The 67,189-nt window shown below is 32.0% G+C and overlaps 2 protein-coding genes across 4 annotated transcripts; both read right to left on the bottom strand.

Annotated features, from left to right (window-relative positions):
• Nucleotides 1–6,901: 6,901 nt before the first annotated feature.
• Nucleotides 6,902–42,569, bottom strand: LOC143073627 (protein mono-ADP-ribosyltransferase PARP14-like). 2 transcript variants are annotated; one of them, XM_076249306.1, is made up of 19 exons: nucleotides 42,446–42,569; nucleotides 37,517–39,203; nucleotides 36,618–36,872; nucleotides 33,496–33,735; nucleotides 30,873–32,600; nucleotides 28,488–28,922; nucleotides 27,530–27,789; nucleotides 25,624–25,857; nucleotides 22,971–23,192; nucleotides 22,437–22,494; nucleotides 21,940–22,104; nucleotides 21,410–21,475; nucleotides 19,140–19,319; nucleotides 18,393–18,854; nucleotides 17,636–17,832; nucleotides 16,395–16,797; nucleotides 14,500–14,651; nucleotides 12,570–12,741; nucleotides 6,902–8,616 (listed from the first exon to the last, which is right to left on the bottom strand). In XM_076249306.1, exons 2-19 carry the CDS (start codon nucleotides 38,943–38,945, stop codon nucleotides 8,312–8,314), a joined length of 6,963 nt encoding a protein of 2,320 aa, XP_076105421.1. In that variant the 5' UTR covers nucleotides 38,946–39,203; nucleotides 42,446–42,569; the 3' UTR covers nucleotides 6,902–8,311. The 2 variants fall into 2 exon arrangements, with proteins under 2 accessions (XP_076105421.1, XP_076105422.1); XM_076249307.1 differs by having other exon boundaries at nucleotides 8,474–9,978.
• A 5,166-nt stretch (nucleotides 42,570–47,735) lies between these two features.
• On the bottom strand, nucleotides 47,736–62,598 carry LOC143073626 (von Willebrand factor A domain-containing protein 2-like). Of its 2 annotated transcripts, none has more exons than XM_076249304.1 (10): nucleotides 62,470–62,598; nucleotides 60,417–60,470; nucleotides 57,530–57,600; nucleotides 56,638–56,733; nucleotides 55,275–55,373; nucleotides 53,874–54,407; nucleotides 52,137–52,235; nucleotides 51,391–51,486; nucleotides 50,457–50,555; nucleotides 47,736–49,234 (listed from the first exon to the last, which is right to left on the bottom strand). In XM_076249304.1, exons 1-10 carry the CDS (start codon nucleotides 62,535–62,537, stop codon nucleotides 49,146–49,148), a joined length of 1,305 nt encoding a protein of 434 aa, XP_076105419.1. In that variant the 5' UTR covers nucleotides 62,538–62,598; the 3' UTR covers nucleotides 47,736–49,145. The 2 variants fall into 2 exon arrangements, with proteins under 2 accessions (XP_076105419.1, XP_076105420.1); XM_076249305.1 differs by having other exon boundaries at nucleotides 57,530–57,640; nucleotides 62,470–62,519.
• Nucleotides 62,599–67,189: the final 4,591 nt, after the last annotated feature.

The following is a 67,189-nucleotide window of genomic DNA, read 5'->3' as shown; positions in this document are numbered from 1 at the left end:
ACATCATTTCATTGAACAGTGATCAAGGTTAACGTAACATTTTTAAAAGGTCTGTTTCTCGGATACTACATGTATAATTAATAGGTCAACTATAATAAGTGTATGGAATGATTGTAAGGAGTACATGTCTGAGAGGTTTCATCTGACTTTCATCTCATTTTCATGGTATATTGGTTAATATTGGGTTTTTTGGGTTTTGTTCCTTCTTTCAAGTACTATTAGCAATAGGTAAAATACATTTGGTGTATGGAATGATTGTCTGGCAGGTTACATCTAACCTTGACTCATTTGCATAGGTCAATGTTAAGTTTGTGTTTATGTCTGTTTTTCAAATACTATAAAAAGTTGGCGTGTTCACTCTTAAGGTAGCACAATACAAAGATTTTATGACTCCAACTCCCAAGTTTTAAAATCCTGTAACTTTCTTAATAATGCTTGAAAATTTATAAAAGTGGTAGTTTTGGATAGCTAACAGATTACTCTTTCAAATTAATGCAATGTTTGTATTATGCAACAATTATGTAACCAATTATAATGTTAACTGTGTCTAAAATATTTTTCACCAAATTTCCACTTTCAAACGAAATTAGCTTCTTCATAGGTATCCCTAGAGGGTTGATTTTATTACATGTTGTTCCTATGGCCATTATCTACAAAAGGGTGTCTCAGATTTCAGATAGAATGTATAGAACAAATTTTACACCTAATTAAACATTATCTTCTTTTATGTGGTTAGGATGTTAACACTAATTAGAGATTTATGAGAGAATGGAATACCATAGAGACAATCTGAGACACCCTTTTGAAGCCCATGATGTGTTGATTAAGATTTCGTTAAAATTTTCTGTATAGTTAAAGAGATGATAGAGCTAAATTCATTCAAGTGAACTTACCCAGATTTTGCCACTAATTACATAATAATTGATTACATAATGATTGCATAATAAAAATATTGCATTCATTTAAAAGATTAATCTTTTATCTATCTATATATACCTCTTTTATTATTTTCTATGCATTCATAAGAAAGTAACAGCATTTCAAAGGTTAGTGATTGGAAGTAAAAAATTCTTTGTATTGTGCTACCTTAATATAAGTTTAAATCCAAATGAGCAAAAGAAACTCAAAATTTCTTCTGGGATTTGTTTAAAAAAGTACTTCATCCTGGAACTTTGGCCTATTGTCCTTTAACAACCATTAGAATATTTATCTTCACTTACATCTTCAATTGGTATAAGATAAATAATATAATTTAGAGCATTTGCTCCCAACACTAAGGCAGACCAAGAAGGTATTGACTATATGCTCTCTAATTGTTGTGCAATGAACATAAAAAGATGAAAAATAGTCAACTCAACAGGACACAAAAAATATAACATTGATAAACATAAACCCCACCAGAAACAAGATCTTAGGTCCTTCAGAAGGGTAATTAGGTACTGATCTTTCATCGTTAAATTTTCTAATCTTTCAGCGGCAGTGCTCTTGTCCTTTTAATCCTGGTTGTGTTCATTACAAAGCCTATCTTCTGTATTAATTGTTATTTATAGTTCATGTCCAGGAAGTTAAAACAAGCAACAATCAACTAACTATCCTTATGTTTTCCTTTTTGTATACATAGGATTTCGTTTTCTACTACATTTAGAACAACCTTTAGGTACATGCGCATGTGTGAAAAAAGAAATGTCGACTTTTCTTTCTCTCTTGAAAATTTATTTTAAAATGGAATAAGATGGACTAAAACGGAATTCAACATGAACAATTTAAGTGATTTATGTGAAAGGAACTGTTAAATTTCTATATGAGTCCAAAAAAGAAAGCCAAAAATCCAAAGAAAAGGAAAAACACGAGTGGTCAAAATGTAAGTGGTCAGAAACGAAATAAAAAGACACTGAAATCAACTCACACGCCGAATGAAAACAAAAACAATGCAAGTCAAAATAAAACCGATAGTAATGTAATTGAAAAGGCGAATATGGACACGTTTAACGTTCCAGCTTATGATTCCCCAATGATCCAACAAAACAGATCACAATTCCAACAGTATGCGGTATCGCAGCATCCGATTCAAAATCCAAATTTTACTCAACTTTCGCCAACACTACCAGCTGCCGGGTTTTACACAAGTACCCCACACAACTTACAACCTATGATGAATCCTAATATAGATGCAAATAATAAACTTGATATGCTTACCCATAAAGTTAATGAAATTTTCAACAAAATGTCGATGATGGATGAACTGTCAAAAAAATTAACTTCGTTTGATAAAACTGTCCAAACCTTAGTGAAAACCGTCGAAAATGTAACGAAAAGAGTCGATGAGGTCGAAAAGAGCATGAACTTTGTGAACGAAAAATTCGAACATAATAACAACGATGTTAAAGAGGTTAAAAGTGCTTTTAATGAAATTCGATCCGAAAAAGATGCCACTAATAACACAATCTTCCGACTACAACAAGATCTAGATGACTTATATGATCGGCACATAGATCTCCAAACAAGATCAATGCGGGAGAACCTGATTTTCACCGGAATACCGCTTCAGGAAAAAGACGAACAAACGGAACAAACGGAAAAAATCATTGAAAACTTTATGGTCGAACAACTCAAACTAAACAGACCCGCGGAATACGAACGTGCTCATCGTTTTGGGAAGGAATATATTGAGAGAAATAGAGATGGCTCAGTTAAATTTACAACAAAGCCGATTGTCTGTAGATTCAGAAACTTTAAAGAACGCGAGACTGTTCGAAAAGCCGCAAGAGAGTTGAGGGATACTGGATTCGGCATTAGTGAGCAGTTCCCAAAAGAAATTAATGACAGACGAAAAACGCTATGGCCATTCTTTCAAGAAGCACGGAGACGGGGGAAAAAAGGCATTCTTTAGGAGGGATCGCCTCTTCGTAGATGGAGTCGAATTTTTTCCACCAGAGAAAACAGATCATCAAAACCCTGGAGCGACAAGACAACAACCGAGACGAAACTACGATGATGAAGGCGCTCGCCCCAAATCAACCCAAGGAAAAAACAACGGGAGACGTTCCAAGAAAGGACATTAGGACAACCTGGAGGCAAAGAAGATACAGTACGAAGTGACCAGTCAACCGATACATGTGACTTTCACCCTTGTGAATTGAATTTAACTGTAAATAAAACTGACAATAGTATTAACCTGTTATGTTTAAACGTATGTGGTATTAAAAATAGATTACTTTACCCTGAATTTAAATCCCTATTGTGTAATCATGATATTATCTGTCTTACTGAAACCAAACTAGATGATTGCGACGTAATTAATTGTGATGAATTTGTTTTTAGTTTTAAAAATAGACACAAGCTTTCTAACTATAGATCTGGTGGTATTGCATTGGGTTACCGAAAGTATTTAGAAAAGTATATTAAACCTATTGAAACTGAATGCAAATTTGTTTATTGGTTTACTATTGATAAGAAAGTCTTAAATTTATCTGAAAACGTTTTTATTGGTATAGTTTACATACCACCAGTAAATACAAATTATACATCTGAAGAAGCTTTTAATGAGATAGAAATTGAACTTCAGAGATTTTCTGAAAAATCTGATTATATTATTTTGGTTGGAGACTTTAACAGTCGCACAGCAAATTTGCCTGATTTTTATGATGAAGATGATATAGATGATTTTGTAATTGACAACCTTACTGATCAATCAGACTATACTGATGTATATATGTTAGATGATTTAAATATACCAAGAACAAGAAATAATCCAGACAAAGTTGTAAATTGTTATGGTAGAAAATTTCTTGAATTTTGTAAAAATAACAAAGTATTTATTTTAAACGGTAGAGTTGGCCAAGATGTTATTGGTCGGCCTACCAGTAGAAGTAATAGTGTTATAGATTATATTATTTGTACTTCACACTTTTTAAGATGCGTATCGAATTTTGAAATTCTTGAATTTTCTAAACTTTTTTCTGATGTTCACTCACCTTTGAAACTATCTTTTAATAGAGTGAACCCCACATTTGAACTACTCACTACAGAGTTATCTTATCAAGAAGAAAATAAAATTGGAAAATGGAAATTTCAGCAAGTAAATGATTTCAAAAATAACATAGATGAAGACAAAATAAGAAATGTTATAGATGAATTATCTGTTTATAGTAATAAAGAAAATGTAACAAAATATGAAATAAATACTGCAGTTACAAATATTACTGATATTTTAATAGATTCTGCCAAAGCAACATTTGGTACACAAACTTTTAATAGAAATATGCTGAATTGTAATAAAAAGCATAATAAACAATGGTATAATTTTGATTGTAAAAAGGCAAAGAAGGAACTGAGAAAGGCACAAAGAATGTATAAACATTATGGGTCAAATTTATTTAAAGAAAGATTACGACACTGTGAATATTATTATAAAAGTCTAATGGACGAAAACATCAGGAAGCATAATAGAGAAATAAGTGATAATATGAAAAAATTAAAATCCAAAAATCCCAAGGAATTTTGGAAATTATTTAACAAAGGTAGACAAAGAGAAAAAAGCAATATATCTATTGAAACTTTATTTGATTTTTTCAAAGAATTAAATGAAAACAAATTTGAAGACAAGTTTGTCATTAATAATGATTTGAACTCAAATCTTGTAAATGAGACACTGAATGGTGTAATTACCCATGACGAAATTATTAAAGCTATCAAAAAGGCGAAAAATAACAAATCGCCAGGTGAAGATAAAATAATCAATGAATATGTTGCAAATTCTCTTGACAGTATGATTGATGTATATGTTAATTTGTTTAATCTTATTTTTGATACGGGTATCCTGCCGGAGGCCTGGCTTATTGGAAACATAATACCAGTATTCAAGAACAAAGGATGTAAATTAGACGCCAAAAATTATAGGCCTATTACTTTATTGTCATGCCTTGGTAAGATTTTTACATCTATTCTGAATGATAGATTGGGGGAATTTGTTGATGAACTTAATATCTTGAACGAAAATCAAGCAGGCTTCCGACATGGATACTCTACTAACGATCATATTTTTTCATTGTATGCACTCTTTGAGTTGCTATGTGTTAAACGAAAAAAATTGCATTGTGCATTCGTTGACTTTGAAAAAGCCTTCGACTTTGTTCAAAGAAACTCTCTTTTGTATAAGCTTGTTTTAAATAAGATAACTGGTAAATTTCTTAGAGTTGTAGAATTTGTATAAAGATGTGAAATCAAGAGTTGTACATAACAATGAAGCATCTGACATGTTTGTTAGTGATATTGGGGTCCGCCAAGGGGAAAATCTTTCTCCTTTATTATTTTCTTTATACTTAAATGATCTTCATGAATTTTTGGAAAATAGTGATTTAAAAGGTATACATTCAATTACATCTGATATAGAAGATGAACTGGATATTTATTTTAAGATATTTGTCTTATTGTATGCTGACGACTCGATTTTACTCGCTGAGACAAGCACAGATTTACAATTACTTCTAAATAGTTTTTCAGAATATTGTGAAAACTGGAAACTTAAAATTAATATTAACAAGACAAAGGTTATGATATTTTCAAAAGGTAGACCACAGAATAATTTGAAATTTTATATTAATAAAGAAGAGATAGAAATTGTTAAGAACTATAAATACCTTGGTGTTATATTCTCTAGAAATGCATCTTTTTTTGCAACTAGAAAATATCTTAGAGATCAAGCTACTAAAGCTATGTATTGTGTTATTAAGAAGTGTAGATCAAACCATCTATCTATAGAATGCCAGCTTGACATGTTTGACAAAGCTGTTCTACCTATACTTTTATATGGGGCCGAAATCTGGGGATACGAAAATCTTGACATTTTGGAAAGAGTACATTTGAGTTTTTGTAAGCATGTTTTACGGTTAAAAAGATCGACTCCAAATTTTATGGTTTACGGGGAATTGGGAAGATATCCGATTTCTTTATACGTTAAATTACGGATGATAAAATTTTGGTGCAACCTTCTTAATAACACACTTGATAACAAGATTTCGTCAATGTTATATAAGTTGATATATATTAATTATAATAAGTATGGAATTGAAAACAAATGGTTGTTATTTATCAAAAGTATCTTTGATAATTGTGGTATGTCAAACATTTGGCAAAATCAAGATTGTATCTCAAAAAATTGGATTGTATTAAGTATTGAACAAAAGTTAAAAGATCAGTTTAGACAAGAATGGTTTGCAAATGTAAATCAATCATCAAAAGGTTTATGTTATAAATTATTCAAAACAGAACTTAAATTTGAAAATTATATTACAGTTTTATCGTTAAAAAATGCACTGAAACTATGTAAATTTAGATGTGGCAATCACCGTTTGCCAGTGGAGACGGGGAGGTGGCAAAATGTTCAAAGACAAGAGAGGCTATGTCACCTTTGTGAATCTGCTGACATCGGCGATGAATTCCATTATGTAATGTCTTGTCCTTTTTTCAAAAAAGAACGATATAAATATTTACCACACTATTGTTGTACAAATGTTAATATTCTTAAATTTAAAAATGTATTCACTACAGTCAATATTGTCTTGCTAGAAAAATTGTGTAGATTTATTAACTATATATCAGTGGAAGTCTGTCCTCCTGGTTAAACTACATTTATTTATGTATATTTCACACATGCAAAATATGTTGTATTGTATATATTATCATCTCTGTAACTATGTTATTTAGTTAATGAGAATAAAGATCTATCTATCTATCTACGAAAATAACTCATATTTATAATTTTGGAAACAGCATAATATAAGCTATTTTTACCAAAGTTAAAAACAAAAACTATCAATGTGTTCAATACTGTCGTAATGAGTGTGTGAAGTTCCGTATGAACTATTGTACAGCAACTGTGGAATATTGATGAAGACAGAAGCACTGTATTTCAATTTTAATTACAGTAACTATCACAGGCAATATATATAAATAGCATGAAAATAATTATAACATTTATAACCGATTTCACATCAAATGCGTCAAAAGAAAAAAATCAAACAGCCTTTCAAGACTTCATAATTATTTGGACTAACAGTTAGAACATAGTCAATGATAGACAAACTACTGTATGTATGGTACTGTGTATTTCAGTCAAATTACAAAATTATTTTTAACCAGAATGGAAATTAAAGAGAGCAACTCTAAAGAAAAACCCATCAACAAACATTTAATAAAAAAAATATAATTTTTCTTGCTGAAATTGCACCTTCAATCCTAATCCTGGATATAAAAAAAAGGATTCTGGAGTTAACAGAATATTATAAAATGTTATGAACAATACCCAACATGACCAACCTCTGTTTTCATACTTTGATATAACCATTCATTGGTAGCTAACTATGTAAAATGGTAAGCAACATTTAGAACAATTAATTCTACCTTTGAAGATGTCACATCCAGTAAAAAATACTGTTCTAATGGTTACACATATTGAAAAACATTTGGATACACATATCAAAAACATAATGTTGTAAATAAGTTACAATGGCAGCACTTGGTGAGATATATAATATTGAACATAAATATTTAATGATGTTAACAGTTTTAGGTTATAAACCTGATAAAATAAAGAAAAATACAGAAAAAATTCAGAATAAAAATCACAATCACAATATTTCTTCTCATATATTCCAGGTAATATTTGAATTTTCTTTTGTCATATAATAACCTTATAAGAAGCTCAGGAAAGCATACATGGGATTAGCCTGTTTTTTTGTTTTTTTCAAAATTCATGTACTGTAAAATTCAAATATTTGCAAGTGTATTTATTATTATGATAGTTGAACAAAAGACAAAAATGTGAGATAAATATTATGACTTGAGGAAATGTTTCATACAAATATAATACTGTAGTTGCCCTTTTGTCACATTTTGTGAATCTCCGGTGCTGATGTAGATATATTAGAAAGTTGTGTAGTTTAATTTGCAAACTGGAATTTCGACAGAAATTTTTTACATATTCCTGAAAATCATTGATGCTTGGGGACAAAGTTAAAACAAGAAAATGAAAACTGTTGTCTTATTTTATTTCTACCTTAGTGTACATTTGAATACTGTAAATTCAGGAATTATTGTGTGGTTTTTTTATTAATTCAAATAATACTGCTGGATAGGTATCACAATTATGAAAACTGACAGTCTGATGTCTTTTAAATATATCTTAATTCAGATTTTCCTGAAATCACAATAATTGAATTTGCATTTTTGTTCATTTTTCAACAATCTCATTAATAAGTGCATACAATAATTTCTGAATGTACAGTAGTATGTGCATTATGTGTATTTATTTTTATGAAAACAAATCCCTCAGAGACTTTGATTTAAAACAAACATGATATGCTGGATATGCTTGACTATCATGAAATATAACTAATTCTGTTGGATTTGAAAGATCATTAGCTGCTGAGTCATAGGTTACAAGACCTTTGCCTGGTATAGGGGGCAGCACTTTCAATCCTTGATGTCCTTGACACATTTTCCCAATCAAAACTTGTACGGAAAAGATATGCTTGTTACTATCACTGTCTGGTGAGCAATAACAAGAGGAGTGTTTGGCATCAGGGGCAAAGTATACTCCTTCTCCAAATAAGGTACCTGTGGGCAATAAAATGGGACACAACATGTGAATAAAACTAAGGTTGTACTTTTTATCATGTCTTAAGAAAAATATCATATTAATTTTTGGCAATCAACAGCAGAATGAAAAACTTTAATTTCTTTAAATCACGAGTCTATAAAGGAACCAATCAAAATTTCGTTGTTACAATATAAAATCATAACAAGTTGTATCATTAGCGAAATGTAAAAAAAACAAAATAATTCAAACAGTATAAAGTCTTTTTCTTAAATCTCCCGTCGCCAGGAGCAAAAAAAAAATAGCACTATTACATCAACCATTAGTAAACTTGCACTATAAAATCAACTAGGAAGTAGCATGCTTGTCCAAGAAGAAGAAGCAAAATATTTAAATTTAGGGCCCAAAAGGGTAAAGACATTTAACAAGACAGTAACATTATTAATATTAGATATCAAAACAAATAACATTCAATGAAATCAAGAGATACACAATTTTCATAAGTAAGCATTAAAGCAGCTTAAAAGTTTTTACAATACACAATGCAAGTGTGGCTGATTATATATTGAGAAAACATAAAAAAATAAATAAATAATACAGAGTTATATAAAAAAATATACATAAAGTTTTCTAACCCAGAAGATTAGGCATGTTTACAGTTCTTCCCATGTCAGTAGCGAGTAAGATAGCAGTGTGGTATCCAAGATGCAACTGACACCAGGGGAATATACATTAAAAACTGACTTAATTTATATGTGGAAAATGTCTTTATCCTACCTGCACCAAAAGCATAAAAGGTAGCATTATAGGTAACTTGAATGCAGTTGACACCAGGGGACAATATCATTAGGTTATGTCTATGAGAACATTTTCACTTATAGAAAAAGGGGTCTCACCAATTTGCAACAAGAAGCGTCAAGATTTAAGAAACTTTATAAAACAGCAAATAATTAACTTTAAAACTTTTTGTTGCTAAATTTGTCTTCTTGTCGCTAATATATTTCTTTTTGTCGCTAATTAGTGAGACTGGAAAAAGGTGATAAAACAACATAACATGTGTTCATTTATTAATTACATTCTAAGAATATGTCATTAAATGTTTATTTATTTAAAGAAAACATGATATGTAGGGTAAGCCTGGCTATCATGAAATATGATAAACATAACAGGACTTGAAGGATTGTCAGATGCTGAATCGTATGTCAACAGAGATTTTCCTGGTTTTGATGGCAATACGGTCATCCCTCCATTACCATGACATGCATCACCTGTTAACACCTGCGTGGAGAACATGTGCTTCAGGCCTTGTGTGTCAGATGTACAATATCCAATAGAGTAGGACGAATTAACAGCAAAATATACTCCTGCTCCATAGGCTGTACCTGTTACACAGAGTTGTTGTATAAGAGACATGTGATGGACAGGTAATATTAAAGTTAGATTAATCAATGAAGATATAAGGTGGTACATAACACTACAGGGAGATAACTCTGTAAAAATCAGCTGAATGTTTTAAACACGTTTTATATATCCTATAGTTTTGCAAGTCTTTTTCACCTTCATTAAAGTTCTTTCACTGAACAGAAATGCATAACACAAATTAAGTATGTGATCTTGCGTGTCTGATTGTACTTGGAATGATTCCTAGTTGTTGTATAAGAGACATGTGATGGATAGGTTATAATAAAGTTCGATTGGTCAATGAAGATTTAAGGTGGTACATAACACTACAGGGAGATAACTCTGTAAAAATCAGCTGATTGTTTTATTTACATTCAATCAGGAAATGTTAAGCTTCTCAATGATCAAAACTAGTGTTTGTCAAACTGCAATATATCTTTTTTCTGATAAAATGTGTGGTTCAAGTTTTTTAAAATTTTTATATTTTTGTCAAAGGGTCAAAGTTAATATTTTGTCAAAATTTTATGAAAATTAAACAAGCCAAATTAATTTTAGTTGAGGTATTTGGTACCACCTTAAATTTGTTTGTACTGGTCATTAGGTAAAATATTTTAAAACAGGATTGTGTTGTGTGTTGAAATTTACAGAGCTGTATCCCTTTATTTTGGGCTATGGCATGAATTATCTCCCTTTATATGTAGTGTGAATTGTTATTTTACTCTCAATTTTTTTAGCATTGCTTAGTGAGTGTCATAATTAATATGTTTCATATGTTAAATGCAATGTATCATTCCTGAGGCTATTAAAATGATAAAAGTTGTGTAGAACCATATCCCTATCATATTTGATTGAAAATCTTTTCTTAATTTCAACTACCGGTATATCTAGTTGAATTTCTACAAAATTCACCTAAACTTCATACAATGGTGTTAGAGGATAATTGTTATGATGCTCTTCATGATGTGTATACTAATGTGTGGTTTTTTGTGCAAAGGCATAAGGGGACAACCATTTGATAATCTGGGGGGGGGGGGGGGGAGGCAGGAGGATTTGTTTTTGATCGGTTATTTAAACTAAGAGGACAGATTATCTATTTTCTGCACTATTGAAGCAAGATTTTTTATTTTCATGAAAGCAAGGGACTGATTATTTATTTTGATATAGTTTTAATATTCGAAAACATACAATTTTTTTAATTATTTGTTTATTATAAGTCATTATGTACCATTTAATCAGAATTAATCACCATCTTCTGCAGAAATGAATCTTCTTTATTCCCAACTGCATATACATGTATTGCATACATACACAGTATTAAAGTTTGGTTGTAACTATCCTCTTTCAAAAGTATTGGCAATCATGTTTTGCAGAGTGGAGCAAGACAATTTTTTTTTAAAGCGTTTTGGAACCGCTGAAGGCCCAAGAAGCTATAGAACAAATGATGCAAAATCATGCTTTCTGGATGTTCCACAGACCCTTTCTTAATCTAAAAATGCAATTCTGTTTTAATAATTTTTTGACAATATTTTGATCTCAAAGCAAAATGTATAGATTCAGTGCAAGACTTAAGTATCTAGGGACAACATCAGAAGACCAATATGCATGATAAAGCAAAAATGTAATTCACATATACATGTAGTTAAGTCTGTGGCTGCTGTCTTTTTTTTAAACTCATGATCAAGTTAATAACAAAATCACTAAATTACAAAATGAATGCAACACTAACAGAATACAGAAGGGCAATCAATGAACAAAAGACAAATAAATAAAAAACAGTGATCCTGAAAAATAACAGAACTTAATTGCTTCTTGCAAGGCACTCATGGTGAACACAATTTGACAAGGAGACAAGCGTTTGGTTTTGAAATTTCCTACATGAGGCATTTGCCTCAATGTAGTTACGGCCCTGTTAAATAAAAGTGAGGCAAGTATTCCTGAAACAATATACCTAAAGTTAAATGAAACCAATTTTCAGACATTTCAAGTATATTTAAATAATATTTATACTTTTTTTATTAAAAGATTTGGGAAGTGTTACCCGATTATTTTTTTGGAAAAAAGATGAATTTAATATGAAGAATCTGGTGCCATCTCATACTTTCGATTAGACCAGCTGAGTTATTTATTTTCAATAAATTGCAAGTCAGGTAATTTATTTTCAAACTATCACAGAACAAACTATTTATTTTTGTGATTATCAAGGCTGATTTATTAATTTTCAAAATCCTCCTGGCCTGCCCAGAATATCAAATGGTCGTCCCCTAAGGAAAGAATATACATTCTTAAAATATTGAACTACTTTTAAGATATGCAAAAAACAATTCATGATTGTGTATTTGAAAGACTATTTTGTTAAATTTATCATTAAAAGACAATTCAATAAGTCTTATAAATATAAAACTATGAAAAGAATAATTGTGCAGAATAAGAAGTAAATTTTGCTAAAAGGAAAATGATTTGATAAAGACATTCTATTGTGTAAGATAAAAGTTGTTAGTTTGCTGTTAGTTTGCTTTGCAGGTACCATAATAACAACAAAATCTTTCATAAGTAAACTTGTATGTAAACTTACCATTTTTCCCACAATAACTTCTGTTAAACCCAAGAGTAATGATTTTATCCACCGTATCAGCTGAGGTACCATGCCACAACCATCGCTCTGGGTTTTTACCATTTTTATTATATAATTCCTTCTTTTTAGCTGCATACTGAAGATAAAGGGTGGGGTTTTGTACCCTGGAAATCTGCAATTAAATCACATATAAGTAACATATATAATATATAGATAAGTTTTATTACTGCATTCAGTAGTGGCTAGCCTTCAAAATTTAATACATATTTTGAAAATAAAAAGACTAGATAGATTAAGCCTTTAACATTATGTTGATTATAATGCAGACAATTTATATATATATTAAAAATTCAAAAGATCTTTTAGAGTACATACAATCTAACTCTCTTTCATCTTGTAACAGTATTAAAACATTTGACTTTTCTACTCTGTACACAAGTATTCCACATTCCAAACTAAAAGACAAATTGAAAGAGTTGGTATTACTTTGCTTCATAAAAAAGAATGGCCAACGTAGATACAAGTATCTTGTCTTAGGGAGGGATAAATCCTACTTTGTAAAGAATCACTCTGATTCAAACAAAAAATTCTCTGAAACTGATATTATCAAGATGCTTGATTTCTTGATTGACAACATATTTGTTACGTTCGGAGGACGTGTTTTTCAACAGACTGTCGGCATTCCAATGGGAACAAACTGTGCCCCTCTACTCGCCGACTTGTTTCTTTATTATTATGAGGCTGACTTCATGCAGGAACTTCTTAGGAAGAAAGATAAGAAGTTAGCAATATGCTTTAACTCTACTTTCCGCTATATAGATGATGTTCTTTCACTAAACAATTCAAAATTTGGTGACTATATGGAACGCATCTATCCAATCGAACTAGAGATAAAGGATACTACAGATACAGTTAAGTCGGCTTCATATCTTGACTTACATCTAGAAATTGACAATGAGGGTCGGTTGAAAACAAAACTTTACGACAAAAGAGATGATTTCAGCTTTCCAATTGTGAACTTTCCATTTCTAAGTAGCAACATTCCAGCAGCACCTGCATACGGGGTATATATCTCCCAATTGATACGATATTCCCGTGCTTGCATTTCCTATCATGATTTTCTTGATAGAGGTTTGCTGCTCACAAGGAAGCTATTAAACCAAGAGTTCCAAATGGTGAAGTTGAAATCATCCCTTCGTAAATTTTACGGACGCCATCACAAGTTGGTTGACCGCTATGGAATAACCGTTTCACAAATGATATCGGATATGTTCCTTACGTCGTAACTACAATCCCCTTCCCTTTCATGAATATGACCTACCGAATTAGACTATTTACCAGATTTGTAATCACATAAGCAACACGACGGGTGCCACATGTGGAGCAGGATCTGCTTACCCTTCCGGAGCACCTGAGATCACCCCTAGTTTTTGGTGGGGTTCGTGTTGTTTATTCTTTAGTTTTCTATGTTGTGTTGTGTGTACTATTGTTTTTCTGTTTGTCTTTTTCATTTTTAGCCATGGCGTTGTCAGTTTGTTTTGGATTTATGAGTTTGACTGTCCCTTTGGTATCTTTCGTCCCTCTTTTATATACTTCTACATGTTCTATATCAGTATCAAATTGTAATGTGTGAAAGGTATATACAAAAGAAGGCCTGAATTGTTTAACTTTGTGAATATTCTTGGTAAATATAGATTTTACCTCAATACTCTTTGATTACAATATTTATTCACTCAAGAGAGTTAATTTTTCTAAAGTTACTTTTAAAATAAATAACTATCAAGAGTGGATGTATTGTACAAAACTCGGTTAAGTGCATACCTGTTTACTGACCTGTATTTTGCAGTGTGGCCCCAGCAATTTACCAGCCAACCTAAAATTTGTAAATAGCCCCAAATCATGTACCAAACAAGAATACAAGAATTATTACCTTAACTATGGTCCCACTTCCTCCAGTTTTCTGGAATTCAGATTTGACTCGATCATACTCAGGGTTTCCTGGATGTAACTGTTGTTCATGACATAGTTGACCACCACCTAGCTTTACATGTGTCCAGTTTGCAGGAAGATTTACACCAGAACCTATATATATCAACAAACAAATATTAAGGTTAGATTATTCCAATCAGCATCAGAAATACTTTTAAAATAAGTTCTGTTCCAGCTCTTCTTCAATCTGTATGGTTTTCCCATTTTGTTCAAAAATAATTATACCTTTGTCATTTTCCAAAAAAAAAAAAAATTTTAAGGAGCAACATCAGTGACTTGGAATAGGCACATGAATATTATGGCAGGTTTAAACAAGATTTATCTTTATTAGAGTATTTCAAATAAGCTAACTGGACCTTTTATTAGAAATTAAAAAATTACTACGGCCTAACTGTGGTTTTCTCAGCAGTTGGTAAAAATTTCTGACCAGTTGAACATGTAAAAAAGAAGATGTGGTATGATTGCCAATTAGACAACTCTCCACTAATGACCAAATGACACAGAAATTGACAACTACAGGTCACTGTATGGCCTTCAACAATGAGCAGGTGTAAAATTTCAAAATTTGATTGAATTAGGTATACAAAATATTATGACGGATTAAAAACTTTTTATCAATACCTTTGCATGTGCACTTTTAAATTGGCGCAATTTATTAAAGTGATTTTGTTCTATCCGTGAAAATTGATGAAAATTTCCACCCCATGAAAATAACCCGGCATAATTATGTAACACATCAACAAACAATAAACACTGAATTACAGGCTCCTGACTTGGGACAGGCACATACATACAAAATGTGGCAGGGTTAAACATGTTAGCGGGATCTCAACCCTTCCCTAAGTACAGTTTGGTTTTTTAAAACGAATTGCAATTCAGTCAGAACTTTGAATGAACTGCAATAGCTGGAAAGCAACACTTCCTTTAAGTCAGAGTAAATGTTGTGATCAAATGGCTTCACATGACTTAAATATAAAAAAGAAGATGTGGTATGATTGCCAAGGAGACAACTGTCCTCAAAAGACCAAAATGACACAGACATTAACAACTATAGGTTGTCTCCTTATAATCTAATATTTACTGCATTACTTTGAAGTAGATTTTATACAGCATAGTACATTATCAAAGTAGATTTTATACAGCATAGTACATTATCAAAGTAGATTTTATACAGCATAGTACATTATCAAAGAATTTGTAATATTTACTGCTGCACTTCAAAGAAGATTTTATACAGCATATTATCAACCAACTAAGTACATTGTTGTCAAAAATGACTGGTTATTAAAAATAACATAATTTTTGTTATGGCCCAGTTTTTCTGTAATGGCCCCGTTTTTCTGTAATGGCCCTGTTTTTTTCTGTAATGGCCCTGTATTAATGCCCGGTTTGTCTGTTTAAAGCACAGTTAGGGTTTTTAATAAAGTTAATAAAATTAAGTTGTAAAGAGTATAATACTTTTTTGTATTTTATTTAATTTAGTAACCAGCAACCAACATTAAAGAACCATATATAGAGATCACTGTTCCTCCTGTTTTTCAACACATAACTTCTGTCAACTTAATATCTTGGATATTTGGTATATTAACACATACACTTTTATTCAGTTGGTTAATAAATGTATTAAGAAATGGGTGTTTTTATAATGGCTCTGTTATATGTCCTCTGTCAGTAATAATGGCCTCGGATGTCTGTAATGGCCCTCGGTGTTGCCTCAGGCCATTACAGACTTCCTTGACCATTATAACAGACCTTGGACATATAACAGGGCCATTATAAAAACACCCATTCATTAATACAAAAATGTACTATAGTAATTATCAAAGAATTCATTACCTTTTTGTTGTTCTTTTGATTTTCTCTGTACAGGGATTTTTGTATTTGGACTACTAGCAGGAATTTCCTCCATTTTGTTAAAGTCAATTTTGTATCTTTCTCCTTTACTATCTGTTATTCTAACTTGTGTTGATTTACTTTTATATTCAGTTTCTATAACATAATTCAGTTCTAATGTGAAAGGTTTGAATCTATCAGACGATTGGTCCTTATAATACCATTGGATATAATTAGCCACTTCTTTAGCTTTGTCGTAATCAATCATCCGAGCTTCTTCTTTTCTGAGCTGAGCCTGAAGGGCGTCTGAAGCCTTGTTAACTAGAGCTTGTGCCCCAAGGATATTTACAACACCTTTGCTTTCTGTTATTTTTACTTTAAGCTGCTTTTCAATATCTCTGAAAATCTATAAAAATATAAAAGAAATCAATACTAAAAGTACGTTTTTAATGTGTAAATTAAGTAATGTCTGATATAAAGGTAGTGTAAAGAGGTAAAAATCTCTTCCAAAAAGAATAAAAATGTTCCAAACAGAACAGCAGATGAAGTTTGGTGTCATATTTTAGCACCACACATTATTGCATACAAAGTTTGGTGCCATATGAGAAGCTATGACTTGTGGTTTCTGAGAAAACCAGTATTCTCTCCTCCTTTGGATCAGGGTTATAACTTATAAAATGTAGTCATTTCTAGTGTAAGGTAGGTTGTTGTTGGTAGTTATAGTTATAATAAAACAATTCAGTGGTAATAAATTTACATGAAATTCTGAAAAAGGCCTTAGTAAATCTGTGTTAGAGTTTTTTTTATATTTTCCATCACCAAATCTAATGGTATTTTAATTGTCACCATAGTTATTTATCAGGAGAGTACAGCAATATACTAGTAAAATTGAGAATGGAAATGGGGAATGTGTCAAAGAGACAACAACCCGACCAAATAAAAAACAACAGCAGAGGGTCACCAACAGGTCTTCAATGTAGCGAGAAATTCCCGCACCCGGAGGCGTCTATATATAGACATATATATATAGTACATATATGTTGTTTGAACTATATTGACTATCACTCATTTATTCATTCATTCACTGGATACTTTAGTCCATACTCTGCACGATTTAATAATGCATGCAAGCCCTCCATATTTTCTGGTACTATATATATGGTGTATTAGTACTTATGCGAGTTTCACCCTGTGATATTATGTAAAAGTCTCACTAGGATCTGTAATTAACCTACAGTATTTACCTTTTCATCTTTTAAATTATGGACAACTTTTGAATATTCATGAATAGATTTTTCGTAACACTGATCATCAGCCACTTTGTCTAAATCTCTCTTTACAGCTTTAATACTATCCCAGGAATCAGACCATATATAGAATTTAATTGTATCTGGTTTACTTTCTTCCTTTGATGTGTCTCGATGGGTAGGTCTGTCTTTGTCTGTAACAAGAAAACATTTCAATTAGAAGGAAGTATATTTAAATGCTATATAAAAAAAAAAAATCTGTTTTTCATTCTTAAAGCCCTTTTTTATTTTGGACTTTATTCATGCAGGAAGTTTTTATATTCATTTTTTAATGCATTTTTAACAAACCAAAAACAAAAAAATGGATATGAATAGTTTGTATATTTTTTGCCTATACATGTAATTGGACTTTTTGTATTAATTTTATCAAGATTACTTTTAAATTAAACAATCAAAATTCTAATGCTGATTCCAGCCTAAAATAGCCATTATTTCCAAACAAGACGTGTTATGATATTTGCTCATCTTCTGATAGAAAATGTGTCCATTTATCTCTGATTTATGAAGAAAAGTAAATGTTTAGCTAAGAAACAGTAGCCAATCAAACTAGAAGGCTCCCATACAAAGGAAAAAACAGGTTTAAGGATTTCTGCAAATGAGACAACATATATCAACAACAAAGGTCTACATAAAACAAAACTGACTCATTTTAAAATTTGCCAATGTAAGCATTTTTTATATTGACAATACCTACCATCATGTCCATCCTTAAAGCCTCTATGTTCATTATCTCTAGGTGTTGTGCCTCTATGTCCACCTCTATGACCACCTCTGTGACCACATCTTTGTTCATTTTCTCTTGGTGTTGTACCTCTATGTCCACCTCTATGACCACATCTGTGACCACCTCTTTGCTCAGTATCTCTACCTTGCGTGTCTCTGTGGTCATCTTTATGGTCACTTCTATGTTCAGTATTTCTCCCTGTGGCACCTCTATGTCCATAGCCCCTGTTGTCCCTACGACCATAGTCCCTAGTATCAGTATGGTCCCTTTTCCCTACCATACCATCTGTTTTCTTAAGTTCTGTTATAAAATCAGCAGCCATTTCCTTTTGGAACACAACCAGTGTTACTTGTTTTATATGCTGGGTTGAGAAGTTTTTAATGGCTGAAAATATTGCTGATGCAACATCTTCAGGTTTACATGCTTTTATTCCTGGAATAAAGAATGACAACTGTAAAATTAATATATATATAATTATCTTTCATGACTTTTAGAAAATTTTTTTTTGATTGGACTTTAGCTTCATCAAAAACTACCTTGACCAAAAACTTTAACCTGAAGCAGGACAGATGGATGCACAGACGGACGGATGAACAGAGGAATGAATGAACGAACAGACGGACGCACAGACCAGAAAACATAATGCCCTTCTACTATCGTAGGTGGGGCATAAAAATAAAATTGTATAATTTTTTCAACAGGTTGTTTTTTTCTTACCTGTTCCTAATGCAGGTAGTGCCATTGTTGATAATTTTCTGTTCTCCGCTGCTGTGAGACATTTATCAACTGCAGCCTCCCAGCCAGACAAGGTAGACTGAGCAATGATGTGGAAAATATGTTTACAGTTCATTTTGCCACCAGAGGTCACTACCAACCCTTTGGATGTAGAACGTTCAGCTGCAAAAAACAAAATGTTCTTTAAGCCATTTCTTACTGATAACATACCAGCATATGTTGAAAATATTAAGCATTGTGTATAAGTTTCATAACATTTGGTTGAGGCAAACTTAAGTTAGAGAACAGAAACAAAAAAATTTAGCATTTTTTTCAATTGTAAAAGGTGTATAACTCTATAATGATCAAAGTGAAGCCACCAAAATTCAAACTCTGTCTGTGTTTTGTGTTATCTAGCATTGGTATAAGTTTCATAAGATTTGGTAGAGACAAACTAAAGTTAGAGAATGGAAACCAATTTTAGGACGTACAGACATACGTACAGATGGACAAGGGTAAAACTTAATGCCCCTTCCGCTATGGCAGGGACATAAAAATTATGATTTGTAGTAGTTGATAAAGAAAATTAATGTGAATGACAATTTAAAAATTGTACCTTTCAGACAAACAAGAAGAAGAACATTGATGGAGCAGTCATAACATTATGCCACAAAGTTGATTATTTCCCACAAGATGCGTGCCAATGTCTATGTCAAATATATATAAGAGTAATGATAGGCAACACAAATCTTTGAGGGTACAACCATTTGACTTATACATTTCAAAATTAAGGTTTAAACAAGATCAAAAAAGTTTCAAAAACATTAAAAGTTTGACCTTTGTGTCAAGGTTGAAGGTTATTCAGTATGTATCTACCGCCCCAACCTTATACATTTAGACTCCATGTTTCAAACTATAAGAGGAAAATATAAGAAAATAACAAAGTGTAGGCATCCACCTATATGCAAAAAATAATAGCCTCATGTCAGTTCTAAAAAGGGTTTGTTTTAATTAAAAAAATTAGTAACTACGCAGCACAATTTTTGTCTGAACTTTTTTATGAACTTACAAATTTGTAAGTGATTAGTGTTCTCTCAAATAAATGAAAGAATTTATTTAAGTACATGGTTAAACTTTTCACCCTCCCTTTCTTAATTAATTCATTTCACAAAGTTTTGCTTACGCCATTTTAACTTTTATACATTTATATAATTGTATATTTTTGCAGACATAAAAAGTTTTGAATTCCTTAAATACCAATAAAATTGAGAATGGAAATGGGGAATGTGTCAAAGAGACAACAACCCGACCAAATAAAAAACAACAGCAGAGGGTCACCAACAGGTCTTCAATGTAGCGAGAAATTCCCGCACCCGGAGGCGTCCTTCAGCTGGCCCCTAAACAAATATATACTAGTCCAGTGATAATGAACGCCATACCAATTTCCAAATTGTACACAAGAAACTAAAATTAAAATAATACAAGACTAACAAAGGCCAGAGGCTCCTGACTTGGGACAGGCGCAAAAATGCGGCGGGGTTAAACATGTTTGTGAGATCTCAACCCTTCCCCTATACCTCTAACCAATGTAGAAAAGTAAACGCATAACAATACGCACATTAAAATTCAGTTCAAGAGAAGTCCGAGTCTGATGTCAGAAGATGTAACCAAAGAAAATAAACAAAATGACAATAATACATAAATAACAACAGACTACTAGCAGTTAACTGACATGCCAGCTCCAGACTTCAATTAAACTGACTGAAAGATTATGATTTCATCATATGAACATCAGGCACAATCCTTCCCGTTAGGGGTTTAGTATCATACCATCATAACATATATGAGAAGAACATAACCCGTGTCATGCCAACAACTGTTTTTAGAATAAATGTGTTTAGTTTTAATTTAAATTTAGGTTAGGGGGAGGGTTTGGCACCATCTAACTAGTTTTACCCCACAACATTCTATATGTGCCTGTCCCAAGTCAGTAGCCTGTAATTCAGTGGTTCAAGTTTGTTGCTGTGCAACATATTTTTTTTTTTTTATTATTTTGTTTATAAATTAGTCCATTAGTTTTCTCATTTGAATTGTTTCTATTTGTTATTTCAGGTCCTTTTATAGCTGACAATGGGGTATGGGATTTCCTTATTATTGAAGGCTGTATGGTGATCTGTAGATGTAAATTTCAAGGTTCCATTTTATCTTTTGTTGAGAGTTGTCTCATTGGCAATCATACCACATCTTATTTTTATATTTTCTCACAATATTACCTTCCTGAACTAATTCTTTTTGTATATCTGAACCAGCAGCTGTTAGAATGGCTTTAGATACTGCACCTGTTTAAAACATTGACAGAATATTTGAAAACAAAGTTTACATACAATATATGACTATAGTACAAATTTGAATTATGAATTCGAAATTTAGTGCAAACATTCAAATTCCTTTTCCTCTGTGCCAAGTAGTTATCTGATTCAGTATCTAACAACTGTTTCGGATACTCAGCCTAAATATTTTGAACTTAGAACACATTAGATATCTGCCAATGAATCTAGACACCAATCTAGTCAAAAATACTATAAAAGGCTGGCACCTGATAAATTCGAGTGCAACAAAAACTGTTTCCATTTAAGATTAATTCACTTTATTTTTCCATTCTTGACCTGGGTTTCATGTTGGAAGAAAAGAAGCAAGTAAATTAACAAACTCTTTCGAATCCACAGACCTTTCCAAGTTTAAATTCTTAATGACCAAAAAAAATATGGAAAACCTAAACAGGAATTTATATGATATAAAATACCTTTAGATAAATCATAGGAGTGAGATGTAGTGTTGACTATTGCATCAGACTTTTCTCTGGTTATATCTCCACACTTAATTAGTACATCAATACTTCCAAGTTTGGTGGTACTTCCTTTACTGGGTACTGCTCTATCTTCATCTACAGATACTTTTGCATTGAGATCTAAAAAAAAAAAAACTTTATTCAAGAATTGTAAATTCATTGGGTTGTAAAAGTGTTGACCGAAGTACATTTTATATGAAGCGTGGTAATTATATAAAAATCTTAAAATTAATACACATTTTTGTACAGCTATAACCAAAAGTTGTTTCAATCTGTATGATATTGTATGCAAAATTGTATTTCAGGATTTACTTTGTAAAAATAACAATAATGACTTAATTTAAATTCAGGAATGCTGCATTTTCATTTATTTTCCACTTCAGAAAACATGGTAACAATAATAAAAAAGCATGCAGATTTTGCAAGAACACCTAAATAATATTTATTTATACCGGTATAGGTTTGGCTGCTTGTTTTACGTCTCACTTTTCTTTGTTCATCCTCAAAAGCCTACAAAATACATTTATATGTAATATGTAATATGTCAATCTACATATTATACATATCTTTGTCCTTCCAGACTGGTATGAATAATCAAGTATATTTATTTTTCATTTTTGTTATCTATCATACGATCGGTTGTACTTGTGCATGTTTCAAACCGGAAGTCTTATCTACGACTAAAAGTCAGTCTGATGACGGAATCAATATCAGGACTCCTTTTTTGTCGTTTTTCTCCAAAAATAACTCAATCTGAATAATCATAAGAATGGATGACAAATGCGACTATGCATGTTACCTATAGAACACAGTGGCATTGTGATTAATTTATCGTGGAAGGAAGAGAAGCGACACACAAAATGAGGTCTTCTCGTTTAATAGTATATATTTGCAACTGCTTCATCCAGTATTTGAACTCTAAACTTCATGAGTTTGGACCTTTGTCTCAGTAACTATAATTTTTTTCTATTTAAAAAAATACATACCCTAACGGCAGCAGTATCTTCAGGATAGATAACAAATTCCACACTCTTAATACTGGAATCTGGGACCTTTTGTTTGTACAACAGTACTATCTCAAACATTGTCTTGGCAACTATGTCAACAGGAAAGTTGAGTACTCCTGTACCAATAGCAGGAAAAGCTATGGATGTCATCTTATGGTCAGATGCTGAATTCATACACATGGCTATAAACATCTGAAGTATCTACAATGAAAATCAATTAACAAGGTTAATACTATTCTGCCATATTTGTGAACATAAAGTGCATCCAGAGAGTCAAACAAATTGTGTTTCAAAATATTGACACTGAAGAATGACAAATCAAGCATCCTGATTGGTTCATCAATAAAAAAATGTTGAGGAATTTTTTGTTTAATGTACATGTATCAAATAAATAAGGAAAATAAATATCTTCTAAAAGATAACCAGATGCTAGCTCCGCAGGGTGCAGCTTTATACGACCGCAGAGGTTGAACCCTGAAGGGTTGGGGCAAGTATGGACACAACATTCAAGCTGGATTCAGCTCTAAATTTGGATTGTGATTAAATAGTTGACACAGCATAGGTTTCTGACACAGAATGAATGTGGTCTAATGAACTTAAAATTTTTTTTTTGCCTTTGAGCAATTCACTATGCTGTTGAATATTAATCCTCTCAAAAAAATGTTTGAAGAAATTTTCTTTTTATTTATGAAATCTGAAATGAGAAAATTTACCCCCCCCCCCTTTTTTTTCACATCCCCCTTTCCCTTTTTCCAAAACTGATCTCAATTCAAATTTCTAATGGAGTTTGCAACAATAACTACTCATTTAAATACATCATAAAATATTAAAATGTAAAATAAAGTGCTTGTTATCACTGAATGGTAAAGATTGTTTTAATTTATCAGTTGGTAGTAAAAGTGAATATACATTGTATATTGTATAAAACAATGATTTAAGTTGATTCAACTACTATTCTGGACAAAGAAAGATAACTCCAATTGAAATATCAATTATATATATTGTATAAAACAATGATTTAAGTTGATTCAACTACTATTCTGGACAAAGAAAGGTAACTCCAATTGAAATTGCAATTAGATATTTCTTGCTATTGCACAATACTGTGCAATTGAAAATATTTGCTATTGCACAATACTGTGCAATTGAAGATTTCTTGCTATTGCACAATATTGTGCAATTGAAAATTTCTTGCTATTGCACAATACTGTGCAATTGAAGATTTCTTGCTATTGCTGAATACTGTGCAATTGAAAATTTCTTGTTATTGCACAATACTTAATATATTAATTTTGGATCCTGATTTGAACCAACTTGAAAACTGGGCCAATAATCAAAAATCTAAGTACATGTTTAGATTCAGCATATTAAAAAAGCCCAAGAATTCAATTTTTGTTAATATCAAACTTAGTTTAATTTTGGACCCTTTGGACTTTAATGTAGACCAATTTGAAAACGGGACCAAAAATTAAGAATCTACATACACAGTTAGATTTGGCATATCAAAGAACCCCAATTATTCAATTTTTGATGAAATCAAACAAAGCTTAATTTTGGACCCCGATTTGGACCAACTTGAAAACTGGGCCAATAATCAAAAATCTGAGTACATTTTTAGATTCAGCATATCAAAGAACCCCAAGGATTCAATTTTTGTTAAAATCAAACTAAGTTTAATTTTGGACCCTTTGGACCTTAATGTTGACCAATTTGAAAACGGGACCAAAAATTAAGAATCTACATACACAGTTAGATTCGGCATATCAAAGAACCCCAATTATTCAATTTTTGATGAAATCAAACGAAGTTCAATTTTGGACCCTTTGGGCCCCTTATTCCTAAACTGTTGGGACCAAAACTCCCAAAATCAAACCCAACCTTCCTTTTATGGTCATTAACCTTGTGTTTTAATTTCATAGATTTCTATTTACTTATACTAAAGTTATTGTGTGAAAACCAAGAATAATGCTGATTTTGGCCCTTTTTTGGCCCCTAATTCCTAAACTGTTGGAACCAAAACTCCCAAAATCAATCCCAACCTTCCTTTTGTGGTCATAAACCTTGTGTCAAAATTTCATAGATTTCTATTTACTTAAACTAAAGTTATAGTGCGAAAACCAAGAAAATGCTTATTTGGGCCCTTTTTGGCCCCTTATTCCTAAAATGTTGGGATGAAACTCCCAAAATCAATCCCAACCTACCTTTTGTGGTCATAAACCTTGTGTTAAAATTTCATAGATTTCTATTCACTTTTACTATAAAGTTAGAGTGCGAAAACTAAAAGTATTCGGACGACGACGACAATGACGACGACGACGACGCAGACGACGACGCCAACGTGATAGCAATATACGAGGAAAAATTAAAATTTTTGCGGTCGTATAAAAATACATGTTTTAACTCTAAAGACTGCATGTGATGTTGTATTTATTCAAATGCAATAATATATTTTAGTGTCCACACAAACAAAGGGAGCTAACACACCATGAACTTTATTCTTAACTTGACACTTATGCTGTCTAAACCATTTAAGGGAGATAATACACCATGGACTACATTCTTACCTCGACACAGAAACTTATGCTGTCCAAACTATCAAAGGGGCTTACACACCATATACTTTATTGCTTACCTTGACACTTTTGGTTTCCAAACCATCAAAGGGAGCTAACACACCATGGACTATATTCTTACAGGGCATATTTCCACCTGATGTTACAGCCACATTGTGGAAAGGTTGGAATGTACCTATGTACTGGTAAATCTCTGTTTGTATTATGTCTCCAGCAGCTCCCAGTATAGATTTTGACAATCTGCCACGTGACAGATCTAGACTATGACTCACTGAGTTAACAATCACATCAACCTGAAAACAAACAAGATCAATACATATAATCCAAAATCAATTTTCATTTTTGAGTACATGTGTATAGAAAACTTTGTCTTACATATGTTCAAAACCTTTCAAGAAAATCTTATCCTATAGTAATTTTGGACTAAGGAGTATCAGGCCATAGTCAATCATAATATCTATGGCTGATGTACAAGTGCATTCTAATGATATAACGTCTTATACAGATTATACACAGTCTGTCCAATGATATAACGTCTTATACAGATTATACACAGTCTGTCCAATGATATAACGTCTTATACAGATTATACACAGTCTGTCCAATGATATAACGTCTTATACAGATTATACACAGTCTGTCCAATGATATAACGTCTTATACAGATTATACACAGTCTGTCCAATGATATAACGTCTTATACAGATTATACACAGTCTGTCCAATGATATAACGTCTTATACAGATTATACACAGTCTGTCCAATGATATAACGTCTTATACGGATTATACACAGTCTGTTTAGGTGTATGTTATTCCAATGATATAACGTCTTATACAGATTATACACAGTCTGTTTAGGTGTATGTTATTCCAATGATATAACGTCTTATACAGATTATACACAGTCTGTTTAGGTGTACATGGACATCATGGGTTCAAGTGTTTTCATAAATTATCAAAATATTTCAATGTGTTATTAATGTTGCATCAGATAAAGAATAATGCATATCACTTTAATCAATATTATTAAAAAGAGATGGTGAAGATTGATAAAAAATCTATGTGAATTAAGCATTTTTTCTAACAGCGATCTTTTTGTATGTTGTCGTTTATCTAGACCTGTTCATTTTTTTGTCTTTTAAACTCCTTTATCTGATCTGTATAACATCAATTGATAACTGTTAACCAAAACATACTCAAACTTTTACCTTGATTACTTATTACAGACCTTCATCTAACATCTCAGTTCAGTCATACCAGCAGATTAACATAGATAAGAAACAAAGAAACAAATTTAAATGTATAAAAAAAGTAAGAGCAACCAAGACAACCAGAGGTTTTATTCAATTTGCAAAAATAACTTGCATTAAATTTTCATCTATACAGTATCTATACTACTAAAGGAAGAGACAAATTTCATTGAGCTGCAACTCCTCTGAAACCATACAATAATATTTGTGAAATGACATATAAATGTAGTGTTTTGCAATTCCTAAATTTGTCTTTGTAACAATCTTTTTTCCACATAAAACACCAATTTTTGAGAAATATCCAAATTCAGAGACCGTTATCACTTATGATGTGTTATACACTTTTGCAAATTCTCAGTCGATGTACAGCCCACAAATTTAGGTTATTTAATTAATTTTTTTTTCCAACCGAGATGAACAGGATCTTTTGAATTATGTTCCTCATTTTCATCTCATATAAGAACAAAAATGAAATGGAGTCATAAATTGATATTTTATTAACAATGTACTGGGTAATTTTTTTGGGCTCCTGTAAGATTCCAAATTTTTATAGCTATTGTATGAACTGTAGAAAAACTTGCAATACACATTTTATTCATGCCCATAATGCTATCTGATAATACACTGTTCTTACACACATAATAGTCACATTATAATGTCTTGATCTACCTTGCAGTGAGCTAGAACCTATGGTTATTTACTGATTACCTACCTTTCTCTGTGTGAGCAGACCTTTGACAACCTTTATAAAATCATCCTCAGATCCTGAGGAAGTGTCTCTGGATGCTGTATGATGGTTTGACCTATCTGAAGGGTAATCAGAAGTTGCCTCCCCTGAATGTGGATAGCGAATTGGATTGCTAGGTGCATCATTAGGTTGAGTGTCTGGATATCTGATTGGCTGTAAATCTGACTCAGAATCATGACCGGGATATTTGAGGGGTCGTTGTACATCTGGATAACGATGCTTGCCTGGAAAATTATAATGCATGTTATATCTTAATTTTAATACATGCAATATATATTCTATATGCCAGTTGCTTCATGATAACTAATTATAGTATTCTACTTTCAAACATGTTTACTATTTGTAATAATTTAACAAAATCCACTAGTAGAAAAAAGTATGTCTCTTTCTGAAAGTACTACCGGTACATTAATATATTGCTTTAAAATTGGAATTCATTTCATAATTATATTATACTATGGAAAAGAAATTCCAGCACACATGTGTATGAAAGTTTAAATTCTGATTTAACAGCATTCCTTTATATTTGATAATATATCTTATTTGAAGACTTTTATCCGGATTGAAAAAATCTACATAAAAATTATAATTTTCATAAATATTTCAGGTATGATTGGTACCTTTTCTGAACTACATCTACTGTCTAGGTAAAGTCAGTTTTGAAATTTATAAATGCTTTACTTTATGTAGGAATTATGGTTATAACTTGTTAACTTTGACCAAACAGTTATATCAAGATAAGCCCATGATAGCATCCAAAAAACTGGACACAAAAAATCCTACATTATGTCTTATGACTTATGAAATTACTGTTGAAATCAGATTCCAGAAATGCTGGAATATTAGTAGAATTTTTCAAAGATTATCTGAAACTTCTGCTCTATTTTATGGCTATCAAGGTCAAATGCTGAACTTTCAGTACCTTTTTCTGTCCTTTTTTCATTGCTATAAGCATCTTGTAATGCATCCTGGAATAATTTAATTGTTTCCCCGCTGATATCACATAGATATACTCCAGTAACAGTGGTCGTGCTGCCATTCTGATCAAAGTATTCCTTAATAGTCTCAACAATAGTGATGGTACAATCATCTAGGGGGTAACCAAATATTCCTCCACTCAACGCAGGAATTGCCACAGTCTTGTAGTTTCTCTGCTCCGTCAATGCCAAACATTGTAATACAGCAGCCTTGAGTAAGTTTCTTTCTCCTTGCTTTCCTCCTTTCCAGACAGGACCTACGGCATGGATTATCATCTTACACGGTAATTTACCGGGTTTGGAGTAGATGGCATCTCCGTCATGTACTCGACCATGTTTTTTTACATATTCATGGCATTCATCCTGCACAGTTTTTCCAGCTGTAAATACAGAATTATAAAAAAATACATTTTAAGGCAAGAAATAAGATCTAATAAAGGGAATCATATTTTAGATGTAATTTATAGTGGAGTATATAGTGCAGAACATCCAAATCTGAAATCCATCCTTTGAATAAAAAATTCATAACACAATAATTAACATGGAAAAGAGGTTCAATTGAATGCTTGTTATACTGTAAATTCATGGGCATCAATTTTCAATTTTAGCATTTGCCTTTGTATATAAATACTTTTGACAAATGAATCTCTCTTTAATAAACAACTTCACAGTCAATCATTTACCATATAAAAATAAGAAGATTATCTTCAACTTCATCCACCAAAGACTAACATACATCACAAAAATGTAAACTAAGAACTCTTTGGTTACCCGAATATTGACTAGGCAATCACTTACTGAACAAAACTTTTGTTAGCCAGCATTTGACTAAGAAATCTATGATAGCCATTCATGGACAAGGTGTTTAAATGACAAATTTTTGACTTAGAATTCTTTGACTTGCTAATTATGGACTGAAACACCTGACCCATAATCAATAATGACTGATAACAACTGTAACATAATTTGGTTAAAAGCTTAACCATAAACTGAAAATTCTAGTGATTCATACAGGGGTTCAAATTAGCGGTGGTCCGAGGTCCGCGACCTTCCAGTATTGCAATCGGACCTTCGTTTTGGTTACTAGTTACGCCCGACGGACCTTTGCATAGAAAGAAAGTAAACATTAACTTTGCCGATTTTTTTAACCAAAATGTTTTCCAAACGATCTCAATATTTATGTTCATCTTTATTATTCATGACAACGATGTTGATTTTGTTCAACCGCTATCTTTATACCGAAAATCGTAAGCATGTTATGTGTAAATCCGAGTAAAATCGTATCTGACTGACAAACACAACATTGAAAACAATGGATGCCATAAACTGGAAAACACCGGATCAGATTCCAGAGGCGGATAAGGGTAATTCCGGGTTTGCCGATCAAATTCAATAAAAAAAAAATAATAATTCCAGGCAGGTGACAAAATACATTGCTCAGCTGATGATAAAATAATTTAACAATAGAATTGAAAACCCAAAAGATATATGGAAAAGAAAGAAAAAGCAGGAAATATTTTATACAGAAACTCAAAATTACTTTTAGTTCACAAATTGTCATGTCAAAATTCAACATGTTCAATAAAATGTGACAGTAATTTTCTTTATTATTAATAAATGTTGATATTTCATATAGATATTTTTATAGTGTAAACATATTACTACAATTCCAAGAGATAATTTCTTCTAAATTTTGAAGGACCGCCCAGTAAAATCTTGAAGTTTCTTAATTTATTTTCACAGAGGAACCAAATAAATAGCTTTGAATTTGAACTACTACTTAAATTGTATACTCCGAAATGAACAATATAAAAAAGAGATACATATAGCCCTTTATATCATAGTGAAAACTACAAGACAACACCCACCCACCAACAGTGACACCATCCCCATATAAAAACAAGATAATGTGATTTTATTATAAATTGTTAGACAATTACATGTATAATTAAACATGTTTTACAACAGTTACTGACGATGAAACAAGTTAACCTAACACCAAAAGCACATAAATTTTGTATATTACTGAGTTATGAAATATTTCAAGTAAAAGTAGGACCTGGAATTTAGGCTGTGGACCTTTCAGTTTGGAGTGTCAAAGGTCCTGGACCTTCCAGTACCAAATGTTAATTTGAACCCCTGTCATAAAAATGATGGCATTGAATACCTGCATCTGCAATACTTTAGCTAAGCCTCCGCAATGGTCCATATCATTGCTAGCAGCATTTATAACATCTAATTACCTGCATCAGCAATAGCTTTAGCTAAGCCTTCATAATGGTCCATATCATTGTTAGCTGAAACAAACATTAATTATAACATCTAATTACCTGCATCAGCAATAGCTTTCGCTAAGCCTCCACAATGGTCCATATCATTGTTAGCTGCATTAACTATAGCATCTATGTCTAGCTGTGTAATATCTCCTTCCACCAGGTAAATCTTATGCACCTCGTCATGTATGAACACTCTCTTAACACCTGGTGCTGACAACCTCAATTCCCCACCTTTCTCAGCTCTCCTGGCTTTCTCTTCAGAATAATCCGTCTCTAGGAGTACCACAGAAGAATGTTTTTTACCTATGTCTACCGTTTCCTTTTTACCTGGCGGCGATAAAAAGTAGTCTCTTATTCCATAGGAATGGAGTTTGTGTTTGTCTGTATGAATAGTTTTTATCAAGGCATCCAGTTTATTGCTTGCCAGGGTAATACCTGTTTTATTTCCCTTTATTTCATAAGAATAATTTTGATTGTCTGAAGTAATTTTGACATCCATGCTTTTCAAAGTTTTTTCAATTTTCTGTATTTCTTTCTGATGGTTATGTCGAATATAAAGATGAATACCTTTATCACAATTGATTGTTTTTGTATGCCTGCAATGAAGTTTGGAAAAGTCATCTATTTCTTTCTGTATGTCTAACTTGATTTCTTGGAAGATGTACTTTGTTGCAGCTAACTGAATCCTTCCACGATCTGTTCTAACACAGAAGCAGTTCTCGTCTCGTTCTGCTAGTCTACCTTGAAGCTCTGTCCATTGAGAAGACTGAATAAAATCTTCATAATTTTCATCCACCACAAATTCATCCTCTAGAAATAGATCTTCAATGCATATTATGGCCCTTTCAGCTTCTTTTTTGGAGTTTGCATACATTTCACACACATGACCACGATCTATATTCCATGTAGCTATTATCTGCTTGGTTTTAGCTTCCTGGTACCAAACTTCCCTTGCACCCTTTTTGAATAGCAGATCCTTTTTTTGCTTGCTCATCTTGAAAGTCTTTACTGCAAAGGAGTTTGTGGTTTCACGCAGAAATAATTCAGCAGCTTGCATTGATTCAACATTCCCAGAAAGAGTTACCTCTCTTGCATCCAGATTACACTTCGCCTCTAAGCCAGGATATTTTTTTGAAACTACATCAAAATATTTCAATAGCCAAAGTAACTGTAACTTGTATTTTTTGAATGAAAGAACTTTAGTTGGTGTTGTTTCTGTATGTGAACTTCTCCCCTCTGAACGGGACACAATTTTCTGTATATCCAGATACAGTTCTTTAATAACATTTCTGTCACCGACCATCAAAATAATATTATTTTCCTTTTCCAAAATAACACAAGCTTTTTCCGGATCAGCTATGATCAAAGTTCGTAATCCTTTCACCACCTCACCCCAAGCCTCTGGTAAGGTCGTTATTCTCATTGTTGTCAATGTTGATATAAATTTCTCCGTACAATTGTTAATGTCTGTTTGCCACGATTCTACGGCTTTCTTTCCTTCAGACGTTGACAAATCTAGGTCACACACGATCTTAACCTCGTCATTCTCCATATCTTCTGGCCATTCAATGTGTCCATATAATCCCTCTAATTTCGTTTCAAAATCTTCCTTCATGTTTGGTAAATTTTTTATGAACTTCAAAATGTTGAAATCTGCTGAGATAATTTCTGGTTCTGGAATTTCTAGTGCTTTTCCTGGCTTTCCAAGAAATTTATAAAATAGGCAAACCTCCAAAGTTCTATCCCCAATCTTCTGAGTTTTGTCACATACCCTTCTAGCCACTAAAACATTTAAAAAATTGAAATTATGATGAAGTTATTAAATAGTATCATCATTATTTTAGTTTAAAACAAAATTAAAAAACATTTTGTACTTGATATTAAATATAAAATGAAGAGAATCAATCTGAATCAAATTAAGGGTTATCCTTACAACAACATGAAAATGAGATCCAACCCTTGGGATCAGTAAAAAGGTAATTATAACAAGTTGTACGACTTCGGTTTTATTTTAACACTTCACAAAATGCAAGCATTCAGGTGCACAATAGGTACCCCGATTGAAATCTGTGAATGGATCTGAATCCCTAGCAGCAGGTAAGGAAATGAAGGTAATGGTGGGTATGTAAAATCTGCATAGGATTCCTTAGGAGCATAACTCCTTTATATGAATAAAGAGAACTGATTTGTAGTACTAGTACCTTATATCACCATTAAAAAAGATAATGCTTACATACTTGTTGATATTTTGTACAGGTTTTAATTAAGATGTAACTAAACACTTAAAAGACTTGAGGATTGATCTTATTATCAAAAGTTCTGGTTCTCTTAAAATTTTCAAGGTTATATTGAGTCATGAAATTAAAGCAAATATCTGACAATAAAAGATAGCATCAGAGTCTTGAAAGTATCAAAGATGTCAGGGTTAATAAAAACATAACTTTTAGGTTTTTTATTTACAAATTTTATTTATTTTTGTTATTGGTTAAAGAGATGCAGCAGTTACATTTTAGACTTTTAAAGTTGTTACATGTAATTAAATATCTCTGGAGTATAATGAACCTGAGTCTGAATTTTACAAGTCATAATACTCATTAAATTCCAATCGGAAGATGGCCCTCTTTTACACACATAAAAACAAAATGCTTTAAAATAAATTGTATAAAAGATATCAAACCTTCTGGAGATGGAAATTTTATAACACAAGTATCACTATCATATTCCAATATCTCAGCATCCTCATGTCCACTGCTACGTCTCTCGTTCTCAAAATAATATCTCACTGTATCATTAGTTATCCCAGATCCATGACCTATACCAGATACCAGTACAGTTCTTGTAACTGGTACCCTTGAAACTGTTAAAGAACTGCCTTCTAGTGGTTTCGTTTGACAGCCATTTCTCAACTTGGTAAAATCTATATATATATATATATATAAAATATTGAAAACATAGTTGATAAGATAATAGACAATTATCACAATATTAACCAGATGCTCCGCAGCTTTATACGACCGCATAGGTTGAACCCTGAACGGTTGGGGCAAGTATGGACACAACATTCAAGCTGGATTCAGCTCTAAATTTGGATTGTGATTAAATAGTTGACACAGCATAGGTTTTGGACACAGAATGAATGTGGTCTAATGAACTTAAAATAATTTTTTTGTCTTTGAGCAATCACTATGCTGTTGAATATTAATCCTCTCAAAAAAATATTTGAAGAAATTTTCTTTTTATTTATGAAATCTGAAATGAGAAAAATTAACCCCCCCCCCACCATTTTTTTTTCACATCCCCCTTTCCCTTTTCTCAAAACTGATCTCAATTCAAATTTCTAATGGAGTTTGCAACAATAACTACTCATTTAAATACATCATAAAATATTAAAATGTAACAAAAAGTGCTTGTTATCACTGAATGGTAAAGAGTGTTTTAATTTATCAGTTGGTAGTAAAAGTGAATATACATTGTGCATTGTATAAAACAATGATTTAAGTTGATTCAACTACTATTCTGGACAAAGAAAGATAACTCCAATCAATTGAAAATTTCTTGCTATTGCACAATATTGTGCAATTAGATATTTCATGCTAGTGCACAATACTGTGCAATTGAAAATATTTGCTATTGCACAATACTGTGCAATTGAAGATTTCTTGCTATTGCACAATACTGTGCAATTGAACATTTTTTGCTATTGCACAATACTGTGCAATTGAAGATTTCTTGCTATTGCTGAATACTGTGCAATTGAAAATTTCTTGCTATTGCACAATACTTAATATAATAATTTTGTATCCTGATTTGAACCAACTTGAAAACTGGGCCCATAATCAAAAATCTAAGTACATGATTAAATTCAGCATATCAAAAAAGCCAAAGAATTCAATTTTTATTAAAATCAAACTTAGTTTAATTTTGGACCCTTTGGTATTTAATGTAGACCAATTTGAAAACGGGACTAAAAATTAAGAATCTACATACACAGTTAGATTTGGCATATCAAAGAACCCCAATTATTCAATTTTTGATGAAATCAAACAAAGTTTAATTTTGGACCCCGATTTGGACCAACTTGAAAACTGGGCCAATAATCAAAAATCTAAGTACATTTTTAGATTCAGCATATCTAAGAACCCCAAGGATTCAATTTTTGTTAAAATCAAACTAAGTTTAATTTTGGACCCTTTGGACCTTAATGTAGACCAATTGGAAAACGGGACCAAAAATTAAGAATCTACATACGCTGTTAGATCCGGCATATCAAAGAACCCCAATTATTCAATTTTTGATGAAATCAAACAAAGTTCAATTTTGGACCCTTTGGGCCCCTTATTCCTAAAAACCTGTTGGGACCAAAACTCCCAAAATCAAACCCAACCTTTCTTTTATGGTCATAAACCTGGTGTTTAAATTTCAAAGATTTCTATTTACTTATACTAAAGTTATGGTGCGAAAACCAAGAATAATGCTTACTTGGGCCCCTTTTTGGCCCCTAATTCCTAAACTGTTCAGACCTCAACTCCCAAAATCAATCCCAACCTTCCTTTTGTGGTCATAAACCTTGTGTTTAAATTTCATTGATTTCTATTTACTTATACTAAAGTTATTGTGCGAAAACCAAGAATAATGCTTATTTGGGCCCTTTTTTGGCCCCTAATTCCTAAACTGTTTGAACTAAAACTCCCAAAATCAATCCCAACCTTCCTTTTGTGGTCATAAACCTTGTGTCAAAATTTCATAGATTTCTATTTACTTAAACTAAAGTTATAGTGCGAAAACCAAGAAAATGCTTATTTGGGCCCTTTTTGGCCCCTAATTCCTAAAATTTTGGGACCAAAACTCCCAAAATCAATCCCAACCTTCCTTTTGTGGTTATAAACCTTGTGTTAAAATTTCATAGATTTCTATTCACTTTTACTAAAGTTAGAGTGGGAAAAACTAAAAGTATTAGGACGACGACGACGACGACGACGCAAGACGCAAGACAACGCAGGACGACGACGCCAACGTGATAGCAATATACGACGAAAAATTAAAATTTTTGCGGTCGTATAAAAATAAAAACAACACAACTCATTTCTAGAATACTTTTACTGTAAGTTGTTTGCTTCTTTTCACATTCAAAGCTTTAGTTTCTATTACGTATAATAATTATACATTTCTAAACATGCTAAAGCTTTGTTCATTTCATCTAACCTAAAGTATTAAACGTGTGATTTCTTAATGGAGTAATATCTATTGTTACCATGAATTTGAATAGAGAGAAATGTGTGGTTTATGTTGATAATGTATTGGAGAAGGAATTCAAACACTGTGTAATTTCAGGAATTATTGTGTGCGATTATTATTGTGATTTTAACATGACAGACTAAAATTTGAGAAATGTTATTGTCATTTCAGAAAAAGCTGCATACAAACATATGTGTCAAATTTTAGAATGTGATTTTATTATTGAAATACTCACCAAGACCCATTATTTGCAATAATTCCGACCTCAAAATAATTTCTGAATTTACAATAACACTAATAACCACAGTACATGTGTCTATATAGTATTTCAAGCTTTTTTGTCTTCTAGTCATTTTTGAATTTGGTATGGTCTGTTTTTATTTGACTTGTGTCTGTAATCCAGCAGTTTTGAATGGTTGCTGTCTGCCATAAAATTAGCATTTAAAGATATAACAAAAGACTCTAAAACACTAACTGTACTAGTTTCAGTAAGATGGTAGAAGAGGATATATATGTGTATTCACCCAAATTTATATACAGGTGAAAATGATAATAAACACCTACCAACTTTGTCTTCAAATGTAATGAGAGCAGAAGTTTTATCTGTTCCATAACTAATGTTGGTTGGTTCAGTACCAGACTTTACTTCCATATAGTCATTCAAACAGTCCTCCGTTGTAGTATTCATCACTCCAGTTACAAAAACCTTCTCTTCCTCTAACAATCTACACATGTCAGCCTCTTGTTCTATCACATGTATTTCTAGTTCTACATCAGACACTTTGTGAACATCTTGTTTTTTCAATACATTAGCTGCACCTTTGATTAAAATAGTCAATATTTTCATTATTTAAAATTGTAAAATTTTATTAGTAATTGCTTTCATACTAAAATATTTTAGTTTTGAAAAAAAAAACACAACTAAAACTTTTCTTATTTTTTGAAGTCATTTGTTTACTCTATTTTCCTTCCTTGTAAAATATTTTTCCATGTGGATAACTCATTATTTAGAACCTGGCTCTATGCTTGTAAGTAACTCTTGAATTAACCCTTTAAAGGGGCTATATGTGACCTTTGAAAAGTAATATTCTGCTCAATCAGTGCCATCTTTCCCACAGATGATCCCACTACACAGAACCAACTTTACAAATATTGTTTAATTGGTTAATACCTTAAAGACACATCACATATTTGTCACTGGGTATAGATTTAAGCAAATGAGAATCAATCAATCAATCAATATACATACATATTTAACAATGGTTTGTGTTTCTCTAATAACTAAATAGCTGAATATATCAGTAGAAAACAGTTCTGGCATTCTTCTGTATTTGAAAGTACTGTGAATAACAGGGGTGCGTCCCATCTTCCTTTTTACATCTTTAATATCATTTTAATACATTATTATTTATAAACAGTTATAACTATGTCCAATATGACATACCTTATAAGAAGTAACTTACTTTCATTGTCTTTGAATTCTACAACAGCAACTCCTGTATCAGGACTGAAATCCATTTCTTCTATTTCTCCACCACCAGACTTTCTGCTATTTTCAAAATAGTATCTCAGTGTATATTCTGAGATGTCCCCTGTAAATGTAATTACAATCTTGCTCCCTTGGGTGCTTGCTTTATCTGGTACCATTTTATTGTCAGCCAGTTCTTTGTCTGGATAAGGTTTATCATTATTTGTAGTTGCTGTCCGGGAAGTTTTATCAGGATTTATTTCACTCTCAAACTGTTCGTTTTCTCCTTCTTTTTTATTTGTAGGCGAGACAGGCAACTTTGAAGTGTCTGAACTTAAATCTGTTATCGAGTTATCTCCCCTTCTTCCATTAAAGTCTGGTTGTTGGTAACCAGTTGATGGAGGAGGGGACAAAGGAGACACATGGAAACCAGTGTAAGGTGGGGATAACGGATAAGGGTGATAAGGCTGAGGCAATCCAGGTTGATGAAGAGCACCCACATTATAATACGGATAATTGGGTGGCATGAATTGAAATTGACCCCACTGGCCCACTCTTCCTGGATTATAATTAACTGCACTAACTGGTTTGATTGGTACTGATGGATGTTCTTTACTTTCCATCTTATTTTGTACAGTCTCATCTTCAACCTGATTTACAGCTTTTACATTTTGTTTTTCTGCACTTTCTAAATTAAATCTATTATCTACAATCAGAGACTTATTTGACTCTTTTACACTATCATGAGTGTTACTTTCAGATTCTTTACTTTCATTGTGCATATTTGTTTGTAATTGTACATCTCCTTCACCAGATACTTGAGAATCGTTACTTTTATCCACTAATTTATCTTCCTGTGTAGTATCCTCATTCATGGCCTTAGTTACTTCACTCACGTTTGACTCACACATTTCAGATTTTACATGACATGTTCCGTCTAGTCTTAACTTTGTAGTAAATGTACTTGAGCATTCATCATCATCCATCTTTTTCCATTTACTGTTTTCTTTCTCTTTTGAGATTTCCATTTGTTTCACTTCCCTATTTTGATTTTTACCCTTTTTTTCTGTTTCCTCTGCCATGTGACCATCTATTTCTGTCTGCTTTATAATATTTCCACTTCCATCTTTATCTGATTCAAATCTAAAATTATCGAGTTTTGTTTCTGTTTCCTTATCTTGACCTAAACCACAAATAGAAACTTGTGATTCATGATTGATCCCATCAGCCTTGTGTTCGCCATTGTTTCTTTCTTCATTACATCCATCTATTGAAATATCATCTATAACTTCTTCCTCCACACCATCCTCAATGTTCTCTTGATGACCTTGATCTTCATGATGACCTTCAGAAGGATCACTATGGTCTATCTGCTCACCCTCAGATTCTATGCTAAAAGATTTTCCTATATTGGAGATACTCATTGATGGTATGGCATAGGGTGGTACATAAACGTCAGGACCATCATCATCAGAACTAAGTGATGAATCTTCATTTAATGTATAGGGAATAGCAGATATCACTGGATTGGCAGAGAATGTTGTAAATGTTCATCATTTGTTTTTTCTGTAGTGTTGTCCATCTTTTCTCTTCTGCCACTAATTTTTATCTTCAGTTATATCAGGTTGTAAAAGGCTTCAAGATTGGAACACACTATGTTCTTCGTTATGATTGTCTGCAATCTGTTGAAATAAAATTCATCAAATTATATTTGAGAACATTAGCTAAATTTATAAAAATGTATTTCTAAAATTTCATTTCCAACAAAGATTCAAAAATAATAATTTAGGGGGAAAAAATTCAACTATAGATATAGGAAGATGTGGTGTGTCAGTGCCAATGAGACAACTCTCCATCCAAATAACAATTTAAAAAAGTAAACCATTATAGGTCAATGTACGGCCTTCAACACAGAGCCTTGGCTCACACCGAACAACAAGCTATAAAGGGCCCCAAAATTACTAGTATAAAGAGCTTAACAAAAATCTACATGTATATGGCATCATTTCTAATTTGTAGGCCACCCAATTAGTACAAAATAAGGTATTTAAAGGATGTTTGATATGCCATATAAGAATAAAAAGAGTTCTTCAGATAACTAAATTAAATAAAAATGATACAGCAACCTAGAAATAAACTCATCCTAGATTCCAGACATTTTGTACAGACAAGACCCATATGATATACATCAGACAAAAAACTCATCAGTGACTCTCTAATCAAAAATTTTAAAGAGGCCAAAGTTGAGGACCAAATCAAAATTGGCAAATGTCTGTCTGAATGTACAGCAGGCTAAAAGTCTGACAATCTTAAGGTCAAGTTGCAGTAATTGGGCTATGTTACACTAATTTGTTTTAGTTGTTCACTTACCATGCAAACAATATACTTAAAGATGACCATTTTACCCTGTTTACCAAAAGTAAAATGAAGGCTAGAGTTGATTTACCTGCTGGATTAACTAAGTTCTGGATAAACTACATCTATGAAATTTAGTCCTTTTACATGTATGATAAGGAGATGCGTTATTATTGCCAAATGAGACCACTATCCACCAGAGTCCATATGAAGTGGATGTAATCATTTATAGGCTTCAAGAATGAAAAAACCCATATAACATTTACTTGTAAAAATTATACATAAGGAAATATAGATTTAAATTTTAAAATATGTCTTAAGGAGGAAATAATTATGACAGTCTAATTATACTCTCATATCTATGTTACAATCTAATTCTCAAGTGCTGATTTAATTCATGGGATAAGATATGGACAAATCATGATAAATTTTCGGTAATTGATGTAGGGAATCAACCGTAGCAAAATATCTGTTAATTCCAACTTGAGCAACAAAACCATTTTAAAAAAAGTTAACAATATTCTGTACCATTATTTTGAGTAATTTTAATGTTTGCCCATTGGTTTGAGTAATTGTTATGTTTGCCCATTGGTTTTTGAAGAGGGAAAAATTCTTAGATTTATAAAAAAAAAATACAATAAAGAGTGTTATGATTCATTCATAACAAGAATGTGTCCATAGTACACAAATGCCCCACTCGCACTATCATTTTCTATGTTCAGTGGACCGTGAAATTGGGGTCAAAACTTTAATTTGGAATTAAAATTATAAAGATCATATCATAGGGAACATGTGTACTAAGTTTTAAGTTGATGTAACTTTAACTTCATCAAAAACTACCGTGACCAAAAACTTTAACCTGAACTTCGCACTATCATTTTCTATGTTCAGTGGACCATGAAATTGGGGTCAAAACTATAATTTGGCATTAAAATTAGAAAAATCATATCATGGGGAACAAGTGTACTAAGTTTCAAGTTGATTGGACTTCAACTTCTTCAAAAACTACCTTGACCAAAAACTTTAACCTGAAGCGGACAGACGAACGGAGGCACAGACCAGAAAACATAATGCCCCTCTACTATCGTAGGTGGGGCATAAAAATGAAAATGTAAATGGGGAATGTGCACCCAGAGGCATCCTTTAGCTGGCCCCTTAACAAATATGTATACTAGTTCAGTGATAATGGACGTCATACTCCAAATTATACGCAAGAAAATAAACAAAATGACAATAATTCATGAATAACAAAAGACTATAAGCAGTTAGTTACTATAAACATGCCAGCTCCAGACATCTATTAAACTGATTGAAAGATTCTGTCTATGTCATACTATACAATGTATATGAATATGAATATCAGGCACAATCCCTCCCGTTAGGAGTTTAGTATTATACCATCATGACTATTTACTGTCCTCTAATCTCTTCTTCAGAATGCAAGGTTCCAACCCTACATTTGAGATGCATCAGGATAGCACTTGCAGAGTTCTCAAAATCTTTTTTCCCCTGGTGATCCTTGAATAAAATCCTCCCTATTGTTCCTAAATTTTGCAAAATACTAAAATTGTGTTAGTCATTTGCAAAATTTTGGCAGTCAAAACCTTGGGACTATCACTCTGTGAGAACTGTGCACTTGAGACTCACAAAATTCGCTTCATATTAAACACACCAATTCCAAATAATCTTCAATTAATTTGTAAATAGGAATTTGTCCCTTGTAATGATCAATGAATCTGAAAACACATCACACAACATTATAGCACGATTACATATGAACAAATGATTACAATAGTTCGGACTTGTAGTTCCTGAGAAAAAATGCAATTGAAATTCATGGGATGGAAGGACTGTTGACATGCATCAGACATACAGTCAGAGGTAAAACAGTATTATCAAAATCAAATCAAATCAAATATTTTATTGTCATATAAACTTTACTGTGAGTATGTGACCAACATATATTAACACAATAAACACAATAAACATACATATTAAACATACACAATAACAACAGCATCAAAATTGTTTTTTTTAACAACAAACAAGTTGTTAAGAGTCCCCTGCCCTCAGTTCTAATGACTTTTTCAAGAAGGATCCTAACTTATTTGTTTGTAAAGGCGATAATGGATTTAGTAAATATTGAATTTTTTCTTCTTCATTTAAATTATTAAAGTTATTATTTTCAGTACATATGTGATGAAAAAAATCATTTCATGACCCGCTGAGCAGGTCCCACGGCCCCGGCTTGTCTGGCGAAACAGCCGTTGGATGTCAGATTAATCTCGGACTACCCTATTTGATAAGGGACTTTCTGTTTTGAATTTTCCTTGGATTTTTATATTTTTGTTATATTACTTTTTACTATGAATGAAACATTTAACATACTAATCAGGTCAAGTATCGAACTGAGTTGTGTAATAATCAGATAGTGTTTCCTGCATATATATATATATATATGTGTGTACAATATAAAACTGACAGGAAAACATAAAAGTGACAACATTGTCATCACTTAAGGTTCATAAATACGTCTTTTTCTTGGTCATAGATTAACGGCATTACCTACCATAGAAATAGTGTGACAAAACGTAGTTTTCTTTCAGTCTGTTTTTGTTATCATGACACACAGGGTTGAACAGATCAATCTCAGAAAACTAAATTCTACTTTCGGTTTCACTTTGTAGGTTTACGTCTGGGTATTTTGCAAGGTCGTTTCGTAACCTGGTAGTTTCGTACCCTAGTTGTTTCGTAACTAGCTATAGGTTGTCTCCTAACTAAGAAGTGTCGACTCGTTACCTTATTAGTCCAGTCAATCTAGCATAAATTTGACCCTAACCCGAAAGTAATTGCAACAGAAGATTTTAAAGTTGTAATCTTTAGCATTATACCCCAAATGTACACATAAAAAAGTCCCATAAAATCTAACTTGAGGAAAACTAAAAAAATCACCATTTAAAATTCCTATGGAGATTTGCATTGAAAAGGGAGATAACTCTTGCAAAAAAGACAGTAATATCAATTAAAATTGATACAAAATTATATTTTTACCACTTCTGTTCATCAGAATGTATGTATTCTTGATTTTTTAGCGGTCTTTAGATTATAACAAAAAACTCTAAAGGTGTTTTCATATCTTTTATCAAGCTATAATCTCGATTTCGTAATTCATTAGTTCACCATTTATTGAATTTTTCAACATGTCAAGGTAAAGAATCGCAAATTTAATCAAAATAATTAAGCATGTATTCTTCTTTTTGTGGTTTAAAGTTTCTTAAGATAGGTAAGTTGCTGAAAAAATATAATATGCAGGTATAAACAATACCATTTTTTCACATTTTTTTTTCAAAATGGTCACAAAGCTTCAAACTTGCAATTTCTTTAATGAAAAATGCACGAAAAAAATAAAACTACCCATAACATTTCGGTTTTATACATTTCATGAGTAGAAGATTATATAATTTAGTCAAATACAAACTTACAACCCAATCAAAGTATCATACTATACCTAAATTTCAAGAAAAACAACCAAAAACTTACCGAAAATGACTCATATTTGTAAGAGTTATCTCCCCTTCCAATGTTAATTTCCATAGGAAATTAAAAATGTTGATTTTGAGTTTTCCTTTAGTTACATTTTATGGGACTTTTTTCTGTGTATATAAAGGTCATAATGCTATAGATTAGAACTAAAACATTTTCTGTTGCAATTAGTTTGAGGTAAAATCTTAGTTTGACTGGACTATATGTTGTTATGAACTATTATAGGTATTCACTATTGGAAGAAATGTTTAATAATTATAATATACTAAAAAGTTAATAACTTAAATTTTGAACCACAATTGTAAAAGGAGTAGAATAAGGCCCTTATTTGACCCTAACAATACGGCAAATTTTAAAATCAGTTGCAATACGATTAACAATAAGATTAACGCAAAAGATCGGAATGAGACACACACAAAAAAACTAATTTAAAGACAATAGACACAAACCACCACCAAAATAAGAGAATTTGCAATTACTGGAAATTTGCTCAAAGCTAATAACAACTAGAACTGAAATAAATCTTGTTCTGCCAGATTGAGTGATCAAACAGTACACAACGCGCGGCAAAGGATTTATATAAAAAAAGAAAACAGTCCGAGAAACGTCTAGTTTACGTTTTATATAGATATAAGAAGATGTGGTATTAGTGCCGGTGAGACAACTCTTCATCCAAATCAAAATTTGTAAATGTAAAGTTAACCATTATTATAACGTCAAAGTACGGTCTTCAACACGGAGCCTTGGCTCAAACCGAACAGAAAGCTATAAAGGGTCCCCAAAAAATGACTAGTGTAAAACCATTTAAAAAAAAAGGTATACTTGCATATATATCTATATACAATGGAAGTTTTTGAAAGTGGCCCGAACGTTGTGACCATCGAAATCTTGCAATAGAAATACTAGTTAGGACCAGAAGATTTTAATAAACAGCCAGTGAAGGAGGGCGATATTCTGAAGCGTTTTTTTTTTAATTATTGGTCACTCATGTTTAGAAAGAAGGGGAGAAATCCAAACAATTATCGAAAAATCACAAACGTTGTTGCAATTTGACCTTAAGACGTCAAAGAATTTCCCATAATGCAATTATTGCATATAAATAAAAACTATTATACCAATTGAAGTTAAATTTTTATGCATGCAAATGATTTTTTTATACCAATTGAATAAAAAATATTGCATTTGAATGAAAATTAAACCATTTGAATGAAAATTATATCATTTGAATGAAAAATTATACCATTTGAATAAAAAAATATCGCATTTAAATGAAAAAATATACCATTTAAATGTAAAATTATACCATTTCCAGTGGCGGATCCAGGGGGTGGTCCCACGGCGCACCGGACCACCCCCATGACGAACCTCATTTTTTTTAAAAGTGTCTATTTTTTCAATAACTAGCTAATTAATAAATTAACACTTAAGACTAATTCTTTCATCGCACTAATTGGTTATGAATTACCTGGATACCTGGAGGTGTCACAATGATAGAATACGGATCAATGCGTTTCACCTGTATACATGTAATTAAATTGTCAAAACAGCTCGTCAATATGAAGATTAGTTGATTGTTGGTTGCTTAACGTCCAGTGGCAAATATTTCATGCATATTCAGGACGAGAACAAGTTCACAAAAAAATACAATAGGTAGGTGGATACGATAGAGGCCATCTGGGATGATGGTCGGGGGAATTTGGACTGCCACTGGAAAATGAGGGTATATTGGATAGGGACAGAAATTTTGCCTTGCAACAGGCCACCTACGGACCCCTCAAAGAGTTGTTGCAAGGGTTCTTAACGTGCAAAGAGCGTGGCACTCTCTTTACACGAGGCATCGGATTTAACGTCCCCCTTCTGACTGGACGTGACTGCGAACTTGATACATTCCGCACAGCCAAACGGACGCCCCACTTCGGCAAGCGTTTTACTGCCGGTCAGGAGAAGACCAAGTGACCATATTTTTATACCCCAGTCACCTTAGGGGTTTCAATATGAAGAAGTTGACTTTCCAAATATTTCTGTTATCTTAAAAATCATAGCTACCATGGGGGTGACGAGTTGCGAATGTAAGCGATCCAAGAGTGAGTTATCACTTTTAAAAACCTACCTGAGAACAACTATGGGGCAATCGCGTTAAACGGACTTGCGTTGATGCATGTGCACTACAGTTTGGAACTTAACATAAAACAAATTATAGATAACTTTGCAAGGAAACACCCGTGATGCATGATGTTGAATGACCTGATAAACGACTCTTTGTTTAATTAGTAAATTTTGAACAATTTTACGTAGAACTATTTTTACCGATTCGGAACATTTTAGCTAAACTTTTTTTACAGCTTGCCTAATTCAGATGACAGTTGTATGTTGTGCTATTTTAGATTGCAAGATATTGTATAGAGTCTTAAATAAAAATCAGTTTTACATGTCTTTAAATTCCTTTACCTAGGAATATGTGCATTGCATGGTGTTGTCCAAATTCATGATCTTCCATAATGTCGAAGGTATTTTTTAACCTTTTTCATACCATTCAATATTCATTTGGGACCACCCCCAAATTTTTTTCTGGATCCGCCACTGATTTCAATAAAAAATATTGCACCTAAATGAAAAAATATACCATTCAAATGAAAAAAATATTGCATTTAAATGAGAAAAATATACCAATTAAATATAAAATATTGCATTTAAATGAAAAATATCGAATTTTTACAACCAATACCATGCCATATACGAGTATTCAAAAGTATAAATAAAAACTGGAAAACTGGAATAACACCACCACCATGGGAAACTCAAAACGGACACAATTTAGACGTGTTTCTCGTTTCTCGTTTTTTATATAGATTATTCCGTTGGTTTTCCCTTTTGAATAGTTTTACACTAGTAATTTATGGGCCCTTTATAGCTTTTTGTTCGGTGTGAGCCAAGGCTCCGTGTAGAAGGACGTACGTTGGCCTATAATGGTTTACTTTTATAAATTGTTATTTGGATGGAAAGTTGTCTCATTGGCACTCACACCACATCTTCCTATATTTACTAAATAGAAATCTGATACTCCTGACAAATAGTTTCAATCTGTTTTCTAAGATAATCTAAACCCATAAATAGCAGCTAAATTTAAAACAATCAGTACACACAACAGAAAGAAGTTGATCCTACCTTAACAACCAATATATCTCGGAATAACTACATGTAAATCTAAAGCATTCAACTCGAATTGTGGATGTTTCTACCATTTACGAATTCCAGAGACATAGACAGATTTCTTCGACGTACAACTGTTCAAAGATTATGGAATATGCTATAGCTAGTGCAATCATGACACACGCAAATAGTAAGAACATCCCCTCTAACACGCGGGTTTTTAAAACCACGTATTTTGCATAGATGCTTAATTAACTTTTTATCATGTCAAAATGTTTATCCTACCTAAGGAGACTTCATGTTATCTCCATGTTAAGCCAAGAGTGCCTTTATAATGATTTTTATGCTTTTTATGGTTGAAAGGTAAAGACTTGACAATGTCCACTCTTTACACTACCAACCACACAATCTTATCAAACGTTTTCCTATACAATTAAATAGTCGCTGGATAAATCTGGTAGCACATTTATTTGTTGCAATCCATATAAAGCCTTTTTCTCTAATGAGAAAGGTTAATAACCTGTTACCTGTCATTATAAGTCAGGAGCCAGTTGTTCAGTGATTGTCGTTTGTTGATGTAGTTCATAAGTGTTTCTCGTGTTATTGTTTAAATTTGATCGTGTTGTAACATGGGTTAGTAACTGGTTCCAATTAAAATTATCCTGAATTGTCATTATTAAAGAATTAGTTCCAGAGTATACCAGAGTATAACAGCTTATGTCTCTACATGTAGCAAACCAGATGCTCCACAGGGCGCAGCTTTATACGACCGCTTTATACGACCGCAGAGGTCGAACCCTGAACAGTTGGGGCAAGTATGGACACAACATTTAAGCTTGATACAGCTCTGAATTTGGGTTGTGATTAAATAGTTGACACAACATAGGTTTCTGACACAGAATGAATGTGGTCTAAGAACTTAAACTTAAAAACTTAAAAAAAACAGTCATCATAAAAACAAACTATAAAAATCAGTTAAAAAAGCTGTAAAGTCATCAGATGGCTACAAATAGAAATACCTTTAACAAAAACACAGAGTGGAGGTAAACTGGTACTTATATATTGTACATCCCCACAACAAAAACACTAAGTACAGATCTGTGAGTACTCGCAGTTACGGACAGCTAGTTTAAAGTCAATAATAACTAATAAAACAATCATGCATCTAAGAATAAGATTTTTATCAGTACACTTCCAACATCCAAGGTATTTAGTTAAAGACGTCATAAACAGTCAAGGTAAAACATGACCTTTTGCAATGCCAAATTATAGGTATCGACATATTTTGGTCAGGTCAAAGTACATATTTGTAATTATTAAAGTATTGCTTTAATTTTTCGCCCACACAAGACTAACCAGTGACGCTCAGATGAAAAAATTCGAAAGCCAAAACAAGTACAAAGTTGAAGAGCACAGAAGACCAAAAGTTCAAAAAAGTTGGGACCAATACGGCTTAGTTTTTTTTTGCCTGGGATAAGAACATCCTTATTATTTGGAATAATTCATACTTTTGCAAACAGTAAATTTTATAAAATGACTAAAAAATAGATACACATGATAAAAGCGAAGTGGTGACTAATAACAACAATATTCAAAGATTTATAGTTACATCGTTAAATAAGAAACGCTTAAGAATATGTTTATTCAAAGGATCGATAACTTTACCCGGATCGTATCTTAATTTCTGGACTCGGTAAACAACATCTCTGTAAACATAAGGACGCAAATTTGGATTCAATTTCCTATAATTGTCACTCTTATTTGAAAACACGTCTGTGTCATGTAAGAATCGTTGTTATCCAACTGACAAAATATAGTAGCCCCCAAAAATACAACAAAACAGAAATTATTCTTGTCATAAAAACTTTTATCGAGAAAATTACAAGTTTGAAATATTGTATAAATTTTGGAATTTTGAGTCATCAATGCTCTTCAACTTTGTAAATGTTTGGCTTTATACCTTATTTGATCTTAGTGTCACTGGTGAATCTTATGTAGACGAAACGCGGATCTGGCGTATTAAATTATAATTCTGGTACCTAATTATATATATTCAAAATGATATTTCGGATGTGCAAAACTTGCATTACAGACATTTTTAATATCACTTTCTGAATTAAAAGGGGACAAGGGTACATCATAAGTTTTTGAGCTCTGAAATAAAAACGTTAAATCTTATCTAGCCCTTCATTGTTGCTGTTTTTAACAAGTTATATTTGCCATTAGTATATGTGAACACAATGAGACTTGTCATCAGGCTCACATTAAAGATGTCGTAATACAATTTTAAATTATTATTAGCAACGTGAAATAGAGAGAAATCAATAGATATAACTGGAATTGCCCGTCGTAAATATTTTTTAAATATTTTTTCACTATTACAAAAACAATATCAATACTTGAATGATAAAACATATTTTGAAAACATATGCAATTTTTTTTTCTGTGTAACATAAATATAAAAACAATTGTTTGCAAATATCAACCAAGCCTTCAAAACCGCTATTTTAAAAGAAATACACAGTTACTTGTAACAATTATATATACGAGACATTTAAAACTATTCTTTTCTCTCTTCAAAATAAGCTCAATCCTTTCAATATGCAAACCGTTAATGAAAGAAAAACAGGCGACCCACTCAGAATGTATGCAGATCTTGAGTTCTCTGAAAGAGAAAAAGAATAATTATAAAAAAAAACCAATAGATGATGACAAAAATAAAATCATATCCATAATTTCATTTCAAAATATGCACCCTGTTGTTGAATAATATTGAAAAAGTTCTGAATCAACTAAATTTGAATGAAGTCTGTTACTGCTGGTGGAGATTTATATCCCCGAGTGTATCACCAGCCTAGTAGTCAGCACTTCTGTGTTGACTTGAGTTATCATTCATATGTTCATAATTATAAATTAACTGTTAACAAAACTTTAAATTCTTGAAATACTAACGCTTTTCTACCTCAGGAATAGATTACCTTTACGGTACTTGGCAAAACTATTAGGAATTTGTGGTCCTCAATGCTCTTCAACTTCGTACTTTATTTGACATTTTTAACATTTTTTTATTCAATCGGCAAGGCATGTTTTAGACAACATGACTTTGTTCTACATGCACCTCTAAATAATTTAAATGAAAAGCTTCAAATTGTTTATATTTTAGATCGAAAATTAAATGTATAAATTTGACTGAGTTTATATTATTCTTGATAGAATCAACAGGTTTAAAACTCCTGCTCAGAAACTGAGCACATAAAATCAAAATCCGAACAGTAGCTGGAACAGGGTTAAATTCACAATCTATACAATACATAAATAGTGGCAACAGAAGTATACCGCTGTTCTAAAATATGACTCTAACTGCGTCCACAAAAGCATATTAAGCAGAAGAATCTTTACATTGAATTCGCAAAACTTCTAACCATGAAAAATAAATTGCCAATTATTTATACTAGTGAGAGGTTTAGCTAGATATACAACCAGGTTTAATACAACACTCCTACTTAGGAAAATGCCTATACCAAGTCAGGAATATTAAAGTTGCTATCCATTTGTTTGATATGTTTCAGCTTTTGATTTTGTCATTTGATTAAGGTGTTTCTGTTTTTGGATCTTCCTTTTTGTGATATGAATTTCAAATAAAATATGAAAATCATCTGTGTTCCAATTGTTGAACGATCATTTGAAAATTTGACAGAGCAAACTTTCGCAACAATTTTGACAATAACGACTTTTTATACACTAATTCAAGGCCATTTAAACATTAATTTGGTAACTAATTGAGAAATACTCCTTTACTTGAGGAAACCACATTCTACCTGAAATGATTAAACACTTTTCAATTGTTAGATTTAAAGCTAAAAATTTACAGTTTTGATTATACTTACGATTCACTTCACACAAGCCCCCTTCGTATCCTTTTTCACAAACACATATGTCAGGTTCAGAACACGTTCCATTGTTCTTACATTCAGGATTACAGATAGCTACAGTAGATAGATATAATCTTAGAAAAACTTTCCAAATGAAAATAACATTAAAAAAAGAAACGAAAGATACTAGAGAGGCAGTCAAACTCATATATTGAAAACAACTGACTTTGTCGCTATCCTCAGATATTTTGAATACTTTTTATAATTGCATGGGAAGGCTAACTTCTCCGTTTTGATTTTTTTTCTCTTGTATTTATCGTTTTTTTCCTCCCCCCCCCTGATATTGTCATTTAGAACCTGCATTGGCGGTCAAAGCATGTACTGGTACGTGAAAAAAATAGATTAAAGGATGAAATAAGAGGAGCACAATACGATTAGGTATTAAACGTTCTGTGAAATTTCAACGCCATAAGGTTATAATTACTAAATTTGGAATAACAGTAAAAGTAAGAAAACAAATATATATAGTTCGATAATTAGTTTTTCATATGCAAGTGAATTTGGTAGATAAGCATGATTTTTAAACCTTAATCAATCAAGTGACTAAACACTATCTGGAAAATACAAACTCAATGAGGAAGAAACACAAATCTTCAATCGATCAAGTTAAGCCACAGATATTTCTAATTTTTTTTTCACAAATAAGATCTCAGAGATTGTAAACATTAACAGTTGTGCAATCCTGATTTGAATAATGAATATATATAGGAGACGAATCGGAGAGGAGTGAAAAAAGTAATAACATAGTTTATAATTTATTATGGGTAAATTTCCAGCTTTCAACTTTTATTTTCCATCATCAGATTTTTCCAAATGTTCTAGGATGGAAGTGAATATTTATAACCAGAACTAATTGTTTAATTTTCAAACAATCATTTAAAACACTTACGAATCGTACACGAATCTCCTCCATAACCAATGAGACAGCTGCATTTGTTCGTGTTGTAACATATTCCGTTGTTCTTGCATCCTGGACTGCATGTCACTTAAACATTCAAAAACAAAACATGATTTAAACTTATGACAATTAGATAACTAACAACTTACAAATTTCTATATATCTGATACGTATCTCTCGGTATGACAGGTTAAAAAAATTGTCCAGGGAATAATTATATCAAACGTGTTCTTACACGTAGGAGGTTTAGCTAGTTTTAAAACCAGGTTTAATCAGGAATAGATTACCTTAGCCGTATTTGGCAAAATGTTTTGGAATTTTGGGTCCTAAATGCTCTTCAACTTTGTACTTGTTTGGCTTCATAACTATTTTAATCAGAGCGTCATTGATGAGTCTTATGAAGACGAAACGCGCGTCTTGCGTATTTAATTAGAATCCTGGTACCTTTGATAACCAATTATCCACGAAGGAATTTTCCATGCCAAGTCAGCAATATGACAGTTGTAATCCATTCGTTTGATGTGTTTCAGCTTATGAATTTTCCATTTGATTAGAGACTTTCCGCTTTGAATTTTCCACGGCGTTCGTTTTTTTTTTATTTCACTTTTTTCAATTACCTCAACCGTCCACAATACAGTTATACATTTTGTTTATTGTTATGTATGTGCACGTGTTTAAATGATTAATCGAACACAAAATTTAACATAGTATCTCACATTTTTGAAATTTGAGCTTACCCTCCGTTTCACAAAGTAATCCTGCATATCCATTGGGACATTGACATTTTCCTCGAGAAATACAGGTACCGCCATTTTTACATCCTGGTGGACAAAAATCTAAAGAAAGCATGATCATAACATTAAGATTTCTCTGTACCAACTTCACTTGCATATGGTATATACACTTTCGAACATATTTGTTATTCAAGAGCTTGCAGCTCCTACTCATAGCAAACAGTCTATTAACCGGGGTATGTCAAAGAACGCTCGTCTGTTGTCAAAACAGTTCATTAGAAGGTATCAAGACCTTGCTAATAAATATTCCGTATCAACTTCACATAAAATACACGATGGTCTTGAAGAATTGATTCTGGATACTGACGTTGTTTATCATCTTAAAAACGTGTGTAGTGTATTCTTTTATTTGTCTTTATGAATATTACTTTTACTGTTTAGTCTGTTTTTTCGGCGATTTCCATTTGACGTGACTCTGTACTTATACATCCCGTCATTGTGTTATTGCTCTATGATTATATTCTTTCATTTTTGCTAATGTGCTTTGATGATATGCCTGTTTGTGTTGCTTTGATACGTATGAAGTGACTCTACTGATAAATCTCATCTTTGTGTTATTGTGCTCTTGTAAATTTTTGTATTCTTGTCTTTGATTTTTGCCAATTTGCTTTGCCTATATGCTTTTTGTGCTTCTTTGTTACATATTTGTTTGTTTTTATAGTGATTAAGGTTTCAACACAATGTTGACTGCTGTACCCTTTTTTGACATTTTAACCTATGCTACCTCTTTGTTTTTCTACACATCGTTGTCAATATAATGGAATTTGATGCCACTATCATAGAAGTGAGAGGTTTAGTTAGCTTTAAAATCAGGTTTAATCTGGGACTCAAAGTCCTAGGTTTAATCAACCATTTTCTACATAAGAATATGCTTGCACCAAATCTGGAATATGACATTTGATTGATGTGTTTGAGCTTTTGATTTTGCAATTTGATTAACGACTTTCCACTTTGAATTTCCTAGGAGCTCATTATTTTTTATTTTAGGTGTATTGAATGATTGTAAGGTGTACATGTCTGTCTTGCATGGTTTATCTGACAATGAACTCATAATCAAGTAACCGTGATAATGTTAAGTTTATATGCAACTTTTTACATTTATGTTACAGGGTTTCAACATAAGTTCAAGTGTCATTTTTCCTTTGTGAGAATATTGAAGATAGCGAAAAAAGTATAAAAGTAAAAATTGAAAGTTTCTCGTGATCAGTAAAAAAGTATTAACACATTACCAAAAACGTCCAAAAATATGTAATAATTGTTAATTAAAGGCAACAACTCGTATACGGATTTTTCTTACTATTTTGTTGGTAATGTAGACTTTCTAGAATATTAGATTATCTGAGCACTTTTACCGTTATTTTTTTTCTGTCAATAAACTCATCATAGATACCAGGACTAAAATTTGTATATACGCCAGACGCGCGTTACGTCTACAAAAAGACTCATCAGTGACGCTCGAATCCAAAAAAAGTAAAAAAGGCCAAATAAAGTACAAAGTTGAAGAGCATTGAGGACCAAAATTCCTAAAAGTTTTGCAAAATCCAGCTAAGGTAATCTATGCCTTAGGTAGAAAAGCCTTAGTATTTCAAAAATTCAAAATTTTGTAAACAGTTCAACTTTTGATGCATTTCAAAAGCGTGATGAAAAGTAACTACATAATGATTTAAGGCTATACAATACCTGTTATAGTTTTTAGAAGTTCCGTCAATGTTATATCCAAGTTATCGTAGGTTGTATCAAAGTAATACTCCGGTTTGGAGACTAAAGATCTGAGTTGATCTTCATCAATGTTGCTACCAATTCCTATCCCAATTATTGTTACGTTTTTGTTGTTACATTTTAACAGTCCAGGTTTGTTTACCTCTGATGACTGTCCATCAGTTATCAACACTAATATATTCTTGGCATACGGTCGATCTCCTGTCGTGAGTTGAAACATATCTTCACAAGTGTAACCAAGAGCACCATCAATATCTGTTCCGCCACTTCCATAATACGTTTCCAATATAGCGTCTGTCATTTGTTCTTTTGAGAAATGATCATCGAGGTCAAAGCTTTTTCTAACAGCGCCACTGAATAAAGCTAATCCAATACGTAGTAAGTCATATCCGACAGGAAGTCTATTAACAGCATTCGCAAGATACTCCATGGTTACTCGGAAATAGTTATCTCCAACACTACCTGATTCGTCTACCACAAATATAATATCAGATGCTGAAAAATAACAGTTTTTAACGCGAGTTGTTTCGAGGGCTTCTGTAGTGATATGAAATTTCCATGGCAACTTCATCTACAGGAATGATTCTGATGTATTCTATTTCCTTGCAATATTGATGCGATTCAATTAGTATTTAAACATAGTTTTTTTTTTACTTTCCTCCGACAAAATAAGAATTTGTTCTTTTTCAATTATATTTCAACATTACGTAAAACTACATAGTTTAAAGAATTTAACATTTCAAATTATTATAGCTTCGAAAATAAAGTACATGTACGTACCAAATGTCGAAACAAAAAATCAACAAGCAAAATTTATTTACGGCAATTTTTGATTTTTATTATTTAAATAAGGATTGAGCAAAACAATGAATGCCTAGTATGAAAATAAATTATTTCGTTTGTCGACTTATGTGTCTTCCGTCTATATAATTTTGGAACCTTAATACATTGCTGTTCGGTATGAGCCAATGTTCTGTGTTGAAGGCCGCACTTAAACCTATTATTGATAAGTTTTTATACATTGTGACTTGGATGGAGAGTTGTCTCATTGGCACTCATTCAACATCATCTTATTTATATATGTGAATTTTGCTTGAGCAGTAGTCCTCTCCACATAAACGATTTCATGATATTGTGTATGCCCTCTATATGAAACTGCTAGACAATGGTTTTTGCAAGTAAAATAATCATTACTAAAATATTTGAAAAATGAAACCATACATTTCTACTTAATCTCTTTAAGCTGAGCTAAAACGAAAAACATATAAACTCGTTTATATTTCTGAAAAATATAAAGTATGCCATTACATGATATCATTAAACTAAAAACTGGAATGATAACAACTTTACTAACATACTTACGATTAACATCACAAAAATCACCCGCATAACTTAGTTGACAGGAACATCTATTTTGTCCATAACATTCCCCGCCATGTTGACAAGGCGGAAAACACGCATCTGTAAAAACACCTCTATTCAACACCTTATTTTTGAAAGACAAATTTGTATTTCATATATTATATGTATTAAGATCAACACCTTGTTTCCGAACGACGCCCGTTCATCCTGAGATAGATCACCTTCGGGTTTTGCTGGGGTTCGTCTTGCCCAGTCTTTAGTTATCTATGTTGTTTTTTGTTTTGTGAAATCTTGTTTGTCTGTTTATCTGTCTTTTTGACTGACGAGTTTTAGTTTTAATCATTATCGTGATAACGAATACAATGATCCTCCTTTTCAAAACTGACATTTAGTTTGATTATGTTTGCAGACAATTTGTATCAATTTTATTGAAAAATCACCGATGACATAATTTTAAATTAGATAAATATACAGCAAAAAGTGACGGTTTTTTTCTAATATCATGTGATAAAAAAGAATTATTTCTAAAGAATTGTTACCAACATTTAAAGCATTCCTATGTAAGGAAGGTTTTTCAAATGTTTTTACAAAAAAGCAAAAGTATATTGTGTTCTTCCAAATGATAGCAATGTCCATGGTACCGAAATTTGAGTAAATGTTTAAAATTTCGACATCATTATCGCTAAATGTAGCACATTAAGGTATATTTCTTCTAATTCCAAATACAAACGGTTTGTCGAACGTAGGAGATGTCAAAAAAATCTTGAAGGGTCTTAATTCTTTTCTACACTTGAACGTACTTATTTATACTGTCGTTTGTTCGAGACTGTATATTGCATCCTAAATGATTATTCTGTTATCTTTTATTTAGGTTGTTGTCTCATTGTCGTACTATACATTTTAAAAACGATGACGCACTATAGGTCATCGTAAGTCCTTCTACAAAGATCAAAACCCTTACCGCATTGTCAGCAAAAAAAGGCTCTGAAATTACAAATGTAAAACAATTCTCACGAAGAAGAAAACTTACAGCTTCATTAATGTACAAATGATTATTGAAACACGCGTTGATACCCGGATTTTGTTAAGAATCTTCGTTGAACCTATACAGTTTTAACCAAAATGTAAAATAAGAAAAACTCCGAGGAAAATTCAAAACGGAAAGTATTTTAACGAATTAACATATCTCCCCAAAAGGGGCATGGCTTCTCAAACAGCTGTATTTTCAAAGTGCAACATGTACTAAACGCCCCTTGATACGACTACGTTACTACCCTTTCTGTAACCTTACATAGGAATGCTAAGAATGATATTTGAATCAATAACAAATCAGCAATTATACATTGAATAAGTCTGAACTTACGACCAGAACATACTCCTTCTACAGTTTTGTTTGAACAGCGACATGTATCAGGACCATAGCAGGTTTCACCACCGTTACAGGGGGGATCACATATGGCTGGAATTAAACACAACACGTCATTTCAGACTTTTAAACATAAAAAGTCTATCTTAATGCAAAAGCTTACAAAAGAGTCGAAACTTCTGTCTGTTTTCAAAATGATATAACCGTTCATGTAAATTGGTTCAATTTTTCAATACCTCAAAGTGTGAGAAAGAGAAAGCATACTTCAAGTTTCAAATCTTTCACAAATATATGAATCATTCTCTCGTCACGAACAAAAACCAGATAAATGACTCGGCTCCGTTAGATTTGTTTGTCGCAGCGTGTAGTATAATGAAATTGTAATATGGAACTTACCGAGAAAAAAAAAATGTCGACTACATCAACAAACGAAACGACATGACAATTACTGTCTTATTTCAGACCTTTTTATACAGTTTTCAATGAAATGGTGGTGTATTGCAAGACATCACATACGGGCCATGTTAAGTGGCCATGTAGCTTGCAAACTAATCTCTCCTTTTGACTATTTGAACTATTGAGTTTCGAAAATAATCAATGAGTTAACTGCGAAAATGTCCTAATATGTATCCGTGTTCTTACGATCAATAGAAATCATTGTTCGGAAGTTATTTCGATTTTTATTCCTCAATGTAGCAAAAGAGTTAAGTATATTTCAAATAGTAAGTTGTTCAATTATTTTATCCCTTTAACATCTCTGATCAAATGAGAAAATTAAAAGATCAAACATATTAAACGAATTGATAACATTTATCATATTCCTGACTAGGTACGGGCATTTGTACTTATGAACTTATTCATTTGATATAAAATAGTTTTAAAAACTTACGCACGTCACATGTATAGCCTTCCCATCCATCGCAGCAATGGACATCTCTGTAAATCATTGTATTTGAACACCTGCATTTAATCAAATAACTAATGCAGTAGTTTTATTCTTCTACCAAATAAACAAAAAATAGTTTACAGACGTTCCAATACAACAACAACGCACAACAGCACTGCAGGCTCAATTCGCATGATTGGATTTATCATTGCGTAGCATTAATTAAAGGATTTAATAATTATTGCGTTCAATTATATTTTCAAAGTTGTACGTGTTTCAAAACTCTTTTTTCTGCAGTCGTTTATGTATATGATTTATATTCCAATCCACATTATAGATAGACATTTATTTCATTCCTACCAAGGGTCTATGATCGTTCACTTCAGAACTAAAAGCTACTATTTCATAGTTTATATAAAATGAATGATATTTAAGTCATTCAAACTTAAGAAAAAAAAGAAAAGACAATTAATTTGTTCGGGAACAAATTTAGGCCTTGTCATAAAGTAAATCAAAGATGTAAATAAAGGCAACAGTAGTATACCGCTGTTCAAAACTCATAAATCCATGGACAAAAAACAAAATCGGGGTAACAAACCAAAACCGAGCGAAACGCATTAAATATAAGAGGAGAACAACGACACAACATCGAAACGCAACACACACAGAAACAGACCAATCATCAGACAAAACACCACGAGAATAACAAATGTAAACCAAACAATTCAATAAAAGCGTTCCAATGTCTAAGTGTCGCACATATTCACTTGTCCATAGGCGGTAATTGAATAATTCAATTAATATCAAAGGTGCATAAATCCTTTAAAAAAGTGGCCAGCATTTTTCAAAGAACCTTCTGATATAAAGTTTTGATACACATTTCATTGAAAAGTCAACAAGAAATGTATGTGTGATAATACCTAAAACGTAATTTTCTGTATAATTTAAATTCAAAGTGCAGAACACTTTAAAAAATAAGTGATTGTCACTGATTTTGAAGCTCATCCGATACAATGCCGATATACTCCTCTAATAAAAATGTCATAAGTATCCTTCGTGAAATGTACACTTCTTAACAAAATATTGCATTTTATATAGAATTTATGTTTCTCCTGTAAACACTTTTTAAACTTTTCCCAACCGTTGTGATATGAACCTTCTAAATAAACTTCATATTAGTTCTAACAGATATGTAGCCTTGAGAGTGCATACTATGCAAATACCAATACACTTTAAATTTCCAAGGGGCACACCTCCTTTGAAAAAGTAACTGTGAATTTGTTTTCCCCCTAGTCCATGACATTTTTGATATAAATCTTTGATATAACTTTAATGAAAATATGGCCTGATTTATTCTCGCAAGATCGCTTACTATACCAGATGCAATTGGGTAGACACCCGGTGTTTCTATGTTCCTCGTAACGCGATGCGTTAAAAAAAATGATTCTACATGAATATAATCCATATGAATTAGGTTTAAAAGACAATCTAATACTTTTTGCAGATAACCTGCTTTTTCGTAAATAGATAACGCAACGTTCACACTCTGAAAAAGCAGGTTATCTATTTTACTGAATAATTCAAAGTTTATGCGTCTCTGTTGAAAGCAACTTTATATTCCTGTACCAAGTCAGAAATATTAAAGTTGTTGTATATTCGTTTGATATGTTTTATCATTTGATTGAACTTTCCGTTTTGAATTTTCCTCGGAGTTCAGTATTTTTGTGATTTTACTTTTTATCCAACTTTAATTCTTCGGATCAGCTAAAAATACTTTAAGCATGGCCTGCACACAGAAAGCAACTGCGAGGGTTTATTGCGTTCTCAAAGAACTTCACTATAAATTGAGATGATTACAATTTACTGTTAACTTTGGGGATAAACTCATCATAGAAACCATAATCAAAATTTTATATTTACGACAGACGCGCGTTCCGTCTACAAAAGACTCATCAGTGACGCTCGAATCAAAAAGTGTTTATAAGGCCAAATGAAGTAGGAAGTTGAAGAGCATTTAGGACCAGACATTACTAAAATGTTTACCAAATACAGCTACGGTAATCTATTCCTGAGGTAGAAAACATTAGTATTTCAAAAATTGACAGTTAATTTATCATTAGGAACATATCAATGATAACTCAAGTCAACACAGAAGTGCTGATTACCGGACTGCAGGATTCCTTTTATTCTCATTTTCATCATTACCTAACAGTATACAAACGCTGAGATAGAAATAAGAATATAAAAAAGTATTTTTGAGACAAACAAATGAAACAAAATGAATACATTTAAGTTATGTGTACTGCAGAGTAAAGAGATAACTGCATTGCATTTTTAAAATTTGATTATGACAAATGCATTTTTTTTACTGTTTCCTTTTTTTTTTTTTTTTTTTATCTTAAGACGCTTAGCATGGAATACCGTATTACTTGTATATGTTAAGTTAGTTGTCCAATTTGTTTCGGCATTTCCCTTCATCTCAATCTATTGATTTTGAATAAAAGATATTTTTTGCTGTAAACCAACTTATTTTCGCGGATACTTTATTTCGCGTTTAACCCTTTCAAACCCACTTTACAGCGATTTAATATCGCGATTTTCAAATTTATTTGATGAAGTTTATTAAGAAAAATCAAATTGAACACATTCGCAACGATTTATATTTCTACTCGCAGAAATCGCGAAATTAAATCGCACGCGAAAATTAGTTGGTTTACAGTATGTAAATTACAAGTTTTGTACGAGAACCTTTAAAATGTCTGCAGATTCTCGGAAATGTATAACTCAAGTTACGTGTTGTTATTAAAATTCAAATTTCAGATATTGATTAGTAATGTCTTGAATGATATTTTCATAACAATTCATTAAGGTAAAATATCGGCATACATACCCAGGACAAGACTTAGTGCCATACTGGTAGAGTCTTTGTCTGGAGCAAAAATGTCTACAAATTATAAATATAATATAAGGATGCACAAGATATTATCTTGTGGGAACAAAACATTATGTTGTGGGAAGAAATTATTATGTGTGGGAACAAGTTAAAAAATATTTCTTGCATGGCCTCATTCTGCCACCGTAGTCACGTTACACTTATCTGACTAATGTTTGAATTATTTTCACCACTACCTTATCATTTACATAACGCTAACTATGTAGTGTTATTGAATGCAAAATAATATAGTGTTAATATTCAAAACAAAGAGTGGAAAACTTTAAATATTAATGTACTATGCAAGCGTAATACTTTATACTTAATACAAATTGTCATTAACAAAGAAAAAAGTTTATTCAAATATTTCAAGCAAGCTACGGGTATCTTCAGAACATGAACAAAACTCTTAGTTTTCTATTTTTCTAAGATTTTCTGTTTAGCACACTAATTTAATAAGTGATTGCTAAGTGGTCACCCAATGCACAAGTCCATGTCAAGATTAATGTACTAAAATTTTCTTTGAATAATAGCATTCCTACCACATGTGAAAGGGACTAGCAATTTGACGTAATCAACATCTAGAGGCAATTACCAACTATCTACCTCGACGACTGATGGAGAAAATACGGAAAGAGTACATGTACGTAACAATGTATGACACTTTAAAGAAAAGAAGATTCAAAAACAAACTCTCTAAAATTTTCGCCAAACTTTTTAATTAATATTCTAAACTATATTCAAAATTGCAATTCACTGCTTTACAATTGTATGTATATGTCTACCTTTTTTTATCATAAGTTGAGGCTTCAACTCGGATAAAAAGTAAATGTAATAAAAAGATGCAAACAAATAAAGCGGATTATTTTGCTTTGTTTGAATGTAATATATTGTACCTTGTTTTGTGGAGAGGTCTTACATAGGCTATGCCTATTGCCCAATCCAATTCAATTTATTTGAACAAAATATTGTTTACAGTAAACTAAAGCAGGTTATTTGTGCGGTTTTTCTTTATTTTCGCTTATTTTGGCGGGTCATGAAAAATCAAGAACATAAATTTTGCGAGAGTTTATGCATACGTTTGATACTTTCTAATACGTAAAGCATTTTGAAAACTATAAATTTTCCCGTTCGACGGATCAATAACGGTTTGGAAGACGTGTTTTTCAACAAACTATCGGCATTCCGATGGGAATCAATTGTGCCCTCTTCTTCCCGACTTGTTCCATTATTCTTATGAGGTTGACTTTAAACAGGAACTTTTTAGAAAGAATGAAAAGAAGTAAGCAATACCCTTTAACTACTTTCCGCTATATAGAGGATGTTCTCTTACTAAATAATTCAAAATTTGGTGACTATGTTGAACGCATCTATCACACCAAACTAGCGATAAAGGATACAGTTAAGTCTGCCTAACATTTTGACTAGCATCTAGAAATTGTCAATGAGGGTCCGTTGAAAACAAAACTTTACAACAAAAGAGTTCTTTTCAGCTTCCCAATTGTGAACTAATAATTTCTAATAATAGCAACCAAAGAGTCAAATGGTGAAGTTGAACTCATTCCTTCGTAAATTTTACAGACGCCATCACGAGTTGGGTGACCGTTACGGAATAGCCGTTTCACAGAAGATATCGGATCTGTTTCTTATGTCGTAACAACTATAAAAAAAACCTACCGAATTAGACTGTTTACCGAGTTTGTAAAAACATGAGCAAGACGACGGGTGCCACATTTGGAGCAGGATCTTCTTACCCTTCCGGAGCATCTGAGATCCCCCTCAGTTTTCGGTGGAGTTCATACTGCTTAGTTTTTTAGCTTTCTATGTTGTGTCTTGTGTACTATAATTTTTCTGTTTGTCTCTTTCTCTTTTAAGCATTGCGATCTATGAGTTTGTATGTCCCTCTGATATATTTAGCCCCTCTTTTATAAACACATGTAGAGAATTGTCATTGCTCATGACTTAGTTTATGGATGTAAGATAAAAGTGATAAACACCATATCTATCTTACCCACAGAAAACGTGATAGAAAGATGAAAATAGTACCATTCCTGTGAACCATTTGCTTATCCATGTCATAACTAATTACGAAATAAAGAAAACTTCTAATGAATACTAATCAATGCATACCTGAAAAAAAAGACAGCGTCAAATGACGTTAAAGCATTGATCACAATTAATATCATAACTGACTTGCAGGGACTGATAGTAATTAAACAGGAATTTAAAATGAAAAGGAAAGTTAACAAATCTTTTTCATAAAAACAATGTATTAAATCCCAGACTTTAATTTATTTTTTTCATTTTGGAGTACTTGATGAAGGCAAATCAATAAAAAAAATAATTTCAGAGGAACCTAATGTGTTTGGTCTTATTTTTATGTTTTACCAAATTGACTAGAATAATTCTTTTAAAATTGATTCTATTACTAATGCTATGAATCCACTATTATTGAAATTAATAGAGGAGGAGACAAACCTGACAGTTGAGTGTTTCTGTATTCAGTTGTTTTCCTCTCATACATTTAGTAGTCGAAATGTCTCCCTCAATTTTGGATTGTGACCAGGGTTTCTCGTCGCTTTATTGACTTATGACTATTGAACAGCGGTATACTTCTGAATACTATTGATAATAGTGTAAAATAGTTTGATGATATATTTACCAATGGCGCTAAACATGTGTTTGGGACAACACACGGTACAATCCAGGGAAAATCCAAGGAACCATAATTTAATGCTATATACAGACTCGAAAGTAGATGAAGCCAAGCTAAGTATGAGGTATAATGTCAATATGCACAAACTTAATGTATCAAATGAGATACCATTCAATTTATCATAGAATATGTTATGAGATGAGAAGTTTACAATTGGGTAGTTGAAATTGTCACATTTGTCATATTTTGAAGTTGTTCATTTGTGTCAAAATTGAAAAAAAGAACAAGGCATAAAACAAACCTTCATCTCAAGTTCACTGGGATATATGATTTGCAAGCAATTACTTTATACATATTGATGATTGACAAGACATCATAAATATATCTAAAATTGAAATTAAAGAACTTTGCAAATAGCTTTTTTTGTATGAGAGTTTTTCATAGAACGATTTCCGAGACGATTTCAATATCTTCAATATCAAAATTGAATTTGTTTACATGGATGCATTTCTGTAATCAATCGTTTATATTTCTACTACGCATTAGTTGATTCATGTTTTTTTCTCTCATTATTTTGTTGTAGCTTCGAACAAATAAATATTATTGATGACTGATTTGCACAGATTGAAGGAAAATACATTTGAAATGAAACATTACGAATTAATCGTATCAAAATAAACTTACGTCACATGCAACCGTAACTATCTGCTGGTTTTTTTTTATGATTTTCTATCATTACGGTCTTATATTTAGCAGAAAACTATAGCACCAAATGATCTCCGTATTGTTGTGTGTTTTTGTCTCTCTAGATTTTCATTCATATTCGAAAATCAATCTACTTAAAGCATCAGGGTTAAAAATCATTATCGTAAGTATATCTTGTTGTGGTCAAACTACATTATGAAATTAAAACAATACAAACTCACACTCATATGGATGATTCCTCCATTAGCTTGTAACTGATATGCATCGCATGTTAGTGTACAAATTGTGTGTTACGTAATCATAGTTCTGCAACTGTGCCAATCATGTTTTTTATTTGCATATTAAACGATTATATGATAAAGACAATGTTGCGATTGACCATAGTCAAATGTGTAAACATTTAAGTAGATGAGAACGCAGAGATAATAAAAATATATTCGAATTGAGTGTATCGTCTGCTAAACTAAAGCAATTTTTATTTAAGACGTTTAGTGTTTTCTTACATAATTTCTTAAGCGGCTTTCCCATCTCATTCGGATTTTAAGACCCTGCAGTTACTACTCAGTAATAAAACGATTTACAAAACGTCACCTGTGTACAGAAAGTTGATGAACCAGGGGTATGTTAAAGAACGTATCGTCCTTTTTCTAAAAAATGTTCATCAATGATACCAAGATTTTGTTGATTAATATTTTTTATTAACTTTACAAATAATACATGTTTGTCTTGAGGTATAGATTCTAATTATGTGTTAAAGTGAGGTTTTCATTTGACTTTGTATGTTAAACCTTTAATGTTTTGTACTGTATATAGATATAGGAAGATGTGGTGTGAGTGCCAATGAGACAACTCTCCATCCAAATAACAGTTTATAAACCATTATAGGTCAATGTACGGCCTTCAACACAGAGCCTTAGCTCACATCGAACAACAAGCTATAAAGGGCCCCAAAATTACTAGTATAAAACCATTCAAACAGGAAAATCAACGGTCTAATCTATATAAAACACGAGAAACTAGAAACACGTATAAATAACATAAACAAACGACAACTACTGTACTTCAGATTCCTGAATTAGTAAAGGCAACAGTAGTATACCGATGTTCAAAACTCATACATCGATAGAAAAAAACCAAATCCGGGTCATAAACCAAAACCGAGGGAAACGCATTAAATAAAAGAGAATGACGACACAACATTAAAATGTAACACACACAGAAACGAACTTGTATAAAAAAGAAGATGTGGTATGATTGCCAATGAGACATCTATCCACAAAAGACAAAAATGACACAGACATTAACAACTATAGGTCACCGTACGGCCTTCAAGCATTAGACAAATCCGATGAGAATAACAAATATAACATCAAAACTAAATACATGAATTTGAGATAGAAAAGTACAGTGATACGTCTATAATAATGTGAATTCGCACTCAAATATAAGAGAAAACAAACGACACAAAAGAAACACAACGTTAGATGTAACACATACAGAAAAGAACTATAATATAACAATGACCATATTCCTGACTTGGTACAGGACATTTAAAAAAAAAGATAAAGTGGTGGGTTGAACCTGGTTTTGTGGCATGCTAAACTTCCCTCTTTTATGGCTATTTTAAATATAACATTAAAATGAAAACACAACATTACAGAGCTACAATACAACTAAATAGGAGAACACAATTGACGAAGAAACACACGAATAATAGCTAACAAAAGGCACCAGGTTTACAATTAAATACGCCAGAAGTGCGTTTTGTCCACACAAGACTTAATAGTGACGCCCAAATACACAAGTTTGAAAGCCAAAACAAGTACAAAGTTGAACAGCATCGAGGACCAAAAGTTCAAAAAAGTTGTGCCAAAAACGGCCAGGGTTTTCTGTTAGGTACCAGAACATCCCTATTATTTAGAATAATTTATACTTTTGCTAACAGTAAATTAAAAAAAATGACTATATAAAAGATATACATGATAAAACTGATGTATTAACTAATTACAGAAAACAACCGGATACATTACATAACCCGACAAAATTCCACAAATAGACACACCCGAATTAGTCAAGGCCTCAACTCAAAGTGACGTCACATTTGAAATTGTAAAAAGGACAAAAAATGACGTCACATTTGAATGAATAAAACTATCTGTCAAAAAGAAGATAGAATTAGGATTTATTTAATATTATATTTGTACTAAATACCGATATTACATTTAATAACAACGAAAATTGCTATACTTATTTGTATCAACCGGAGGTGGACAGCTGCAAACATTTGCAGCAGGATTCAACGTTTAAATGGTACCAAACCATCTGCCTTTTTCTGAAACAATAGCATTAAATTACAACAAAGAAAAACACACAATAAAATATCAATTGGAAGGCTTAACTCAATCAAAAAACGTAAATTAACAATACGAACGAATACATTTGATAGGTAGTTTTAAAACCAGCTTAAATCTTCCATTCCCTACATAAGGAGTCAGGAATCATATTCATTCTTATTTTGGTAACTATGTTGAAAGCATCTATCCCATCAAAATTGAGATAAAGGATACAACAGATACAGTGTGCCTGATATCTCGACTTTCTTCTAGAAATTGACAATGCAGATGGATTAAAAACAAAACTTTATGACAAAAAAGATGATTTCATCTTCCCAATTGTGAACTTTCCTTTTCAATTGATCAAAGTTCCAGCAGCGCCTGTGTATGTTTAATTCTCCCAGTTGATACGATATTCCACGATCACAGAAAAACCCAGCTAGCTTACGAAGATCCTAATGACAACACTTCAACATGATTATATAGAATCAGCTGTTTATAAATAAATTACACATTCTATAACTACTTGATTTTAAGGCATCTACAACACGTATTATAAGCGATTGGAGTCGGACAAATCAGTTGTAAGTACAAAACAACAATATCATTGCCTCAAAAGGATCTGTATACCCCAAAAAGGGTAAATAAAGGATATAACTTTGAAAATTAATACGTACTAAATGTGTACTAATAATGTTTTTATTTGTAGTTGTGAATAATTTGTACCAATGGAAAATTTAGTCTGTTGAATATGTAAAATGTTTATGAATTAATCATCGAAAATATGTTATAGCAGTGTTTTCATAAGTGATGAGTTATAGGTTTCATAACAATGGACAATGGGATGTCGTTTGATATCGACTCGAGTTGTTTAATTTTAATATAATTATAATAAAACGATCCTTGCACGGGTTTATAATCACTATTTTAGGGTAAATATCACCAAGCGAAATATAATTCACACGAGTTTAACCTATTTCTCTTAAGCCCCGGTCACAACAGATCGTACGATTTTTTGTCGTGGAAGATCTATAAAT

Source organism: Mytilus galloprovincialis, chromosome 4 (genome assembly GCF_965363235.1).
Source record: "Mytilus galloprovincialis chromosome 4, xbMytGall1.hap1.1, whole genome shotgun sequence".
NCBI lineage: Eukaryota > Metazoa > Mollusca > Bivalvia > Mytilida > Mytilidae > Mytilus > Mytilus galloprovincialis.
This window is presented reverse-complemented; position numbering and strand designations above follow the sequence as displayed.

Coding starts and splice junctions, on each gene's coding strand:
- LOC143073626 (XM_076249304.1), bottom strand. CDS start 62,537: ATGACATGGATAAGCAAATGGTTCACAGGAATGGTACTATTTTCATCT. Junction 57,601..60,416: donor GGCACTAAGTCTTGTCCTGG/GTATGTATGCCG, acceptor GATTAAATGCAG/GTGTTCAAATACAATGATTT. Junction 51,487..52,136: donor ATTACTTTGTGAAACGGAGG/GTAAGCTCAAAT, acceptor TGAATGTTTAAG/TGACATGCAGTCCAGGATGC.
- LOC143073627 (XM_076249306.1), bottom strand. CDS start 38,945: ATGAGTATCTCCAATATAGGAAAATCTTTTAGCATAGAATCTGAGGGT. Junction 25,858..27,529: donor GTCTGCTCACACAGAGAAAG/GTAGGTAATCAG, acceptor GTTTGTTTTCAG/GTTGATGTGATTGTTAACTC. Junction 22,105..22,436: donor AAGCAGCCAAACCTATACCG/GTATAAATAAAT, acceptor TTTTTTTTTTAG/ATCTCAATGCAAAAGTATCT.